Here is a 70077-nt window from a genome sequence, read left to right as displayed (position 1 = left end):
GGTCAGGCGGTTGGGCAAGCGGTGGGCTTTCCCTTGCCTCTATTATGCACACAATAGCCCTGAGAGGGAGGTCAGGCAGTTGGGCAAGCGGCGGGCTTACCCTTGCCTCTGTTATATACTCATAGTAGCCCTGTGAAGGAGGCCAGGTGGGGAGGCAACTAGCTGGCTTTCCCTTGCCAGTGTTACGCTCACAATAGCCCTGTGAGGGAGGTCGGGGGGGGGGGACAAGCAGCTGGCTTTCCCTTGCCTCTGTTATGCTCACAGTGGCCCCGTGAGGGAGGTCAGGCGGGGGGGAACGGCCTCTCTTATGACCCTCTCTTCTGTTAGAATCCCAATAGCCCTCTGAGGGAGCCCAGCCAAGGGGGCAACCGCCTGGCTTTCCCTTGCCAGTATTATGCTCACAATAGCCCTGTGAGGGAGGTCGGGGGGGGGGGGACAAGCGGCTGGCTTTCCCTTGCCTCTGTTATGCTCACAGTGGCCCCGTGAGGGAGGTCAGGCGGGGGGGAACGGCTGGGTTTCCCTCCCCTCTGTTATGCTCACAATAGCCCAGTGAGGGAGGTCACGCGGGGGGGGGGGGGGGAAGGCTGCTGGGTTTTCCTTGACTCTAATCCTCACAGTAGCCCTGTGACAGTGGTCAAGGGAGGGGGGGCAAGTGGTTGGCTTTCCATTCCCTCTGTTATACTCACAATAGCCCTGTGAGGGAGGTCAGGCAGGAGGGCAAGCGACTGGCATTCCCTTGCCTCTGTTATGCTCACAATAGTCCTGTGAGGGAGGCCAAGGTGGGGGGGCAAACATCTGGCTTTCCCTTGCCTCTGTTATGCTCCCAATGAAGTGCCTCCCCATTAACGTAGAGTCCAATGGAGTAATGAGGGCAGGAGGCTGGTTTGAGCTTACTGCTTGCTTTATTGGCCAAGGAATCATAACCGGGTGAGCCAGGATCCAGACAAACAGCTCTGCAATCCTGTCACACCAAGGCAGAGCAAATGCAAGAGGTTTTATAGACATTTGACATTCCAATACAACAATGATACATTTACTTAACATCCGTGTTAGCTTGTCAATTAGTTTCCACAGCGCCTGTGTGAGCCTTGCTACATTAATGAATGGAGCCTATTGTCAGGAGCAGGCCATGAAGACAGTTCATGGTTGTGCTCCCAGGTGTTGTTTTGCAGTTCTCTCCAAGGCCAGTCTCCAAGACAACCCCGGGAAGTAGCACGCAGACAGCGGCTCAACTGTGCTCCTGATGTCCACGAGTATGAGGAGGATGAGACCGAGTACGTCGGCGAAGGCGACTGGAATACCAATTACCGAGTTAGCCAAGCCCGACAGACTGGGGGGACTGAGGAAGAAATCCATACTTTGTGATTTCAAAACCGAGAGCTAATGGAACGTATGGCCCAGATGCAGGACCAACTGGACTTAGTGATGAGTGAGTACGGTCACCTGCAGAGTACTCAAGGGGCACCTGTCCCAAGCCAACAACCCCCAGGGCAACCGGGACAGCCGACCCTGGCGCAACCAGGGCAGCCGGCACAGCTGGAACAACCAGGGCAGCCAGGACAGCCGGGGCAACCAGCACAGCCGCTTCCGGGGCAGCCGGGACAGCCAGCCCCGGTATTACCAGCTCCAGGGCAACCACCAGCACCACCCCCGGTAGTCCCAGTTGTGCAGTGGAAGCAACCCCGTCTACAAGTGACATTTGACAGCTCCGCGGATGCGTTGCCCTGTTTTCTACACCAAGTGGACAGTTACATGAGAGAACAGGGGCATTCCTTCCCCACGGAAGACAGCTGAGTAAGATTCGTCTCCTTGCTTTTGGCTGGAAAAGCCGCAGATTGGATGGTTCTCCAGTTTGATACCCGGGCCCGCCCCATACAGTCGCTTAATGAGTTCATGCGAGCGTTAAGAAGACTCTTCGAGGATCCGTTCCAGGGAGAAAAGGCCAAGGCGGCCCTCCTTCAACTTCAGCAAGGATCCTCCTCAGTCCATGAGTTTGCAGATGAGTTCCAAAGACTCGCTAATAAAATAGTTGATTGGACTGAAGTGACCAAAGTGCACTACTTCAGAGCAGCATTGCATCCCAAGATTCTAAACTGGGCATACATGCAGCAAGACCCAGCCACCTTGGAAGAATGGATTTTACTGGCGGAAGAGGTGGAAAGTCACTGCCAGTTTATTTCTCTTGCCTGATGGCAGGCCAGGGAGGGGGGCAGCCAGAAAAACCCTCCCAAACCGCCCGCTCCTCAGGCCCCGCGGAGGCTGGCTCTAATTTCACCGGACCGAGCATTGCGATTTCAAAGGGGAGCCTGCCTCGTTTGCGGTGCCATGGGCCACTTCGCAGCAGCCTGCCCATCACGTCAGGGACCGCCGAGTCCCTCTACCCAGTTGGCGGGGACTCCTCGTGGGAGAGACGCCACTGTTGAACGAAGCATTGCTCCAAGACGAAAAGCACCCCCAGCTCTGCTTGCCAGAGAGGTGACGGCGGACCCTTCGCCAGCAGACCCATTGGGGTCCAGGATTACAATTACTACCCCTGGAGAGATCAGCTTCACTTCCTCCGAGGAGCGTGACCACTGGAACTCCCCTGCCCTTTATCTAGAGTCTCCCCTCGAACCGCCAAAAAACGGACTGGGTCTGCGGTAGAGGGGGCAATACCGCAGACCCCTGCAGGAGCTCCTGCGAAGCCTGGGGCAAAACCCGAAGCCCCCTTCATGGTGAGTGAAGTGGAAGAGACTGCATATGTAGATGTCATATTACAACATTATAGAAAGGGTCCTCAGTTACAAGTGAAAGCCTTAATTGACTCTGGATGTGCCCGCTCGTTAATAAACGAAACCACATTTAAGGCGCTCCAGGTGAAGTCAGTCCCTCTGCCTGCTCCGTTCCAGTTCGCCCAGATGGACGGCAGTGACTTTAAGGGGGGCCCAGTAGATCGTCACACTGGGAACAAATCAACCTTACTATTGTGCCGAATGTTAGATATGCGGTGGTGTTGGGAGCAAATTGGCTCAAAGGACACAGTCCCGCCATAGACTGGGACGCTGGAACTTTAATGTTCAATAGCTCGTTGTGTGAATTGCACTGACATGATGTGGCCATTAAAACTATAGTCACGCCGACCCCTGCTCTTACCTCGGACCCCTCCAGTCCAACCCACTTGCCACCCGACTATCAGGACTTTGCGGATGTATTCAATGTGCAGGAGTGTGATGTTTTATCTCCTCACAGCTGGACTGATTGTGCTATTGAGGTGGTGGGTGATGAAAAACTGCCTAAGAGTAAGATTTACCCAGTGAGCCCCGCAGAACCCACGGTGCTCTGCGGGTTTTTAGACAAAACCTGACTCTCTGTTTCGTCTGACTGCCCACCGCGCCCTATTCGGCACCGGCCTTTTTTGTACAAAAAAAAAAGGGGGATTTGCGTTTGTGTATTGACTTCCGGAAACTCAATGCTGTTACTCAAACAAATGCCTACCCCATCCCCTCATTACTGATCTCTTGGGACAATTGAAGGAAGGACACATTTTCACTAAGTTGGATTTGGTCGAGGCTTATTACAGAGTCAGAATTTGGGAGGGGGATTAATCTCTGACAGCTTTCTCCAGTTGCTTTGGGATGTTCGAATTTATGGTGGTGCCATTTGGATTAAAAGGGGCCCCGGGGCTCTTCATGCAACTCATTAATGAGATCCTCCATGACCTGCTGTTCAGAGGAGTGGTAGTTTATTTAGATGACATTCTTATTTACTACAAAACCATGGAGGAACATGTTGCTTTGGTCAGAGAGGTATTGCAACGTCTTAGGGATCATCAGCTCTATGCCAAACTTTCTAAGTGCAAGTTTCACAAGAAGCAATTAACCTTCCTAGGATATGTTGTCTCGCACCAAGGACTGACTATGGATCCAGAAAAGGTGCGAGCTGTGCTCAGTTGGGAACCACCCTCTACTCGTAAACAAGTCCAAAGATTCCTTGGGTTTGCAAATTTTTACAGGGCGTTCCTCCCTCATTTCACTCGGATTGCTCTGCCCATCACGGATCTCCTTAAAACTAAAGGGAAGGGGGAGTCGGCCACTTTACCCAACGCCCGGGTAAAGTGTCAAGCCGCCTTCAATAGCAGTGTCAAGCCGCCTTCGATAGTCCAAAGAAGCTCTTTACGTCCGAGCCGGTTTTCAACACCCCAACTGCACTCAACCGCTCATAGTTCAAGTAGATGCTTCCGACGTAGCGATGGGGGGTGCACTTCTGCAACGGGGGGGTGGGATGGACACCTGCATCAGTGCACTTATTTTTCCAAGAAGTTTACCCAATCCGAACTCAATTGGGCTATTTGGGAAAAGGAAGCCGCCGCTGTAAAACATGCCTTGACAGTATGGAGACAGTTTTTGGAGGGTTCCACAGTGCCTTTTGAAGAGTGGTCCAATCACAAAAATCTGGTTGCCCTAACAAAGGCCTGCAAACTGTCCGCAAAACAAGTGCATTGGGCGGACTTCTTTGCCCAATTCCGATTCATCCTGAAGCATGTACCAGGGAAGCAAAATCTACTGGCTGACGCCCTATCTAAACTTCCCCAATATCCCACCAAGGTTGACCGACCCACAGAGTCGCTCTTCACCCCTGCCCAACAGGGTCTGCTGCCCACTTTGGCTGTACAAACCCGTTCTCATACTCACTCCCCGCTGCTGCCGCTTCCAGAGGGGACGGATGCCCCGCACCCGGGCGAGCTGGTGACGCCACCCATCTTGCTTCCTCCTCCCTCAGAGCGATCTACAGCCATGTCTCCCGAGGCGCGGGGACCCGAGCACCCTGTTCGACCGCCCCCCACTCCGGTATAAACTCCGTCCCCAGTCCAGCTGCCCGCCGGCACTACTCCGGAGGGGGTGGAAGGTCCTTCAGGGACACACTTCTTCGTAGTTATCAAACAGAACTTTCCTCACAGACCCTTCCAGCTTCTCTAGTTAAACGCGGGGAATTTTGGTACAATTCTAAACTGTATGTGCCAGAAGTGTTGCGGGGGGAGGTTTTAGGTTTGGTTCATGGTGCCAAGACCGCCGGACATTTCGGGTTCCTTAAGACTTTGCATTTACTTAGGAGGCAATTTTGGTGGGCGGGCATGCGGTCAGATGTGGAATTTTTTGTTGCAGAAAATTCACCATCTTTTGATTATTCTAATACTCAGAAGAAATTACTTCCACAGGTATGCAGATTGATTTACACTTTTAATACTTTGAACCCAGCTGGTCTCAATTCTGACATATATGTTTTGTGTTTTATATGAATGTAGGACTATAAGCTGTTGCAGGATCAGGATCAACCGGAGGCATATCACGGCTATTGCCAGTATAGATGGTAGGTTGTTGAGCCTGGTTTGAGGGGAGACTGGATGAAGACATTTGAAATGAGAAGGTAGGCCCTTCTGTTGTCTTTCCCATGGTTATTATAGCATCGTATCTTCTGACTGTAGTGTGTGATGTTAGAACAATTTGGGTATTTGTGTTTCACATTTTCCCATTTGTGGGAACCTTGTTATTTATGGAAATCTCCTTGAATAATCGATACAGGTACCTTTGATGGATTCACAAATGTTAAAAACACATTTGATCACCCTTTGTTTGGCAATTCCTTTCTTTGTGCCCATTGCACAGTTGGCTGTTGCCACTTTCTTCTTACCACCTTCCCACAAGCCTGGAGGCAGGGGGTGTTGGCAGGCTGGGCTTTGCTCAGCCCCAGGAGGGGGTGGATGGGGGGCTCACTTCCTACAGAGGCCGAAGAGGCCCTTGAAGAAGTCACCACTTGCCGGGGCTGTTGATCTTATGCGGCTGGGCTTCTTGGGTGCCCCGGTTTCTCGGCCCAGGCGTGTAAGGGGAAAGGATTGGGGGGCTCGTTTTCATCCGGCATGCCTGGGAAAGGCAGGAAAGGAGGGGTCAGGAAGGGTCAGGAAGACAGAAGATACATGGGTGCTGACTCAGGCAGACCGAAACGCCCCTCCCTGCAGAGCTCAGTTTCATCCACCCACCCACCCCCACCCACTATCCTCCAAGAGCTCAGGGAGACTAACATCATCCTCCCTGTCCCACTTCAGTCCTCAAAACAGCCCCCTCCAGGTGGCCAGGATGAGATCAAGAGTGATTGCCCCAAAGACACTCTGCACATGTCCTGGAAGAACAGAGATTGGAACCCGGATCACCTGTGTCATGTTACCTGTGGAAGGACAGATAAGAGATCTCTAGATCAAGGTCTGAAAGTCTCCCCACCCCAACCTCCGGGTTAACCCCTCAACGCAAAGAAGGGTTCTGAGGAACATGAAAGCTTGCATGGTGTTCGGTGTCGTTTTGGATGGTCCAAATAAGAGGTATGGCCAGTTTCCTGATGAGAGATTTTGCTCTGGACCCCGGCCTCAGCCTCTGCTCCCTCAGCCGTTTGGTCATCATTGTAAAAACAACAACGTCAAGCCAATTTAAAAGGTTAACCACCCATCACTCTTTAACCAGCCTGATCTACCTCTCAGGGTTGTTGTGCAGATCAACCGGAGTAAGGCTGCTATGAGCTCCTTGGTGCAAAGGCAGGATAAGAAAAAGAACCCTGCTTCCTTCCACCTGTCTGTGGCAGGTAGGGCTCCCCTGAAAATCAAGCCAGGCATCTGAAAATCAGCCACCGGCTGCAGGGTGAGGATGGGAGTTACAGGGTCCAAAACGAAGGGGATCGAAGCATCCTGGATCAGGTGATCTCCAGAACGCCACCTCCCCCACCATGCCACATGCTGCAAGGGTAGCCAACTCCAAGTCGAGAAATGCTCTTAACCACTACACCACACTGGCTCTCAAATCAAACACAAAGCATCTGAAAGGGTCCCCAGGCCTCTGCCCCCACCTTGAAGATGGGGGATGATACTCCAACTGCAGGAGACAAAACCACCAGGGTCTTCCTCCTTTTAGCTCCTGGGCAGTTGGAGGGTCTCGGAGCCCCGGCAGGGAACCATGGCCACCGGCATCAACACCTGGGCATCTAGAAGGGCTACTGTGAGCATAACAGAGCTTTTGAAAGATCTGTTATTGTGAGCATAAAAGAGGCAAGGGAAACCCGGCCGCTTCCCCCCCTGCCAGACCTACCCCCAATACCCCTGTGAAATTGGTCTGGGGGTGTGTGCAGGCGGCCGGGTATCCCTTGCCTCTGTTATGCTCACAATAGCCCTGTGAGGGAGGTCAGCCGGGGGAGGGGAAGGGGCTGGGTTTACCTTGCCTCTGTTATGCTCAGTTGCTCTGTGAGTAAGGACAGCCGGGGTGGGGGAAGGGGCTGGGTTTCCCTTGCGTCTGTTATGCTCACAATAGCCCTGTGAGGGTGGCCCGGGGGGGGGGCAAGTGGACGGGCTTCCCTTGCCTCTGTTATGCTCAAAATACTCCTGTGAGGGAGGTCAGCCAGGGGAGGGGAAGCGGCCGGGTTTCCCTTGCCTCTCTTATTCTCTCAAGAGCCCTGTGAGGGTGGTCGGGGAGGGGGCCAAGTGGCCGGGTTTCCTTTGCCCCTTTTATACTCACAATAGCCCTGTGAGGGAGGTCAGCCGGGGGAGGGGAAGGGGCCGGGTTTCCCTTGCGTCTGTTATGCTCACAGTACCCCTGTGAGGGAGGTCAGCCGGGGGAGGGGAAGGGGCCGGGTTTCCCTTGTCTCTGTTATGCTCACAGTAGCCCTTTGAGGGAGGCCTGCCGGGGGAGGAGAAGGGGACGGTTTCCCTTGCGTCTGTTATGCTCACAAGAGCCCTGTGAGGGAGGTCAGGCATGCGAGGGGAAGCGGCCGGGTTTCCCTTGCCTCTGTTATGCTCACAATAGCCCTGTGAAGTTGGTCCGGGGCGGGGCAGGCGGCCGGGTTTCCCTTGCTTCTGTTTTGCTCACAATAGCCCTGTGAGGGAGGTCAGCCGGGCGAGGGGAAGGGGCCGGGTTTCCCTTGCGTCTGTTATGCTCACAAGAGCCCTGTGAGGGCGGTCAGGTGGAAGGGGGGGCAAGTGGCCAGGTTTCCCTTGCCTCTGTTATGCTCACAGTAGCCCTGTGAGGTAGGTCATGCGGGGCAGGGCAAGTGGCCGGGTTTCCCTTGCCTCTGTGAGGTAGGTCAGGCGGGGGAAGGGAAGGGGCCGGTTTTCCCTTGCCTCTGTGATGCTCACAGTTGCTTTGTGAGTAAGGTCAGCCGGGGGGGAAGGGGCTGGCTTTCCCTTGCCTCTGTTATGCTCACAATACCCCTGTGAGGGTGGTTGGGGGGGGGGCAAGTGGCCAGGTTTCCCTTGCCTCTGTTATGCTCACAATACTCCTGTGAGGGAGGTCAGGTGGGCGGGGGGAGCAACCGGGTTTCCCTTGCCTCTTTTATGCTCACAATAGCACTGTGAGGGAGGTCAGCCGGGGGAGGGGAAGGGGCCGGGTTTCCCTGGCGTCTGTTATGCTCACAATAGCACTGTGAGGGAGGTCAGCCGGGGGAGGGGAAGGGGCCGGGTTTCCCTTGCCTCTTTTATGCTCACAATACCCCTATAAGGTTGGTCGGGGGGGGGGCAGGCGGACGAGTTTCCCTTGCTTCTGTTATGTTAACAAAGCCCTGTGAGGGCTGTCAGGTGTAAGGGGGGGCAAGTGGCCGGGTTTCCCTTGCCTCTGTGAGGTAGGTCAGGCGGGGGAAGGGAAGGGGCCGGTTTTCCCTTGCCTCTGTGATGCTCACAGTTGCTTTGTGAGTAAGGTCAGCCGGGGGGGAAGGGGCTGGCTTCCCCTTGCCTCTGTTATGCTCACAATACCCCTGTGAGGGTGGTCCGGGGGGGCAGGCGGCCGGGTTTCCCTTGCCTCTGTTATGCTCACAATACCCCTGTGAGGTTGGTCCGGGGGGGGGCAGGCGGCTGGGTTTCCCTTGCCTCTGTTATGCTCACCATAGCCCTGTGAGGGAGGTCAGCCGGGGGAGGGGAAGGGGCCGGGTTTCCCTTGCCTCTGTTTTTCTCTCAAGAGCCCTGTAAGGGTGGTAGGGGAGGGGGCCAAGTGGCCTGGTTTCCTTTGCGTCTTTATACTCACAATAGCCCTGTGAGGGAGGTCAGGCATGGGAGGGGAATCGGCCGGGTTTACCTTGCCTCTGTTATGCTCAGTTGCTCTGTGAGTAAGGACAGACAAGGGTGGGGGAAGGGCCTGGGTTTCCCTTGCCTCTTTTATGCTCACAATAGCCCTGTGAGGGTGGTCCGGGGGGGGCAGGCATCCGGGTTTCCCTTGCCTCTGTTATGCTCACAATAGCTCTGTGAGGGTGGTCGGGGGGGGCAAGTGGCCAGGTTTCCCTTGCCTCTGTTATGCTCACAATACTCCTGTGAGGGAGGTCAGGTGGGCGGGGGGGAGCAACCAGGTTTCCCTTACCTCTGTTATGCTCACAATAGCCTTGTGAGGGCGGTCAGGCGGGGGGGGGGCAAGTGGCCGGGTTTCCCTTGCCGTTGTTATGCTAACAATAGACCTGTGAGGGTGGTCGGGGGGGGGGCAGGCGGTCAGGTTTCCCTTGCCTCTTTTATGCTCACAATACCCCTGTGAGGTTGGTCTGGGGGGGGCAGGCAGCCGGGTTTCCCTTGCTTCTGTTAGGCTCACAAAGCCCTGTGAGGGCTGTCAGGTGTAAGGGGGGGCAAGTGGCCGGGTTTCCCTTGCCTCTGTTATGCTCACAGTAGCCCTGTGAGGTAGGTCAGGCGGGGGTGGGGAAGGGTTTCCCTTGCTTCTGTTATGTTAACAAAGCCCTGTGAGGGCTGTCAGGTGTAAGGGGGGGCAAGTGGCCGGGTTTCCCTTGCCTCTGTGAGGTAGGTCAGGCGGGGGAAGGGAAGGGGCCGGTTTTCCCTTGCCTCTGTGATGCTCACAGTTGCTTTGTGAGTAAGGTCAGCCGGGGGGGAAGGGGCTGGCTTCCCCTTGCCTCTGTTATGCTCACAATACCCCTGTGAGGGTGGTCCGGGGGGGCAGGCGGCCGGGTTTCCCTTGCCTCTGTTTCCCTTGCCTCTGGTTTCCCTTGCCTCTGTGATGCTCACAGTTGCTTTGTGAGTAAGGTCAGCTGGGGGGGAAGGGGCTGGCTTTCCCTTGCCTCTGTTATGCTCACAATACTCCTGTGAGGGAGGTCAGGTGGGCGGGGGGGAGCAACCGGGTTTCCCTTGCCTGTGTTATGCTCACAATAGCCTTGTGAGGGCGGTCAGTCGGGGGGGGGACAAGTGGCCGGGTTTCCCTTGCCTCTGTTATGCTCACAATAGCCCTGTGAGGGAGGTCAGCCGGGGGAGGGGAAGGGGCCGGGTTTCCCTTGCGTCTGTTATGCTCACAAGAACCCTGTGACGGAGGTCAGGCATGGGAGGGGAAGCGGCCGGGTTTACCTTGCCTCTGTTATGGTCAGTTGCTCTGTGAGTAAGGACAGGCGGGGGTGGGGGAATGGGTTAGGTTTCCCTTGCCTCTGTTATGCTCACAATAGCCCTGTGAGGGTGGTCTGGGGGGGGCAGGCAGCCGGGTTCCCCTTGCCTCTGTTATGCTCACAATACCCCTGTGAGGGTGGTCTGGGGGGGGGGCAAGTGGCCGGGTTTCCCTTGCCTCTGTTATGCTCACAATACCCCTGTGAGGTTGGTCCAGGACGGGGGGGGCAGGCGGCCGGGTTTCCCTTGCCTCTGTTATGCTTACACAGTGCCTTGTGCAGTCTTAGCACTCCCTGCTGGTCCTCACATTCAAACCCAGGAATTTGCTCCATGTAAATTTCTTCACTGAGTTTGGCATTTAAGTAAGCCGTGGTTAAGTCAAAGTGGTGCACAAGCATTCTGTCTTTTGCTGCCTTGCATAGTGCAGCTCTTATGGTCTCAGACTTCACTGTGGGGGCAAAAATTTCATCAAAGTCTTGACCTTCTACTTTAGAGTAACCTTTAGCCACAAGCCTGGCTTTCTGGAGTATTTTCCCACCTGGCAATGTTTGACCTTACATAGCCATCTACAACCTATGACCTTTCTCTGAGCCGGTAGTTTGGTTATTGAGAACACTTCATTCTCTTGCAGAGAATCAAACTCTGACTTCATGGCTTCTAGCCAGGCCTCTTTTTCTTTCCTTTCCAAGGACATCACCTCCTGATAACTCTTAGGCTCTTTTATCTGTACATGGTTAACATCATTTGACTCAAACCCGTATTTCACTGGAGGGATTCCTTTTGTGCTTCTGCTAGACACTCTAGGTATCTGCCTCTCATCCTGTACCCTCGGTGATGAAGCCCTCTGAGAAGTTCCCTCCTGCTTCACCCCATTTGCATCCTGAGGGAGATCAGTTAATGGAAGCCCAACCTGCTATGGCTCCTCATGAATCCTGGCCAAGTTACTTCCCTCACAAAAATTAGCAGCTCTGCTGTAGCTTAGAGAGTTATGCTCGTCAGCAAATCTATAAGCTTTCATGCCAGTCTGGTACCCAAGGAAGGTCAGCTTTCTAGCCCTTGCTCCTCCCTTCCTCCTCCTGAATAGTGGTATGTTGACCCAGGCTTTCGCACCAAACACTCTTAAGTAGCCCAAGCTAGGATCCCTTTGGTACAAAACCCTGTAAGGGATATCATTTATGGACCTAGTCCAGATCCTATTAGAGACATAACTGGCAGCCTTAATTGCCTCTGCCCAGAATGTCATAGGCAAACCTCCGTCTTGCAGCATAGAATACATTTTTGTTTGCAGCATTCCCCCATGCATTTCAGCAATGCCATTTTCCTGTGGCACAGCCACATTTGCTACCCTGTGTTGCACACCTTGTTCCAGCAACCACTTTTTAAAGACATTTGACATAAACTCTCCACCAAAATCTGTTTGTAAGGAACACGTCATGGCCAAGCTGCTTCTGCACTCTCTTTGCCCAATATTTAAACGTCTCAAACACCTCTGATTTCTTTTTCAAAGGATATACCCATGAGAATCTGGTATGGTTATCAATTAAAATCAATGCATACCTGTGCCTGAGTGACTCTGTCTGTACGGGCCAATCACATCGGCATGGACCAACTGCAAAGCTGTATCTGACAGTCTCTCACTGTACCTAGCAACTGGGTAAGCCTTCGACTTGGAGCATTTACAGATTTCACAATCCAGAAACCTCCCACACTCCTTCACTTTCTCTTTCCCCAGTAATGCTAGCGTTTTATTAATTGTATCAAAATTTGCATGAGCTAACCTACAGTGGAGTAAATGTATACAGTTATCATGTGGGCTTTTATTTGTTATCATCTTTGCCTCCACATGCACATTTTCCACCACATATACGTTGTTACACAGTTTTCCTTTGAGAAGCACTTTTCCCTCTTTGGCTATCTGACAAGCCTTTCCTGCAAATGTTGTTGTAAACCCCACCTTGTCCAGGGCATATACACTTAACAAATTATTCTCTAATTCAGGGACACACAGTACATGTTTAAATGCATAACTCAATGCAGGAAACCACACACTTCCCTCACATGTCACCTCTGAACTGTGTCCATCAGCCAAGATGACATGCTGTAAACTGGAGTCCTGTGTGTTTTCTAACAGTTCCACATTTTGGCAAATGTTCTGAGACGCCCCAGAATCCAAAATCCAGACACCAGCAGTGTCGTTGGGCTCCGTCAGCACCAGTGACGCCTTCTGACTGCTAACAAATCCCTTTGAAGACTGTTCCCTTCGGCTCTTCTTTCTGATGTCAGGGCAGTCTCTTTTCAAATGATTTGTAGCTCCACAGATAAAGCACCGTCTGACCCTCAATGCCACATGTTGTAACTCTCCCGGCTGCTGTCTCCTCTCTGCATTCCACAGTCCGCCGGCAAAGCAATGCGTCTTCTCCTGGCTTCCCTCTGTCTTGGCAGGTTTCCCAGGCATTGACGCGTTTAATCTTTGCTCGTGCTCCAGCAATCTCCCGGTAATATATTCCAAGGTCAGTTTATCCGCTTCCACTGACTCTAAGGTGGTAATGAGCATGCCATATTGCTCAGACAGAGAGCTTAGTATAATAAACACCTTGTCTTCTTCCAATAAAGTCTTCCCTCTCTGCTCAAGCATTTGGAAGCATTCTGTCAAAGTGTTTATATGCTTCCTAACTGGCACTCACGGTTGCATTACAGTTCTGTACATGCGCTATTAAAGAGCCAGCCGTTTTCTGCACATACACCTGACTCAAAGAGTCCCATGCTGCTTTCGCTTTCAGCTTACCCGAGACGTGTACAAGTTGATCATCAGCTACGCTGAGCACAATTATAGCCAGTGCCTTTTCATCCTTCACCACGTCTTGAGCTATCTCTGGGTCCTGGGTGTGGGAGGCATAAATCCACAGTGCCTCCCGTTTAAGGTAGTGTTGCATACGCAGCACCCACACATTATAATTGGTAGAAGTGAGCTTCTCCACAAGGACATTGCAGCCTGAGCCATACTTTCTTCAGCTCCCAGCTGCTCCTCCTCTGTGTCGCTCTCCTCCTCCGCCTCAGACGCACTGCCGCTAGCAGACCGGCTTGCCACCTCCTCTGCTCCATCTGATTCAGCCTTAGACATTCACTCGCCCTTCTGCTTACCACAGCCCTTGTTCCATAGATAGAACCTCTGTTCAGAACCTCCAGGACGTAGCACAGTTGAACTGGGCTGGGCCCATAACCCTATTGGAGTGTGTTAGATGTTCTATCCAGCCCAATAGCAAGTGAAAAACAGCAGACTCAGCAAGTATAAACCAGTGCTCTTTTATTTACAGTGACAAAGATGCTCCGCTTAGCATCTCCATTCCACAACTCCACACCTATACAAGTACTGTACAGAATATATACACATCTGGCTCTGTCCAGCAGCCAATCACCAGTAAGCTGCCTAGTTGCCAGGTCTTAACCTGCATAGACCAGTTCGACCCAGATTTACTGCCAAGTCACTGAGCAGTCATGTGATGCCAGCTGTCACCTGGCTGTCACATAGATTACAGCAATCTACTTGATGTGAGTAGTCTGAACAAGTAGCCCTGTGAGGGAGATCAGGCGGGGGTAAGGGGAGCGGCTGGGTTTCCCTTGCCTCTTTTATGCTCACAATAGCCATGTGAGGGAGGTCAGGCGGGGGGGAAGCAAGCGGCCAACTTTCCTTTGCCTCTGCTATGCTCACAAGAGACCTGTGAGTGTGGTCCGGGGGGTGGGGGCTAGCTGCCAGGTTTACTTTGCCTCTGTTATGATCACAGTAGCACTGTGCAGGTGTTCAACGGGGGGTGGGGGCTAGCGGCCAGGTTTCCCTTGCCTCTGTTATGCTCACAGTAGCCCTGTGAGGAAGTTGAGGTGGGGGGGACCGGCTGGGTTTCCCTTGCCTTTTTTATACTCACAATAGCCCTGTGAGGGAGGTCAGGTGAGCGAGGGGGAGCGGGTGGGTTTCCCGTGCCTTGGTTATGCTCACAATAGCCCTGTGAGGGAGGACAGTGGAAGGGAACAGCTGGGTTTCCCTTGCCTCTGGTATGCTCACAATAGCCCTGTGAGGGTGGTCCTCAATATTCAAAAACCAGTGGGAGAACATTTCAACCTTCCAGGACATTCTGTTGCAGATTTAAGAGTAGCAGTTCTTTTACAAAGGAATTTCAAAGGGAGATTGGAAAGAGAAACTGCTGAATTACAGTTGATATTCAAACTAAAGACAATGCATTTACCTGGACTGAATAAAAGACCTTGCATTCATGGCTCATTACCAATGCTGATTTCTCCACACCCATCTCTCCCCTGGACATCACAGACTCTTCTGCATACCACACCTAATCCCATCACGCCTGCTATTCACATTTACATACTAATGCTTGTCTGAATTCACTCTCCTCTACTTAAAGACAGATGGATTCACATTCTAGCTGTATCTGAAGAAGTGAGCTGTGGCTCATGAAAGCTCATACCCTGCCAGAAAATATTTTTGTTAGTCTTTAAGGTGCTACTGGACTCTTGCTCTTTTCTACTACTGCAGACAGACTAACACGGCTACCCTCTGTGAGTTACTCTGTGAGTAAGGTCAGCCGGGGGGAAGGGGCTGGGTTTCCCTTGCCTCTGTTATGCTCACAATAGCCCTGTGAGGGTGGTCCAGGGGGGCAGGCAGCCGGACTCCCCTTGCCTCTGTTATGCTCACAATAGCCCTGTGAGGGAGGTCAGGCGGCGGGGGGCCCCAAGCGGCCGGGTTTCCCTTGCCTCTGTTATGCTCACAGTAGCCCTGTGAGGAAGGTCAGCCAGGGGAGGGGAAGGGGCCGGGTTTCCCTTGCCTCTGTTATTCTCTCAATAGCCCTGTGAGGGTGGTCGGGGGGGGCAAGTGGCTGGGTTTCCCATGCCTCTGATATGCTCATAGTAGCCCTGTGAGGGTGGTCAGGTGGGGGGGAGCAAGCTGCTGGGTTTCCCTTGCCTCTGTTATGCTTACAAGAGCCCTTTGAGGAAGGTCAGATGGGGGGAGAGCAGCCAGGTTTCCCTTGCCTCTGTTATGCTCACAATAGCCCTGTGGGGGTGGTCCGGGGGGGGGCAGGCGTCAGGGTTTCCCTTGCCTCTGCTATGCCACAAGAGCCCTGTGAGGGTTGTTTGGGGGGTGGGTGCTAGCGGCCAGGTTTACCTTGGCTCTGTTATGCTCACAGGCACCATGAGGGAGGTTAGGCAGGGGGGGGAAGCGGCTGGGTTTCCTTTGCCTCTTTTATGCCCACAATAGCACTGTGCAGGTGGTGAACGGGGGGGGGGGGGGCAAGCGGCCGGGTTTCCCTTGCCTCTGTTATGCTCACAGTAGCTCTGTGAGGGAGTTGAGGTGGGGGGGGGACCGGCTGGGTTTCCCTTGCCTCTTTTATACTCACAATAGCCCTGGGAGGGAGGTCAGGCAGGGGGGAGCGGCCGGGTTTCCCTTGCCTCTGTTATACTCACAATAGCCCTGTGAGGGAGGTCAGGTGGGCAGGGGGAAGCGGGTGGGTTTCCCTTGCCTTTGTTATGCTCACAATAGCCCTGTGAGGGCGGTCAGGTTGGTCGGGGCAAGCAGCCGGGTTTCCCTTACCTCTGTTATGTTTACAATAGTCCTGAGAGGGCGGTCAGGCGGGGAGGCAAGTGGCCAGGTTTCTCTTGTCTGTTATGCTAACAATAGATCTGTGAGGGTGGTCCAGGGGGGCGCCAAGCAGCTGTTTTTCCCATGCCTTTGTTCTGCTCACAATCGCTCTGTAAGTAAGGTCAGCCGGGGGGGGGAGGGGCTGGGTTTCCCTTGCCTCTGTTATGCTCACAATACCCCTGTGAGGGTTGTCCAGGGGGGCAGGCGGCTGGGTTTCCCTTGCCTCTGTTATGCTCACAAGATCCCTGTGAGGGCGGTCAGGCGGGTCGGGGCAAGCAGCTGGGTTTCCCTTGCCTCTGTTATGTTCACAATAGCCCTGTGAGGGCGGTCAGGTGGGGGGCAAGTGGCCAGGTTTCCCTTGCCTTTGTTATGCTAACAATAGACCTGTGAGGGTGGTCCAGGGGGGTGCCAAGCAGCTGTTTTTCCCATGCCTCTGTTCTGCTCACAATCGCTCTGTAAGTGAGGTCAGCCGGGGGGGAGGGGGGCTGGGTTTCCCTTGCCTCTGTTATGCTAACAAGAGCCCTGTGAGGGTGGTCAGGCGGGGGGGGGGAGTGGCTGGATTTCCCTTGCCTCTGTTATTCTCACAATACCCCTGTGAGGGAGGTCAGGCGGGGGGGGCAAGTGGCCGGGTTTCCCTTGCCTCTGTAATACTCATATATTGAGTATTACAGGGCTATGTAATACTCAATAGCCCTGTGAGGGTGGTTGGGCTCAGCAGGCGCAGCCAGTGCCTGTTGTGCCTTTAGTAGTGCTTGCCGCTCTGGGTGCCCCCACAGCAGGACCGCAACTGCCAGTCGCTTTTGGTGTGCACAAGGCAAACACCTGCCCTTCCGTTAATGCCTCCAGTTCCGAGACTACCCGCTCCCCTTCCGCAACCAGCCGCCTCACGGAGGGACGTACGAGCCTCCTTTGACTACTCAGGGGAAAAGCTTCCCTACTTTTTGCTGCAAGTAGACGGTTTCATGAGAGAGCAGGGAGCTACTTTCGCTTCCGAGGAGAGTCGGGTATGGTATGTGGCCTCCCTCCTGGAAGGAGAAGCCGAAAGCTGGGTGGTCCAGCAGATTGACCTCCGTTCCCTCACGCTGCGGACCCTAGATGATTTCATGGTTGCGCTCAGAGGGCGTTTTGAGGGCCCATTTCAAAGTGAACGAGCTAAAATGGCTCTTCTCCAGCTTCGCCAAGGGGCCAGGTCAGTGATGCAGTACCCGGGAGAATTCCAACTGATGGCTAGCAAAGTTGTAGATTGGAGTGAGGTAACTCGGGTACAGTATTTCCGAGGACTAAACCCTGAGATTCTCCACCGGGCTTTTATGCAAGGCAACCCTCCAGATCTGGAGGGGTGGATTTTTTTAGCGGTAGAAGTGGAAAACCACCAACAACTGTTGAACTTGTCTAAGCAATGGAGTGCGCGAGACTCAGGACCACGGCTAGAGCGGTCAACCCCAAGGGGAGGCTCCCGGCCGCCAGGAAAGGCGCTGACCGCTCCAGCGGCCGAGAAAGCGAAACGGTTCCAGCATGGGCCGTGCCTCTTTTGCGGTGGAATGGGACATTTCGCTGCCGCTTGTCCTTCCCGACCGGAGGGCCTGCTCACTACTCCCCAACCATCCAAAGAGGAGACGGCACGAGTCAGGAGCAAGGATCGTCAAAGGAGCGCAGCGCCCGGAAGGTGAGGGCCCACCGCTCTCACCCTCTCTCCAACCTGCCAACAGGACCGACGTATGTCACTCGATCAATGGGATCACGGATTACAACTGCTGCTGGGCCGAGCCAGACACCTCATCTGCGTCATAAGATGACGAGCCTGAGAGTTCCGAGCCAAAAAACAACCCCAGTCTGCTGTAAGGGCACAGCAGACCCTGCTCCACAGCAGACCCTGACCGTCAAGAAGGAGCTCCAGAAATTGTGAGCGACAAGGGAGAGACTTTGTTGTTAGATGTGGTTTTACAGAACTATAAGGGGGTCCTCAGATAACAGTAGAGGCCCTACTTGACTCTGGGTGCTCACGTACCTTGATCAGTGAAGAGACTTTTAAAACCTTAAAAGTGAAAGCAGTGTGCTTGCCTGAGGCTATCCAATTCACCCAGATGGATGGCAGTGATTTTCGGGGTGGCCCAGTAGACAGACATACGAGCCAAGTAGCGATGGGAGTTGGGGCACACTGGGAACAAATACATTTCACCATTGCTCCTGGCATTCAGTATCTAGTGGTACTAGGAGCAAATTGGCTGCAAGGGCACAGTCCCACCATTGACTGGGCAGCCAGGACTATTGCTTTCGTTCAGCTTCAGTGTGACCACCTAGAGAAGTGGCTGTCAAAGCCTGTGCCATGTCGGCGGGGTCTAATGCCCCTCAGTTGCCTAAAGAATATGCCTCGTTTGCTAATGTGTTTAACGAGGAGTGTGATATTCTGCCACCACACCACAAGACGGTGCTATCGAACTGGTGGGGGAGGGCAAGCTGCCTAAAGGAAAAATTTATCCCATGACTCCTAAAGAGAAAGCGGTTTTAAGAGAGTTCCTGGACAAGAATCTAGCCCGTGGTTTCATCCGACCTTCGTCGGCCCCCTGTTCAGCCCCTTCGTTCTTTGTGCGAAAAAAGACAGGGAATCTACATTTGTGTAGTGACTTTCAGAGACTCAATGTGGTTACCCAGACGAATGCCTATCCCCTTCCATTGATTACTAACTTGCTCAGCCAACTGAAAGAGGGACACATTTTTACCAAATTGGACTTGGTCGAAGCTTATTACCGAGTCCGAATTCGAAAAGGGGACGAGTGGAAATCAGCCTTTTCCAGCTGTTTTGGGATGTTTGAGTACTAGTTATGCCCTCGGGTTAAGTGGGGCTCCCGGCGTCTTCATGCAAATGATTAATGAGGTGTTGCATGACTTATTGTTCAAAGGGGTGATCGTCTACCTGTATTGGAAATATGCGGAAGAATATTGTATGGTGAGGAGTTTAGGTTGACATGTCTTATTTCCCCCATATTCTCTCTGTAAAGAATGCTGGCCTATTAAGCATAGTTTGTTTTCTTTCTTTCCTTACAAGATGGGAGCATTGTCTACCAGGCGTAATCTCAGATTGATTAGGGATTCTATGCTGACTCATGCATCAGCTGGTATGCACAATCAAGAATGAAGGGTTGTGAGCCAGGTGCACTGAATCAACCTAAGGTATCTGGCCTGAGTGATAAAAACCCAAGAGTGAAGACCAGCAGAGAGCTTCAACACAGATCAGGATCTGGATGCTGTGTAACTTGACTGACGACCCAGGGTCTCTCTCGCTGCTGTACACGGAGCTCCCAGCAGCCGAAGTGGAGATAAGCTCTTGTAAAGTATAAATGCTATATTGTGTGCCAGCTGAATGCTTTGTGTTACTTTGTATTATAAGCTGAATGCTGTGTGTTATAAGTAAAGCATTGCTTTTCCTTCACCTACCTGTGTATTTATTGCCCCCAAATCCAAAAGAACCTCTGCCTTGGCAGAACAATTGGCGTAGTCGGCAGGATTTGGAAGCAATGTTTTGGAGAAGGAAAGCTACTGAGCAAGGGGAGGGTCAGAGCCACATCCCTGGTTGGCCCAGCACAAGTGCTTGGGGGCCAGTGGCTCAAATTTTGAACCGGTTGAGCCCACTGGTGTCATGGGAATCTGAGATGGCTGAGCTCGGAGAGCCCACTCCCATGGCTGTGTGTAAGTGTTCACAGTTAATGGGGGTGGGGGAGGAAAAGGAGCAGAAAGCTTTGATGGGATTTGGATGGATTCTTCTTACAGCGCTCCGAAATGTGTGGGAGCAATTAGAAGCCTCTCAGAGGAAAGTACAGCGGCAAGCTGAGCAGATCGCTGCCTTAAAGTATCAGCAGGCTCTTTTGAGAGAGGCACTGGAGAGTGCCCAAGGGAGGGGGGATTTGGCTGAAGAACAGGCTGCCACTATGGCAAACGAGGAGGAGTCCGAATGGATGGATGCTCAGCAGAAATTGGCTGAGATAGCAAAAGCAATCAAACAGAAGCCGGGGGAACAGCTGACTCAATGGCTGGTCAGGTTATGGGACCAAGGAACCACTACCCTCCATGTTACAGGGGAGGAATTAATAAACTAGGAGCATTGAACCAGTACTTAACGAATGCCCAATACAGCAGCAGCAGGTTCTCTGTTTGATTGGTGTGTGCAGGCTGTGAAAGCCAGATACCCAGCTGCAATGGATTGGGAGGAGCATATGCCTTTATGGCATACCATTGAGGAAGCAATTGAGCAATTGCGGGGAATAGCTCTGCAAGCTGGAATTTATCAGCAAGGGTTTGCAGGACCTGACGCTCAACGTCTTATGGCAGGAAGGAGAACACGATTGATGAAGGGAGCTCCTTCATATATGTGTGGTCCTCTGCTGGCACTGTTGGGCCCCGCCCAGGGAAGAACTGTTGGTGATATTGTAATGCTAATTGGGGAATTAGAGGATGTTCTGAAGGACCATGCTCCTAGACCCTGTGTATGTGTAATCAAAGAAAGGGAACAGCTATACCCCTTCGTAACTGAGCACATGGGGTGGGAGATACCTCAACCTTATGGATAGGGGTGTGGTAGGGCTCCAGAGGTAAGGCTAATAAAGTTGGCTGTCCCTGGGGACCCTCGCCCTCACATCCCTTTTACAACAAATGTACAGCGTGTAATGGCTCTTATGGATATAGGAGCAAATGTGTGTTAACCTTGTCCTTAAATGGAATGTTATGTTTTCAGTATTTTGACAGGCAAAGATGAATGACTCAAGGAAGTTGGCAAGACACTGATTGTTTTCCTGTTTCTCAGTGTTGTCTCCTCGGTTGTACCATGCACTCTGTATATTAAAGGCAAGCGATTGTAGGGATGTTAGATGAATATAAGGTAGAAATGTGACATGTCAAGGGGTGGAGTGTATTGGAAATATGCGGAAGAATATTGTATGGTGAGGAGTTTAGGTTGACATGTCTCATTTCCCCCATATTCCCTCTGTAAAGAATGCTGGCATAGTTTGTTTTCTTTCTTTCCTTACAAGATGGGAGCATTGTCCACCAGGCGTAATCTCAGATTGATTAGGGATTCTATGCTGACTCATGCATCAGCTGGTATGCACAATCAAGAATGAAGGGTTGTGAGCCAGGTGCACTGAATCAACCTAAGGTATCTGGCCTGAGTGATAAAAACCCAAGAGTGAAGACCAGCAGAGAGCTTCAACACAGATCAGGATCTGGATGCTGTGTAACCTGACTGATGACCTGGGGTCTCTCACGCTGCTGTACACGGCGCTCCCAGTGGAGATAAGCTCTTGTAAAGTATAAATGTTATATTGTGTGCCAGCTGAATGCTTTGTGTTACTTTGTATTATAAGCTGAATGCTGTGTGTTATAAGTAAAGCATTGTTTTTCCTTCACCTACCTGTGTATTTATTGCCCCCAAATCCAAAAGAACCTCTGCCTTGGCAGAACACTACCTAGATGACATTTTTATTTACTCGAAAACTCAAGAGGAGCACGTAAAATTGGTCAAAGACGTTCTGAGACGTCTCAGAGACAATCATTTGTTTTCCAAGTTGTCCAAATGTGAGTTTCACCAAGACAAACTAAAGTTCTTGGGGTATGTGGTTTCGCCCAGGGGTCTACCCATGGATCCTGAAAAGGTGCGGGCGGTCTTATAATAGGAGCCCCCCACAACTCACAAACAGCTACAGCAGTTTCTCGGGTTCACAAATTTCTACAGGTGTTTCCTCAACAATTTTGCACAAGTGGCTCTACCCATAACAGACCTACAAAAAACTAAGAGGAAGGGGAATTCGGCAATCCTGCTCTCCTCCCAACTGGCTTGGACGCCAGACTGTCAGCATGCGTTTGACACCCTGAAAAGACTGTTCACTTCTGAGCCCATACTCAAACACCCTGACTGCGAAAAGCCATTTGTTGTTCAAGTAGATGCCTCCAATGTAGCCATGGGGGGGGGGGGGCTCTATTGCAACAGGGGGAAGCTGTGCAGCTCCAACCCTGTGCGTATTTTTCTAAAAAATTCACGGAGTCTGAAATGAATTGGCCCATTTGGGAGAAAGAGGCTGCCGCGGTCAAACATGCCCTCACGGTATGGACACATTTCTTACAGGGGGCTGAGATCCTGTTTGAGGTATGGACAGATCACAAAAATTTAGAAGCATTGAAGGGAACTCGCAAACTGACTGCAAAACAGGTGCGTTGGGCAGAGTTCTTTTCCAAGTTTCATTTCGTATTAAAGCCTGTCCCAGGGAAACAAAACCAATTGGCGGACACGCTTTCTCGGCTTCCCCAGTATCAGAGCAAGGTGGAGCGCCCTACGGACTCGCTCTTTACAGCGGGGGGTAATGCCAGGTTTGGCAGTCCTGACTCGCTCCCAGGTATGAAAAGCTCCCACCCTGGAGGAGCCACCGGAAATTCTTCCTCCGGTCCCGGAAGATTCTACCAAAGAGTCTCCTTTCTTGGAGGGGCTACCAGACACTTTTAAAAAGGCGTTAGTGGAAGCCTGCCAAACGGAAAGAGCTGCCAATGAACTACCAAACTGACTCCGCGGGGGGAGTTCTGGTTTAAAGAATCCAAACTGTATGTTCCAGCTGCCTTGCGGAGGGAGGTGATGGATTGGGGCCACGGTTCCAAAGTAGCAGGGCATTTCTATTTCGTTTAAACCCTTCATTTATTATGCAGGCAGTTCTGCACAGCTGTCCCACATGTGCTACAGCAAAAAGGGTGGTGGGGAAGCCGTCTGGACTCCTGAAGCCATTAGAAATGCCTTTGGCTCCCTGGGAAGTCATTGCCATGGACTTCATCACTGATCTCCCTCCCAGCTGGGGGAAGACAGTACTTTGGGTGGTTACGGACCTGTTCTCTAAACAGGTGCATTTAGTCCCCTGCGCGGGACTGCCTACAGCCCAAAAATTGGCTAAAATGTTTGTCACGTTTTCAAATATCACTCGTTTCCGCGTAAGATAATTTCCGACCGCAGGGTTCAATTTGTTGCTAAGTTTTGGAAAACATTGCTTAAATTGGTGGGGGTGGAACAAGGGCTTTCTGGCACCTATCACCCCCAAACAGATGGCCAGACTGAATGTGTTAATGCTGTGTTAGAATGCTACTTGCGTTGCTATGTGAATTACCATCAAGACGATTGGGTGGCTCTCCTCCCTTTTGCAGAGTATGCCTATAACAATGCCTCTCACCAGTCCACCGGTTTCAGCCCGTTCCATGTGGTTTATGGTAAAGAGTTTGGACCCTTTGGTAATGTAGCTTTACCAGGGGAGACGGAAAGTTCTGAGGTGGCTGATTGGGCAAAAGCCATACAGGATACCTGGCCCTGGTTACAAAAGAATTTAGAGCGGGCCAAAAACAAATACAAAATCCAAGCAGACAAACACCGCTCCCCGGGGTGGGCTATCAAGGAGGGGGACCAGGTGTACCTGTCCACAAAAAACCTACGCTCCCTACGGCCTTGTAAAAAACTAACTGAAAAGTATGTGGGACCTTTCCCAGTTTCCAGACTCATCAACGAAGTCACAGTGGAGCTCCAACTTCCCAAATTCTTGAGGGGAATCCATCCCGTGTTTCATGTCAGTCTCTTAAAGAAACATGTGCCTGCACCAGAATGGCATCCTGATCCTCCGCCAGAAGTGCCAGTGTTGGTGGGGGAGAACATTTTGAAGTGTCCAAGATCCTGGAAGCCACAGCCTTCAATTTTCAAGATCTGAGCAAGTCTGTCAAAGATAGGACATTTTGGAGGACTTTCATTCATAGGGTCGCCATGAGTCGGATACGACTTGATGGCATTTAACACCCACACACACAAGATCCTGGATTCACACATACGGGGGGGGGGGGGGCTCTATCACCTGGAAACACTTATGTCCAGAACATGAGTGGGTGGCCGAACACCATGTTGCTGCCCCTCGACTGGTTCAACAATTCCATGACGCCTACCCCCAAAAACCTCATCCTGGGGAGAAGCCGGGGATGGGGCCCGGGGGGGGGGGGCAGAATGTCAGGACATTGCTGTTTCAGGCCTGATCCCTTGACATGACTCTGTCAGGCCTTTGCTGGTTCAGGCCTGGCTCTGGCTCCGTGTCAAAAGACCTTGGTTCACATGCCTGTAAATACTGTGTACACTTCCCTCTGTCCGGCTTCCCTCAGCTGCCTAGTTGTTTGGTCTACGCTTCATGGGAACTCTTATCTCTGTTTTACCTCACTTTTACTTTTGTGGCTACAGTGCTTTTAAGCTTATGCTTTCCCTATTGGGGTCACTAGCAGCCTTCCTCTGTTTCTATACAGTCAGTTCTTATATTTACCTTTTTGCTCCTAATAAAGGATACTGCGTCAGGATCACCTGCCTGAGTGTGATTGCTTTTGGGATGCTACAGGTAAACGCCTGATTCTGACACCCTGCTCCATGCCCAGAAGATGGCCAAAAAGAAAATCCTTCAGGATCTCTGGCCTGGAGGAAAATGGCTTCCTGACCCCAGAGTGGCGATTGGCATTTCCCTGGGCATGCAAAAAAGGGCCACGAGAGCCAAGCACTGACGCAGCCCTTCCTGCCCTCCCTCTCACCATCTGCCGAAGTTCACAGAATCAGCCTTGCGGACAAATGGCCATTGGTTATGGTTTGCAGAGAAAAAGAATATGTCATTTAAAAAAAAAAAAATTGGGGAGTGAATGTGCCTTTTGGAAGAAGCCTTTTGGGCATTCTTTTTGACATCCTTTAAATTAGTTTTAAAGTAGCACCCAGAAACACCAGTCTGCTGAGGTAGTTTAGCCACACAGACACACGCAAATGGTACTTTCCCTGAACATTAACAAGGACAGAGACAACGCGTGTGAATTTGTGCTAAACTGCTGCTGCCCGGGGTTTGTCTGCTGGGGGGATCCCTTGCAAAGAGACGAAGGTCTCCGGCCCCTTGCGGTGTCTCTTTCCTGCAGCTTTCACTCTTTCGTTAGCTGCTTTGAGTTCGCAGACATGGGAAGAAACGGGGCCCACCGGGTGGGGTCTTTCTTATCTTCAACACTACTGCTTATGGTGCAGAGCATTCTGCCAGGGGAAAGGAGGATTGTGGCAACCCACCCATTAAGCAGGGAGGGGGAGCTTAACACAGGAAGAGCTAGCTTCAGTTACAGGGGGCACCCCAAGGCAGCTGCTCCCTGGCTGTGTGGTGTAGTGGTCATGGGCAGCGGACTCTAATCTGGAGAACTGGATTCGATTCCCCACTCTTCCATGAGTGGCGGGCGCTAATCTGGTGAACAGGTTTGATTCCCTGCTCCTCCACATGAGCAGTGGACTCTAATATGGAAAACCGGGTTGCTCCTCCACACTGCTGGGCCAGTCACAATTTTCGTGTCTGTTGTGGGAAGGGAAGGAGATTGTAAACCGGTTTGATTCTCCTTAAAAAGACAGAGAAAATCTGGCCATAAAAACCAACTTCTTTTCAGAGCTGCCCTCTGGGGATAACACAAACACCATCATATCCGGCAGTATTGTGGAGAAGATTGCAACCCAAGAGGTCCCAGGTTCAAGTCTCCCCTAAGCCTCCCAATTCAGCAACTGGCTTTGGGCGCATCTGGCTGGACTTTGTTCAGCTGCCTCCCCTCCCCCAGTACAAGACTACCTCACAGGGCTGTGATGAGGGTTACCGAGGACGGCTCAAAGCACTGCACATGGAAATGCCAAGGATCTCTATGTTCTCAGCTCAGAGTTGCCTTCCTAGATCTGGAAAGAACAAAAACTGGGGTCCTATTCGCCACTCACATCCTTTCCGGACCAACTGGGCTGCAATTATCTATCACGTATGTCTTACAACGCCACCCAGGGAAAAAAATCATGTTTGGTTCCTAAGAAAAAAATTCTTTAATTTTTCACTTTATGGAAATACATTTTTCTCATTCTCAATTCCATGATACAAAAAACGTCAAATATGAAACAAAGGTTATGAAATCTACCAAAGCCGGCTTTTTATTTTTTAAGCTAAGGGAGGCTGGTGAACATCACAGGATTCCATTGCTGTTTTGAAATAGGACCCCTCCCCCAACAAAAGTGAAGGGAACAGGAGCGGGAAGAGGGGACCCTGCGCCCCCCTGGGTTTACTTCCTGTTCTCCCTACTGCATAACTCCCAAACAAAATGTGAAATTTGAGGATCATTTTCCCCAAAAGTTGAGGAAGTTTGTTAAACTTAGTGGGCGGGAGGGAGAGAGGCTGGCTGAGGGTCGCCTAGGGCGAACACGTTACGTTTGCAGGAAATCAAGAGGGGACAAGTTTAAGGGATGGCTAGGGAGGAACGGTGTTACAAGGGTCGGCACACATGACAGTGTGAGAAAAGACCTTCCCCGCGGGCAGGGAGGAGAAGAGCGGAATGGCAACGTGGACGGGTCTCTCTTGCAGATTTCACGGGCTACGTGCCGTGTTGAGGTGATCTGAGCTAACATCCGCCTTGCATTTAGGTCTAGCACTTAACGACAGCAAATATTTCACATCAACAAAACCAACTTGTACACACACGCACACACACAAAAACTGCGACAATGATTGTTCAGGAGACAGTTAAAAAAATTAAACTGATTTCCAAGACACGCTGCTGCTTTTCTTTGTCTTTCTTTAAATAGACCCCACTTTATTTACATAAAGCCTGGCTTCAGAGGCAACGTGCAAGGATCCCTTTGCACCACAGTCCACTCTGCAGCAGAAGGCATGCCGGCTACCACATGTCCGGAACTTCAAAGAGCGTGGAGGAAGCACTCTGGACACCCCCTGGAGAAAGCAAAAGGACACCGACCAGGTCAAAGAGCCACCAAAGAAGAGAATCGAACCACCTTCTGGGCCACGCAAGCAGCTGACTGTGGCTTGGAAGGATCCCCGAGTGTGCCACAGGTCAGCACAGAATGGCGAAGGCAGGGGCCAACATTCCCCCCTCCTCACTGGAATGTCTATTTTCAGACTAATTTTGGGGTGGCAGGCAGATGTTCTGTCCCATGAGACCAGAGCTTTTGCAGACAAGCTGGAGGACGGGGAACTGTGCCTTTGTGCCAGATGTTTGCTGGACCCACCCTAGGAAAGGCTGAGGGAGTTGAGGATGTTCAGTCTGGAGGAGACTGAAGGGGGACATGATTGCTCTCTCTGAGTATTTGAAGGGCTGTCACTTAGAGGAGGGCAGGGAGCTGTTCCTGCTGGCAGCAGAGGAGAGGACTCACAGTAATGGGCTTAAATTGCAGGTAGAGAAGTACCAGCTGGATATTAAGAAAAATATTTTTACAGTTAAGAGTTGTTGGACAGTGGAATCAGCTACCGAGGGAGGCAGTGAGCTCCCCTTCCCTGGCAGTCTTTAAGCAGAGGCCGGACAAACACTTGTCAGGGATGCTCTAGGCCAGTGATGGCGAACCTTTTAGAGACTGAGTGCCCAAACTGCAACCAAAAACCCACTTATTTATCGCCGAGTGCCAATGCGGCAATTTAACCTGAATACCACCCCCAGAGGGGGCCCAGAGGGAGAGGCTAGGGTTGCCAAGTTCCTCTTTGCCATGAGTGGGAGGTTTTTGCGCCTGAGGAGGGCGGGGTTTGGGGAAGGACTTCAGTGCCATAGAGTCCAATTGCCAAAGTGGCAATTTTTTCCAGGGGAACTGATCTCTATTGGTTGGAGATCACTTGTAATAGGAGGAGATCTCCAGCTAGTACCTGGAGATTGGCAACTAGTTCCTTAGTGTTTTCTCTCTACATATCAAGACAAATGGAAAGGTGTTTGGAGGATGGCTTGTGGGCACTTCAAAGGTGGAATAGGACTGCACGCCCCTCCGCCCGCACAGACCCAGAGGGCGCCGGAGAAGCCGCTGGAGGGAAAGAAGGAAGGAAGGAAAGAAGGGAAGGGAGAAGGAAAGGGAAGGGAGGGAGGGAGAGAAAGAAAGAAAAAGAGAGAGAAAGGGAGAAGGAAATGGAGCAAGGGAGAGAAAGAAAAGTAGGGAAAGAAAAGGACAGAGGAGACAGAAAAAGAAAGAGGCCATTTATGCATGGGAGGTTTTGCCTTGGATTTGCCATTCGGTGGGGCGTGGCGGCGGCAGGCTAGTGAGAGGCGAGCAGGGTAGGGCAGAGGACGCCTCCTTTGCACCCACCGGCCAGCCACGCCCCTCCACCCGCACAGGCCCAGAGGGCGCCGGAGAAGCCGCCGGCCATGCCGAGTGTGGGCGCTCGGCTTCTGTTCCCCGCTCTCCCACCCACCTGGCCGGCCACGCACGCTCCAGTGGCGGCAATGGCGGCAGCTTCTGTGGGAGAGTCCGGGGGCCACCGCCAATGATGTCGGAGGTTCCCCACCCCTGGGCTACAGCCTCCCCCATCCGGGGCAGGGCAGAGCCGGAAAGGCCAGCGGCTTGGAGGAACCGCGCGTGCCGGCAGAGAGGGCTACGAGTGCCGGAAGTGGCACCCGTGCCATAGGTTCGCCAACACGGCTCTAGGCTGATCCCGCATTGAGCAGGGGGTTGGACTAGATGGCCTCTATGGACCCTTCCAACTCTATGGTTCTTTGATCACCTGCAAAGTGAAAGGCTGCCTGGTTAAACCTGACGCCTCTGCTGGCAAGGCTAAGGTCCTCTAAAGCCAGACGACGCCTACTGCAGGGCTACTCAAGTGTCAGCCACAGACAAGCTCCCAAGAGCCACCGCAGCTGTTCTCCCTCCAGTGGTTTTCTTCTCCTCTGGGCCTGTCGAACTGGCAGAGCCACCCGACGGGAGAAGAGTTCCCGGAGGCATCAGAAGAAAAGAAGAAGAGGCCAGCAGATTCCACGCTGCACCCACCTGTCGGGTCTGGCTCCCTTTTGGCTCTCTTGAACTTCTTGGCCTTCTTCTTCCTCTCATCTGTGGATTCCTCAAAGGAGTCGGAGGGGTCCAGCGCCCCTTCTTCTGCCTCGTCGCAGCCGCTCTCCTCTTGAATAGGACTCATGCTTCTCTTTCCCACAGTGCTGGTAGCTGTAAAACTGGGGGGGGGGGGGAAGAGTCAGGAATTGGACACTCGGGGGCCACACGGGGTTCGACAACTGCCCCAGCCTTGCATGGTGTCCAAGGTGCGACGACTCAGATCTTGATCTTCTACTGCAGACCTACACCTGCCAACCTGAAGCATTTATTTGGCTTGCTGTACACCACTTTGGTTGTTGGCCAAGAACTAAAGTATATAAATGTCATCAAGGAGCATCTACAAATTCATCCACCAGCAGTAGAAAAAGGGTTGGTTTTTAACAGACACCTTGTGAGGTAGGTTGGGCTGATAAGAGTTCGGAGAGAACTGACTGGCCCAAGGTCACCCAGCAGGATTCATGTGGAGGAGCGGGGAATTGAACCCGGTTCTCCAGATTAGTGTCCACTGCTCATGTGGAGGAGTGGGGAATCAATCCCGGTGCTCCAGATTAGAATCCGCCACTCTTAACCACAACACCATGCTGACTCTCAGTCAGCCAGTTGTGGCAACTGGTAGAAACCCCGCCAGACTAACGTCATGGGCGCACCGGTCCAGCGCTTTGCCCTTCTGGGCAGGAAACCGGCCCTGAGCCTTGTAGGGGTTGAAACGGAAACTTCTAGAAGGCCCCTGAAACAAGGCTTAAGGAAGCCATTGTTTCTCCATGGCTCCGTTTCAGCAGGCAGATGTCTCACCTGGTAAAATTGCAGTACCGGCTCGGTGGCACGGGCGGCACGGCCTGCGGCTTCAACCTCTTGGCTTCCACTTCCTTCCAGCCATCTTCGGTCCATTTCCTCTTTCCTTGCCGCTTTTCCCCATGCTTTTTCTCGATGTATTCTGCATAGGTTTGGATCCTGTAGCTTTCCGCATACTTGCTGGTGTTCACAGCTGAAGGAAGCACAAGAGCTCTGGATGACACGCCAGCCGGCCCCCTAGCTGAAAGGGGGCGGGTTTTGCAAACCTGCCCCCAAGCCCCCCTGCCCGAGGTTAGGTGAGGAGAGCAGGAGGGGCTTTTGCAGCCGGGGGGGGGGGGGGCTCCCTGACTGTGGGACAACCTCCCCAGACAGACAAAACGCCTAGGTCAAGTGCCCTTTTTATTTCCCAGGACTTTCACAGACTGGTTTAGGTATCTACTGTTTTAATGGAGTTTTTCATTTTATTTTACTGGGCTTTATCAGTTCTTCCAATTGCTCTCTACTCTTGGCTGCTTGGGTTTTCCCATTTCTATTGTTTTATCAGTATTTAAACTCTTGGCTTCATTGTATGCTGCTTTGGGGCCTTTGAAGAGTGAAAAACAGCTTCCTGACCCAGTGTTCACTGCTAACCCACTCCACACCCCCACAGAAAACAAAAGCAAAGTCTAGACAATGACTAGAAAGACTGGGTGAGAGACTTTAGCAGTGGGAAAACTTGTGCCATTTCAACAGAGTGGAAGATTCTTCATGGGAAAGACAAGGCAATGTGGAGGGAACAACAGATTGTGCCAGAACACACTCCCCTCCCCCATCGGCACATCCTTATTAAGGAAGACCGCCTGATCTCAGACACCAGCTTCTGGCACTGCTTATGAAGGGCGCGCCCTGGCACGTGTGGCTGTTTCTCCCTTTAAAAGACACGTCAGGAGAAGCCCACCTCTCCCCCAACCTCCACCATGCAGGCGTTTAGAAGGAAAAGCCTCCTGGTGTCCCCCCTCGCCACCCTTTCCTCATGAGGCAATGCACGTGTATGCTGAAGTCTAGCATGGACACAGCGGCACAAAACACACCGCATGAGGCATCCCGGAAAGCCAGATATTGCCTTCCATATTTTTAACTGAGAGGCAGTGGCGTTTATGGATTATTATTTTAAGCAAATAAAATCAGCAAGGAGAACAGCTTCTTCGACACCGACTGGAAGAGAACATTAGTAACCGAGCACGGTTCTACCAGCTGATCTCCCTTGAGGCCTTCAGAAATGATGTGTATACTAAAAACAAGGCCTTCTCCTGAGGGACATTTTCCTCGCTCCATCTTTGTCCCTTCATGTGCCAGACAAAGCCTATCCCGATTAATCAACTATCTGGTGGTGAAGTCTTGTGTTTGTTGGTTTTCTATTGTTGCTTTGTGTTCCCACCATTTCTGTTTTCATGAGGTGGAGTGTTAGGTCAGAACAAAACTACCAAGAGAGCAACTGAAAATTATAATATATTAAGAACTTCAACCCTATTTTCCTTCTGTGATTATCTTCTTTGACAATCTATTCTAAGATCTGAGTGAGGCTTTTAAATGACCTTCCATCCTGTCACACTTTTTTGAGCCTCTTGTATCACAATGATGAAAACAAGAAGGAATGAAAAACTAAAGTGATAATATGTAGAGTGCATGAGCTAAATCTAAAGAATCACATTAGAATTTTTAGAAATTAGCTGCTGTCTTCTATTTTTTATTTTTCCTTTGCTCGGTAAGAAACTGCTACCACAAGCCCTGACTCCAGCAGCCAGGAAGGAAACCAACCGGTCAGCCAACTGCTAAGGAAAACTCACAGACGGAATAGCCCGCCCCCGCCCCTCCACAGCTCCTGTGGAACTGCTTATGAAGGGCATGCCCTGCTGGGCCCACAGGCGCTAAAGGGAGCGGCATTCCCCCCTTGCCTACCACAGAGGGCTTCTGCAAGACTTACCGATTTGCACCTGCTCAGGTTGACTAAGCGACACAAATGCCGATGTGTCATCAATCCAGGACACCTGAATGTTACCTGGGGAGGTGGAGGAAGAAAAGGGACAGGCTAAGCATGGCCAGCATCAGATTCGGTAGGGAACAGCCAAGAACAGGCGAGAACAGGACAGACTGGGAAGACAGCCGAACTTTCTAGACATTTTGAAGCCACGGTGGGTGGTGGCGGGGAACCAGGGGAATGGCACATGGAATGCTTTCTTATCAATCCAAAATTTATTTCATTGCTTTATGTGTGTGTAAAGTGCCATCAAGTTGCAGCCGACTTATGGCGACCCCTTTTTTTGGGTTTTCATGGCAAGAGACTAACAGAGGTGGTTTGCCAGTGCCTTCCTCTGCACAGCAACCCTGGTATTCCTTTGTGGTCTCCCATCCAAATACTAACTAGGGCTGACCCTGTTTAGCTTCTGAGGTCTGATGAGATCAGGCTAGCCTGGGCCATCCAGGTCAGGGCACATTGCTTTAGCTACATAAAATGCATAATTTATAGATTAGTTAACTTTGGGTCTCCACTGGGGAGAAAGCCATGATATAAATAAAGGACAGGTAAGAGTATCCCTTATCTGGACATCCCATATGTGGATTGATTCGAAAACTGGACCCGTCAAGGTGGCACGCAGCAGATCCATGCTGCCTGCTTTCAATGTTTCTTTTCACCTAAAAAAATAATATCCAGTGTACACGGGATTGTAGGTGGAGACTGAAAGCCTGCCGTTGTGAGTTTGTTTGTTGTTGCTCTTGTTTAACAGCTGATACAGGTATTCTGGTGAGTTCAATGAGCTTTCTGATGGTTCAATGTACACACAATTATTAAAAATACTCATTAAAATTACAGTCAGGCTATGCGTATGAAGTATATATAAAACATAAATGAATTTGGGTCCCATCCCCAAGATATCTCTTTATGTACATGCAAAAATTCCAAAATAATCCAATATATGGAAAGATCCGAAATACGGACTACTTCTGGTCCAAAGCAGTTCAGATAAGGGATACTCAACCTGTACATAAATAAGTATCAACACATGAAGCTGCCTCATACGGAACCAGACCCCTGGTCCATCAATATCGTGTTGTCTACTCAGACCGGCAGCGGCTCTCCAGGGTCTCAGGCAGAGGTCTTTCCCATCACCTACCTGCCTAGTCCCTTTAGTTGGAGATGCCAGGGATAGAACCTGGAGCTTTCTGCATGCCAAGCAGAGGCTCTACCACTGAGTCATGGCCCCTCCCCATAACACATGATGCTGCTTTATACAGAATCAGACCCTTGGTCCATCAAAGTCAGTATTGTCTAAGACTGGCAGCGGCTTTCCAGAATCTCAGGCAGAGATCTTTCCCATCGCCTACCTGCCTATTCCCTTTAACTGGAAATGCTGGGGATTTGGCATAGTTTCCCAGTTTTTCCACAGAACAACATTTCCCCTTCATGGCTTCAACATTTCCAGAAATTTTCCATCTCCAATCAAGGTGCCGAAGAAGAGCCAACCGTGTCCGATGCTGTACAGAAGCATCAACCAAAGCTCCTTCCCAGTCTCCAACCACCCTCCGTCACTGGCGACGGGCGACTCACCAAAAGCACTGAAGAGCTGGTACAGGTCACTCGTCTTCCACTCTTTGGGAAATGTCACGTAAAGAACATGGTCTCGTTTTGGCTCCACTGAAAGGTAAGGGGAAAGGCCTATTGTATGAGGTGCTGAGGAATACAGGCAGGATGCTGCCGCTGCAGTCGTCTTGCCTGTGGGCTTCCTAGAGGCCCCTGGTGGGCCACTGTGTGAACAGACTGCTGGGCTTGATGGGCCTGGGTCTGATCCAGCAGGGCTTTTCTTATGTTCTTATGGAGGATAGGGCTATCAACGGCTACTAGCCAAAATGGATACTAGTCATGATGCATACCTATTCCCTCCAGGATCAGAGGATCATGCGAGTTATATTAGGTGCTGTGGAACACAGGCAGGGCAATGCTGCTGCATTCGTCTTGTTTGTGGGCTTCCTAGAGAAACCTGGTTGGCCACTGTGGGAACAGACTGCTGGACTTGAGGGACCTTGGTTTGTTCTTATGTAAATGACATGGTACAGTGGTCAGAATGTCTGACTAGGACTCAGGAGGACCAGGATCGAATCTCTGCTCCGCCATGGAAGCTTACTGGGTGGCCTTGGGCCATTCACATGCTCTCAACCTAACCTATCTCACAAGGTTGTTGTTGTGAGGATAAAATGAAGAGAGGAGAACAATGAACGTTGCTTTGCCCCCCCCCCCCAGGGAGAAAAACGGGGTATAAATGAAGTAAATAAAATAAATACGGTCTCCTGCTTCCATTCTTAAAAGCCAAGCTAGAAAGGACAGAGGTTCATGCTGGATACCAGCTGGATATTAGGAAAAAATTGTTTACAGTAAGAGTACTTCAGCAGTGGAATGGGCTGCCTAGGGAGGTGGTGAGCTCTCCCTCACTGGCAGTTTTCAAGCAGAGGCTGGACAAACTCTTGTCAGGGATGCTCTAAGCTGATCCGGCATTGAGCAGAGGGTTTGGCTAGATGCCTTCTATGACCCCTTCCAACTCTATGATTCTATGACAGGTGCCCAAACAGAAGCTGTGTGAAGATGTGGCCAGTGCTGTACTCGGCAGACAAGCCAGACTTTCCAGACCGTGGGTTACCCAGTTGGCCAAAGCCGCCCCAGCCCAATGGGAGATTGAAAGCCAAAGGGGTCACTTACAGTCTGGCCCTTCCAAGTTGAGGTACGGGATGTCCATCACCCTCATGAGAAATAACCTGAAATGAAAGGGAAAGAATCACTTATCTGGGCCAACCGGCTCTCCTTTAATACTAAAAAAAAAAAAGGTACCAAGTCCAATGATCCTTCCAGCTCTCTTCCACAACACTCTGACCCTGGCAAAGAACTGGCAGAGCTTCATTCTCCTTGGGCAAAGCCTGCCAAGACCCTCGGGAAAAGAGCCCCGAGCAAACAGCAAGACCAGCTCAGGGTTTGCTTTAGGGTTTGCTCCTTGCAATTTCTGATTGAGCACCGGATGGCAAATTTTGCCCCTTGCGATAACCCTAACAGTGGCTGGAGAGGGGGGCTAAGCAGGTATTTATTTATTTAATTCATTCATCCCCCGCCTTTCTCCCCAATGGGAGGAGGAGGAGAATGGGGTCCCAATGGGGACCCAAAGCAGCTGACATCATTCTCCTCCCCCTCCATTTTATCCTCACAACAACCCTGTGAGGTAGGTTAGGCTGAGTGTGTGACTGGCCCAAGGTCACCCAGCAAGCTTCTGAGGAGCAGTGAGGATTCGAACCTGGGTCTCCCAGATACTAGCTTGACACTCTAACCACTACAACCATGCTAGCTACACCTAGATAGTGGACTAGGTTTTATCCCCCCAAAAAAGTCCTAAACACCAACAGAAACATACAAATACTGCGCAAGCTAAGAACTGTACATGAAAACCTGAATTTTTCCAAGGTACCTCTTACACAAGCAGTTCGCAACATCTCCTTCTGGGAAAAACAATATCACTAACCTGTTCTGATAATATATTGTGATGTTTTGCAGTTTTGAATGATGGGGGCACTAAGGAACGGCACCCACGATTACTTACTTGTTGAAAAACGGTTCAATGAGCTTTGACCTGGCAGAGACGGGATTCTTGGGAGGGCTGAGGAAGGAACCTGCGGAACGAAAAACATTTCACAACTCAGAAGCTACTGGAAATTGATATGGGGCAGTGCACGAGGCGGGGAACTGGAGGCTATGGCTCGGTGGTAGAGCATTTGCTCTGCACATGGAGGGCGTCCCAGGTTCAATCCCAGTTAAAAAGACCAGGCAGGAGGTGATGTGAAGGACCTCCGCCTGAGACCCTGGAGAGCGGCTGCCATTCTGAATACACGATACCGACTGTGATGGACCGAGGATCTGATTCAGCATCGGGCAGCTTCCTGCGTGCTCCAGTACCTAGGAAGTTGGCCATGGAGATGAAGCACAGGCCAGTGATGTAAGCATCATAACCAGCTTCGTGAAGCTGCTCCGAGTCCGTGTTGTAACTGGGGAATCCTTCTGTGCTTTCTGAGAGGGGAGAAATGATGCATACTTGGGGTTATCACGGCAAGGAGAGAAACATTTGGCCCCCACGGGGCTGCGGAAGGGGGCCTGGAGGACCAAAACATCATTACCGACTGCAGAGCCCCAGAAACCCACCAGCAGAGGCCGATCATACATTACTCCACAGGAAGCGTTCCCGTTAAGGAAGCGTCATCAGGCAGGCAGCTTTGCGGCTGATGAAAATTGTGCCTTACATATGTGGCAGGATTGTAAAAGAGCTAATGCATACTGGAAGAAAGTAACCCAAACAATATCTAATATTCTCAAAATAATAATTCCAGCAAATCCTGAAACAATTTTATTAAATTATATACCAGACATACAAAATGATCTTCGAGACAAATTCCTTCATATGATAACAGCTAGAATTAACTTTGCAAGATATTGGAAAGAGAAAAAAACAAACTCCCAGATCTAAATAATTGGACAGAGAAGGTTAAACAAATTTAAGTATTAATTAAGCTGACCCATTATAAAAATGACATGGACGATCTGGACGCTTTTTGGATCCCAATAATCTCCAGAATGGAAAAAACATTTTAAAATCTAGTACGTGGAGAAGATGAGTAATGTTTTTGCTGACTTTAACATGCATAACTGGATTGTTGTTGTTTTTCAAAAAAAAATATTACTTTAATTTGTAATGGTATGTAATCTTGATTGAGTTTTTTCCTTTTTCCCAATTTTGTGAATTTTATATTTATGTATGTAATAAAATTTTAATAATAATAATTTTAAAAAAACTGTCTCTCTGCTAGCAAGTATCAGGGCAACCTCCTCAGTTCTGCAGGACACTAAATAAATTCCCAAGTTACCCAGAAAATTCACACACACACAACCCATTAACCCAAAAACCAGATTTTTTTTTGGCCTTGTTCATTATCAGAACATGCAGCAGCTATCACAACCAGGAGAGCTCAAGATGCAAAGGAGGAATGCCAGGAAACACTCTGGAACAAAACCTTCCCCAGTCCAAAAAACTGGCCACGCAGGACTTCCCGTGTCTCCTTACCAACTTCTGGGGGGCTGAAGGGTCTCTCCTTTAGACGCTTTTCCAGCTCGGCAAGAGAGGTGTTGCTGATAATTTCCTGGAAGCACAAGACATGACAACCGTCTGCTCAGCACTGCTCCCAAGCGGCACAACAGCAAGGGCTGCTTGATGCCCTCCTGTGGCTCACATCAGGGCAGCCGCACCGGATGAAAATGGTTACTTCAGCTTAAACATACGGTATATAATCTGTCTTCAGCACTGAAATCCAAGACATTTCCCCACAAAGACCCTGCTCTGGAGAAGGCAGGCCATTTGCAGAAATCACATCCTTTAAAAAACAAACAAACCATCTGTCATTCCAGTACAGAACTGGTTTGGAAAGCTTCCCCACCCCCCATTTCAAAAGCAGGTTTGCAGCCTCACGGGGCAACTGCTGGCTGAGAACCAGATGCGAGATCCTCTCGTTCCAGCAGTTGTGGCCCTTCAGAAAGTTCCCAAAAGGAAGATGCACCTCAAAACTTTGGAAGCTGTAAAGCTAGAAGTCAAATCATAAGTTTTAAATTAAGTCACATGATTTTTACACATGGTTCTCAAATTTGGAGCGAGATTCCCAGTGGACAAGTTCCATGTTAGGGGCAGGATCACACAGATCCGTTCCTCCAGCGATGGATAATCTGATGTCTACTCTGCACTGGGGGAAAGCGGTGCTTTTAATAGATCAGATTCACGGGACCCAGCTTGGGAATTCTTGCCAGTTCTCACAGATACTTGGGAGCAACACAGTGCACAATTTGTGCTACCAAAAATGTAGGTGGAAATCAACATGCTGTTTGCTAGAACGCTTGTTCCAGTCACCGTCAGAGGAACACAAGGAAGGCCCATCACAGAGAGAAGTACTTCTCTGTCAGCTGCTGATGCCAACTTCCCAAGATCAGCGCTAGTCTAGTGATGCGGAAAGTTCCTGGCATTTGTGCCACAGCAATATCAATGCAGCCACTTTGGAATTCTAGTGTAGTAACCGCCCCCCCAAATTCCCCCCCCCCAAATTTGCCAAGAGGAACAGCAGAGTCTGGTTACCTTGAATGGCGGGGTACTTGCCATCAGCTTCGTATCCAGTAGCCTACAAATGAGAGTTGTAAAAATAAGGGCCTCATACCTGCCACCCGGTTAACAGGAAATAAGGCTGCGTCTTTATGCAGGGGTGAGATTATCACAGCCCGGAACATGGTTTTGGGAGCAGAGGTCAGCACTCTGTCATGTTTCTAGTCCTTAAGCTGCAGTGACGGGCTGGAAAGTGGTGACAGATACGCAACGGCACCTGTGACATGCTCAGCTGGTCCAATCAGGATATTCCGTGGCTGGGGTGTGGTGCTTCAGTGCCTCTCCCCATGGCTGGCCGAAGCCGAGCGAGGATCCTTTGTGGCAGGAACCACAAAGAGGGTCTGCGGTGCAGTGGGAGGCAAAGGGAATTCACTCTCTCTCCCCCTGCCCCACCCTGGAGGACTGAGCCCTGTCCCGTGGGGGTCCAAGGACGTGCCTGGAGAACACATGAAGTTCAGCAGGTCAATCATGAAGGTCAACCAAGTCAGGGATCAGGAGGCCACTCCACCCAGCCTTGCCTTGTGTTCCCCAACGGATGGAAGGCAGGGTACAAATATGGTCACATAAAGAAATATACATAGCTGCTGCCCTCTCAAAGGTCAAGGACATAATGAACCACTAAAAAAGAGCCTAGCTGGAGTAAGAATAAGGCTAGAACTAGGACAAGGCTCCATTGAAGCCAAAGCATGGCTACAAGCCTTTAAACATCGTCTTAAGATTGTATTTTCAACCGAGAAGGATGGCCTTACTTATGAGCTAAATCAAGATCAGTTCAGCTCCCGTTGTCAGGGTCCTGACTGTCTCATACTGGTCCTGACTGTCTCATACTGGTTTTGTCGTGTATCTGATTATGTGGGTTCGATTCTCTGTGCGGTGTCAAGCAGTCAGGCTGGCTCTTGACATGAGTTGGGCCCATTGCTCACGTCTCCTTTGGGTTTCGTTTCCTTGAACTGTTCCTGCAGCCCCCCTCTCCCATCCTCCCTCCCTGCTCCGACCTTGAGCCCCTAGCAGGCCTCTCAGTATTGTGGCTGGCTCACTTCCCTGCTTCCTACCAGGCGCTGTTATCTTTTAGTTCCCAAGCCATTTTGCTGTGCACCTGGGATGGTGTCATGCTTAAAGTTATGCTTTGTAGTGTTGGCCGCCATTAGCAGCTTTGACTCCGTGGACTGCTTATGCTGTATACCTTCATGCTCCTTAATAAAGAATTACCTGCTTCGATTCTACCTGTCTGAGCAAGTGACTTTTTGGGATTGCTGAGGGCAGCTCAAGAACTTCAAGAAATCGATAACAATGCAAGAAATTAATAACAAATTATCACTTTTAGACCTATCTAAGGATACCTTAGATAGGCTTTGATAAAGTCCCCCATGATCTTCTTGAAACAAAGCTAGTAAAATGTGGGCTGGACACTGCTACTGTTAGGTGGATTGGTAATTGGTTGACCAACCGAACCCAAAGGATGCTCATTAATGGCACAACTTCATCCTGGAGAGGAGTGACCAGTGGGGTGCCACAGGGGTCTGTCCTGGGACCGGTACTATTTAATATTTTTATAAATGACTTGGATTATGGGATAGAGAGCATGCTAATCAAATTTGCAGATGACACCAAGTTAGGAGGGGTAGTTAATACTCCAGAGAGTAGGGTCAGAGTTCAGAATGACCTTGATAGACTGGAGAGCTGGGCCATAAGCAATAAAATGGATTTCAATAGGGAGAACTGTAAAGTACTTCACCTAGGCAGAAACAACATAAGGCACAGGTACAGGATGGGAGAGAGTTGGCTTAACAACAGTACATGTGAAAGAGATTTGGGAGTCTTAGTGGACCACAAACTGAACATGAGTCAACAGTGTGATATGGCGGCTAAGAAGGCCAATGCAATTCTGGGCTGTATCAATAGGAGTATTGTGTCTCGATCAAGGGAAGTAATACTACCACTGTATTCTGCATTGGTCAGACCTCACTTGGAATACTGTGTCCAGTTTTGAGCTCCACAATTTAAGAAGGATGTTGACAAGTTGGAGCGTGTCTAGAAGAGGGCGACCAGAATGGTCAAAGGTCTGGAATCTATGCCTTATGAGGAGAGACTTAAGGAATTGGGTTGGTTTAGTTTGGAGAAGAGAAGGTTGAGGGGAGACATGATAGCCATGTTTAAATATTTGAAGGGATGTCATGTTGATGAGGGAACTAGCTTGTTCTCTGTTGCTCCAGAGACTAGGGCACGGAGTAATGGATTTAAACTAAGAGAAAAGCGATTCCACCTAAACATTAGGAAGAACTTTCTGACGGTGAGGGCTGTTCGACAGTGGAATGTGCTGCCTCGGGTGGTGGAGTCCCCGTCTTTGGAGGTCTTTAAGCAGAGGCTAGATGACCATCTGTTGGGAGTGCTTTGATTGTGGGATCCTGCATGGCGGGGGGAGGTTGGGGTCACTGGGGTGTGGGGGGAGGTAGTTGTGAATTTCCTGCATTGTGCAGGGGATTGGACTAGATGACCCTGGTGGTCCCTTCTAACTCTATGATTCTATACTTTATTAAGCATGGGGAAAAGGAAATCTATTTTAACTATTAAGAGCTACACACAAAAACTGGATTACTCCAGCTCTACAATGTGTGCTCAAAGAGTATGCTGTACTCAATCCTTAGGTATCCTTCCTCCTCTGCGAACTCCACTGTATTTCAGTAATTTGGCAGTCCCGGGGTTCCAAAGAGCCTTCATGCTTGGGCTCATCTGAACGCTAAATGAAGGTATGGCAGTTTACCCAACTGAGAAAGACTTTGCTCATGTAAGATGAAGAAAATTGATACGCTTTCTCACATGATGCTGGAGTGTCCCCGTTTCAAATTCCAATGTGACCAATGGATTACTCCTGTTTTAACAAAACTACCTGCCACCCTAATAGGCGATAAAATAGTCTCTTTTTTGCTGGTGGATAGAGATCCTAGCATAACACCGGCAGTGGCCAAGTATCTCTCCACCATGTTTTCCTTAAAGAAACAGAAATAAAACTCCCCATTAACTGCTCAAGACCAGTCGGTCAAGGGAGCTAGGAAGGAAAGGAAGGATAAAAAAGAGCCAATCAAATACAGCACCACATCAGCAAGAGCAAGGAGAGGAACGAAAAACCAGCAGCAAAAAAGATATATTAAGTCTGTGCAGCAAGCACATCTGCACAAATCAGGGGCACAAAAAAGAACAGAAAATAGTAGAGGCACAAAAACAAAGGTGTGTGTGTGTGGAGGTGCATCCAGCATCTTCACTCCAAACGCAAAGCAGCTCACAGCACATCCATTAACACATAACATCTTTCAAACTCTTCTAAAATAGTAACGTGTTGTGGAACCTGCAGATCTGGACTTAGGCAGAATGCTCCGAGGCACTGAAGCGCCCCTGCTCCTGTCCCTCAACATCCGGCAGGCCCAACATGTTAGCAGAGCCTCTGCGGCAGACCCCAGTGGGCCGGAGGATGCCACATGCTGATCCTCAGGCTCAGAGATGCCCTACCGAGCTGCAAACGATCCTACCTTGGAAAGACGCACGTCGTTACTTCTTTAAATTCGCTGAGTTCCTAAAAAAAATGAGAGCGACTGGATCACTGCCTTGCAAAGCTGAACTCAAGCATGTCGACTAAGTGCAGCCAGAAACGGACCCAGGAAGGTGTCTCCCACCACACCCCCAGCTCCCTTAACCAGGAACCTTCCACATGCATCCGGAAACAGAGAACCTGCCCAACAGTACAGGAAGGAAGGCAGCGTTTGGGGAGACCCTGCCTCACCACGAGGATGCCGGCCCAGGTCCACAAGGAGGGTGGCCATCCACAGTTTGCCGAGAACCGAAGAGCCGCTCACCTCTGGGAGGGGGCAGTAGAACTGGTGGATGGTGTGCATGACGTCGAGCAGCATGTTATGGCCAACCACGAGCTTGCTCTGCAGAGAAGTGTTTGGAAACACCAAGGGGAGATCATCAGCCACAGCAAGGGCCACGCTCAGACCCGTGAGAAAAGTAACGTGGTTCTAGGAACTGAGGTGTCATTTACTGATACAGCACATAGCCAGATATATACCAAAAAATGTTAAAACATTAAAACCAGGAATTTCAAGTATAAAATATACTGGAGACTACATAAAATCCTAAGAGGACACTACCATGTATATGGATAATAAGGCAGGTCATCCCAACAATTTGCGCCTAATTTTGGATGCGGCGGCACAGCACTGTCAACAGAAACCCTTGGATTTTCAACTGAGAGCAGCTCCCTTGCCCTCTCCAACTCTGAGTTATCTGAGAGCCTGTTAGTCCAAGGTCGAATAAATTTGCCACAAATCTCTTCATAGTAAGGGCAGCAGGTGAGAATATGCGCCACAGTTTCTACGTCTCCTATACCATACTGGCATAATCTTTCGAAGATGGGGATTTTTAAAATATCTTCCTTCTAGGAGTGCTGAGGGGAAGGCAGAGCATCTGGCTTGCAAGAAGGCCCTTCTATGACTTTTTATTTCCAGAGCAAAAAGATATGCAGCAGGGGCAACAATTAATCTGGATTTTTCCGAGGCCAAGGAGGTGGGCGTTCTTGCTATTTTGATCCCCCCCCCAGTGCGGGACTCGGACCGCAAAGCCTTGGGCCCGAACCCCACTCTGCTGCAAAGCTCCAGGGGTCAGCCTAACCTACCTCACAGGATTGTCGTGAGGCTGAAACAGGCTGCCCATTCTGAGCTTCAGGGGAAGAGGGTGGGGAGAAAAATCTAACCAAGGTTCTGCTTATTTATTGACTTCATTTACACCCTGCTTTTCTTCCCAGTGGGTTTCCATCATCCTTCCTGCCTCCATTTTATCCTCCCAACAACCACCCTGTGAGGTTGGGGAGGCTGAGTGTGTGTGACTGGCCCAAGGCCACCCAGCGAGCTTCCGTGGCCAGAACAGCCATTCCTAGATCCCAGTATGACACACTAACCACTATACCACTCTGGGCCTGGGAGTGCCAGCAAGAGACAGCAGCAGGCTTCCAACACTCGGTAGCCCCACGCTCCCAGACAACAGCCCCCTAGAAATGACGTTTTCCTCTGCCCACGAACGATTTCACACAAGAGAGATCAGAACATGGCGAACTTACGGAATTTGCAATCGCATGAATGACTCGGGAAAATCCCACGGCATCGTTAAGCTCCTCCTGTGGAACAGCAAGACCAAAGGCTCACACACCAACCAAACACAACACTGGGCACGAACCAGAACGCCATGGCACTGGCTCTGTGCCCCCAAGGCACGTCTGTGCCCCGCCAGGCAGCAAGCCGAACCACATTTGAAACCAGGGTAGCCTCCCCCCGCCCCCCCCCGTACCTGCTCTTTTGCTTGCTTGACCTGCTCTCTCCTTTTGCGCTCCTCTTCATCCACTTTGCTGACAATAATGTATCTTTCTTTCTGAGGAGGAGGAGGAAGGCGTGTGACCGGAGGCCTAATGCAGCAGACCCCAGCCATAGCTGAAGCTTATGAAAAGCTGACACACACTCACCCCCGCATGCATGTTAGAGGGTTACTATTCTCCCATACAACCAGACCCTTCCCGGTGTGCCTGGGCTCTCTCACAGCACTGGCACAACCCCATCACATGGACACCACAGCAATGCAGCAAATGTGTCCAGGACCGGCCTGGGCAACACAGCACACAGCCCTCACGGTACAAACCGTCTCTCTCTCACCCCCTTCTGGAGAACCATTTTCCCTAAGAGTGGGTCTGTGGGGAGCTGGTCACTGAGCAACGGATGGTGAGGCCAAATAACATTCCCGCGAAGGCTGGGTCCCGCCTGCAGGCCGCAGGTGCAAGATCGTCACACGACTGCTGCCCCCCACGCATAGGCCACAGTCTGGCTGGCCTCATGTCCCTCCAAGGGCACAATATCCCAGAGTCAGACAGAAAGCTTTTAAGCTGTACCTTCTCCGTTTCCAGAGTTTCAACATGGATGCCTTTTGGATACCTGTAATGAAGTAAGAAAGGAAAGACACCGGCTGGTTACTATTTGTTTGAGAAACTCCACACCAACCGCTGGTTTGCTAACAAGACCGTCTCTGGCCTGGCAGACTGGGGGAGGGGGCTGAGACCCACAGAAGACCCCCTCAACGCAGCCCGTACACACGTGGGAGAAACTGCTGCCTGCACAACAAACCACTTCCACCCCCACCTGTCAGAAGGGGCAGCCATGAACCCTCTCTCCCCCTTTTATTGGCAGGGAAAAGATCAGATGAGAGCACCAGAAATCCAGGCAGGGGGGCAAGCAGGGGGTGCCTCAGACAGCAGCTCTTCTAGAGGAAGAGGGTGAAAACAGACTATTTCTGGAAGACCCCCAACATTTGCGCACAGCCCTGACTGTTTGGCATATTGCGATCTGGCTCCCCTTCATTTATACACAGGAAGGTTCCCAAGAGGTCTCCCAACCAAGGGTTGAGCACACCCAACCTTGTTTAATTTTCAGCGCCTGCATCATGCCCCCTCCCAATGCTCCAGAACAAGCCCCTGCTCTCTCCCCACTTGGTGCCTGGCTGCAAAACGTGCCAACACACTCTGTGGAAAAGCTCCACAAGAGAGGCTTCCCGGGGGGTGGCCCCACATGCAAATCACTCGAATGGCACAGTCAACCAGGAAGTACTGAGGACGCAGCAGCCCGCTTGCTCCTCCGAACAGACCAGCAGGGCTCTGTGCTCATCACTCCCTTCGCCGTTCCCACACTGCTATGCTGGAGCCCCCACAACTGCACTGCCAGTCAGCCTCCCAGAGGCCCCCCCTCGCCTGAGGGGCCACTGAACCCTTCTAACCAGTTGCCTTTGCAGCAGACCACAGCAGTGATACCTACTTCCAGCTCAACATCTGATAGATCAGCTTTCTCTGGAATCTACAGAGAGACAGAAACCAGTCAACAAAACAGTGCAGATCCATCTCAGTATCACACCCTTACTATTCCATCTTATTTTCATCAACCCACTGTCATCAAATATCAGAGAATTTCTCTTTTGGCCAGGCTAAACACCTTTCCCTCTGCTGTTTTGGCGGGTAAATTCCAAGGAGTACCCTACTGAGGTAAATTATGTGCTTTTGGATATGGGGCAATTGAAATGTTATCCCATATCCACTCTGAACTAACTGTCTCTTTGAGACATCTGTGGATACAGCCGGTGATAGTTTCCAAGGTTTCCCTGGTTTCCATGTCTTGCCTGCTAGCTGATACTGGTATTACTTTGTAAATTTCTGGCAGCCATAGCTTCTATGCGAGGATGGAAAAGATAAGATTTGTAAGATTGGCTCTATCCAAGACTGGTAGGTCACTGGGTTGTTAAATAAAGAAAAGGAAGCAGATACGGCTCACGTCCTCTTCTCTCCATCCACCCTCTCATACCTAAACGAAACACAAACGCATTTTCAGGGGAAACTCACCCTGTGCACGGTTCCAGCTCTAAGCTGGTACTCTCTTCCTTCTGTAAGAGATTTTCTATCCGTTCTCTGAAAGAGAGAGAAATTGAGGTGTGGGCAGATAGATTTCCACACGGGATTTTAGCTATCAAATAAAGTGGGTCAATAAGTATGTTTTTTTTTTAAGGTAATGTTTTCATTGAGTCTTTCTGGGTATTTATATGAGACAGGAGGACTTAAATTGAGTCACTTCTCAATGGTCATGTTTGGGGTCAGGGGAGGAAGAGGTGGAGCCTTCCAAAGGCAGCCACGGCCTCCAAATCCTTCTTCCAGTGAGCAATTCTGAGTCTGACCAGGGGGAATCGCGGGTTTTGTGTGTGTGCCAGTCTCTTTGTGGCACAGAATAAGCCAAAGACATCATCGATCAGCGAGAGAGGCTCTGCCAGTGCTAGCTTGGGGTGAAGGCTGCAGAAAGGGGAAGTGGCTACTAGAATTCTTAGGGACCGCCATCTCTTTTCGCTCCAGTGACCTTAAAGAGAACAGTCAACAGGAGCACCCGCATAACAAATGTTCGGTTAACTATTCATAACAGCCTTTCAAATATTCAGTGCTTTAACAAGCCTTTTAATAGAAAAGGGAAAGAGTCCAGAAGCACCTTAAAGACTAACAAAAATATTTTCTGGTAGGGTATGAGCTTTCGTGAGCCACAGCTCACTTCTTCAGATACAGCTTAGAATGTGAATCCATCTGTCTTTAAGTAGAGGAAAGTGAATTCAGACAAGCATTAGTATGTAAATGTTAACAGTATGTAAATGTGAATAGCAGGCGTGATGGGATTAGGTGTGGTATGCAGAAGAGTCTGTGATGTCCAGGGGAGAGATGGGTGTGGAGAAATTAGCATTGGTAATAAGCCATTCATGCATTCATGGCTCATTACCAATGCTGATTTCTCTCATTACCAATGCTTATTTCTCCACAGACTAACAAGGCTACCCACTGTGAAGCATTTTAATGTTTTCTTTCCGCTCTGACGGACTGGAAGCAGAAGTCCTTTCCAGTACTGTTCCCCAAGAGGCTTTCAATTGGGGAGATTAGAGGCGGTATTAGAGGCTTTGTTTCTTTCGTGCTCAGCCGATGAGACACACAGTCTCTTTCCCTATAATGATTCAGACCACTAGACAAGCAATCAGTAAAACAGCTTAAAAATAGGCTGACGTTTCTTCAGCCAATAAAAAAACAATTTGATTTAGAAAGGTTAAAAATACAATGGGCTGCTCTGCATTCATTTGAAAAAGGTAGAGCTACACCAAGACCCCAACCATATTAGAGGTTTTGAGTTGTAGGTTTCCACTTACACCACATTCTCAATGAACTTCTTCTGGTCCTCCGGAATAGTCACAAGACACTTGGTAGCATTCGGGGACACATAAGACAAAGTCCCTGCGCCATTGGCTTGAGAACGCTTCTCGTCATACCGCTCCCGTAGCTGCCTTTCCTCTTCTTGATTTAAATAAGGGATTCCTTCAGAAGAGAAAAAGCATTTTGTGGCCAAGTGGATTCGAACCAGGGTTTCCCAGATTCAATATTCTAATCACTATGACACTGGCTCTTGGGCTACTTTTATGGCTCTCTCTCTCTCTCAGGCCAGGGAACCTGGTTAACATATAAAGGAAGCTGTCACACATCCCAGGGGCAAAGAATGTGCAGTATATAAAACAGCAGAAAAAGAGAGGTCAAGCGTGCACGTGTAAGAGAGATCTACACAAAGGTAGCTGTTCTAAACAATTAAAAAGGTTAATTTACTTGCTTTATGTGTGTATACTTGACAGAGGGGTTCCTCAGTGGAACAGGCTTCCTCAGGAGGTGGTGGGCTCTCCTTCTTTGGAGGTTTCTAAGCAGAGACTAGATGGCCATCTGACAGCAAGGCTTATTTTGTGAACTTAAGCAGACTGGGAGAGGTGGGCAGTAAGGGACGAGTCAGTGCTTGGCTCTTGTGGCCCTTTCAAACATGCCCAGAGAAATGCCGATCGCTGCTTTGGTGTCAGGAATTTTCCTCCAGGCCAGATTGGCCAGGGATCCTGGAGGTTTTTTGTCATCCTCTGGGCATAGAGCAAGGGTCACTGGGGCCATGGAGAAGGGAAGATAGTGTGACTTTCCTACATTGTGCAGGGGGTTGGACTAGATGACCCTTGAGGACCCTTCCAGCTTTGTGTTTCTATCTTTCTACGTTTCTTCATGAGCCAAACCTTTTGCAGACCCAGATTTTGTAATGCTTTTCTACCTCCCTCTCCCCCGCCCCCACCGGTGTGGTCCTCTTTTGCAAAAGAAAACTGGGCAGGTGTCTAGCAAAATCAGCAAAGTTCACTAAACCCAGAAAGGAACTGACATGTATTATTTGGGGCCACGAGAATTCAGGAACCGTGAGCCACGTGGACCAAATTCAACAGGCTTCCTTTGTTTAATTCCCCTTTCTCAGCAGTTGCTCCAAAAGCCCTTTTTTTTTTCAGAAGAGATGTGCCACACCTGAGATTCTGCATGCCTGGAGAGGCAGAAGCTGATCTACTACTACAGGCAGCAGAAATTACAATAATGACTTTCAAAGGACTGGGAAGAAAGCTTACCATTGCGAAAAACTTTATTAAAATCAAATCCCTGGTTTGCTAAAAAGTCTATACTTGAACTCTGAAAGGATAGAGAAAGAAAAAGCTTTAGAACGGATGGCACGTGTTACTGGAGCCTGTTAATGCTCCGGTCAAAATTTACAAAGCTGCTATGAAGCAAAAACACATAAGAACATAAGACCATAAAAAAAGCCAGGCTAGTTCAGACCCAGGCTCATCAAGTCCAGCAGTCTGTTCACACAGTGGCCAACCGGGTGCCTCTAAGAAGCCCACAAACAAGATTAGTGCAGCAGCATTGTCCTGCCTGGGTTCCACAGCACCTAACATATTAGGCTTGCTCCTCTGATCCTGGAGAGAATACGTATGCATCATGTCTAGTATCCATTTTCACTAGTAGCCATGAATTCCCCATTTCTCCATAACAACATAAGCCCTGCTGGATCAGACCAAGGCCCATCAAGTCCAGCAGTCTGTTCACACAGTGGCCAACCAGGTGCCTCTAGGAAGCTCACAAACAAGACAACTGCAGCAGCAAAATCCCGCCTGTGTTCCACAGCACCGAATATAATAGGCATGCTCCTCTGATCCTGGAGATAATAGGTATGCGCCATGACTAGCATCCATTTTTACTAGTAGCCATGAATACTCCTCTCCTCCATGAACATGTCCACTCCCTTCTTAAAGCCTTCCAAGTTGGCAGCCATCACCACATCCTGGGGCAGGGAGTTCCACAACTTAACTATGTGAAGAGAACTGCTTAATGCCCCCTTGCATAGAATGAAAATCCCAGGCAGGAAAGTTACCACGTTTACGGCTTTCAGGCACAATTCAAGGTATGACATCTTTGCGACCAGCGACCTACAGAATTTGGGCACTGTACTTTACAGGGATCCTTCTTCTCTAGCATCCAGGAGGCCCCAGGATGTCCAGACCTCACCTGCTGCTTGACATTTACTGAGCCTTCTTCTTTCCCTTGAAGCTCCATCAGCCTAAGCCAACTTCTAACAGGATTGTTCTGCCTGGACCCACAAATGGCTGGCTAAGAAGCAAAGGGGGCTGCTGGTCATACAGCACATTATTCCCCCCCACACACACACAAGCTGCTGTCTGCCCTGAGGCTGTGGGCAAAGGACCAGGGCTAAATAAAAAGAATGGCACTTGTGCTCCACTGGCTTCACATACGGCTTTGAGTCTCCACCATTACTTACTTTATGCTTCCTTTTGGCTCAAACAAACCTCTACAAAATTAGGGACCAGGTGTCAACACAACGTCTATCAGAAACACTGCAGTTGGGAGGGGCTTTTTGGACACTCCAACCATCCAAGAAGCATTAGAAGACTGGGGGTGGGGGAGAGGAAAACACAAACTGGTTTTCTTACGTACCTGACAGACAAATTTGACATCCGGTGATGTTCTGTTGAAAGGTTTGGGAAAGATATAGAAATTAAATGATTTCATGATGTACCTAGGAAGGATAAGAGAAGCACAAGTAAGTTTACAGGTTATCCCACGTAGATGGCCTAGATTTAAAAGTGTCAATCAGGAGACCAACGTACTTTGCTTCCGTAAGATCATATTTAAAAGTGCAGAGTCCAAACTGGAACAGCAAGAAACCCATGGAATGCTAGAGAAAAAAGAGAGAAAATGATTCTGTTCAGTGCTTCATCCATAGCAGAGGACCCAGCTGAAGCCTTCTGTTATATAAAACTAATTTCCTGGTCCTCGCTGCCCCGGCATCAGAACTTTAACATGTAAAGTCAGAGAGACAGAAGCACCGACAGAAGGAAGTCAGGACGTAAATGTATTGGTTTCCAAGTGCGTATGCTCACATCCCTGTGCCCTTTTATACAAACTGAACCATGGAATCTACTAACAAGAACCATTTACAAAGAATAACTCAGCATTTTCCCTGATGGTGAAGAATGGATCCTCATTCCTAGAGGTCACCAAGTCCCCCCACCAAGGAAGAAACTGCAGCTACAACTGGCCTGCTCTCTTTGACAGGGCTGGCGCTGGCCGCTGCCACAGATAAACTAACAGCAAAGGTAAATCCCAAACTGTGAGCAGGTTCAACCATTTGACATTAAAAATTTTTTTTGCAACATTTAATTTTGACTAGATTTCCTAAACATGAATCTGAGAACTGAAAGATGTCAAACTCTTCTTGCTGCTGTTTTCTACGTCATTACATTTTAACCCCTGCCCAGAGAGCTCACTCATCCGCGCAGCATTACAAGCCAAAAAGGCCTGGCTTCCCTTCAGCACAGAGAAGACCGGAAGCTCACCTGTGCCACCTGGCGCCTCCACGGGCAAGAGCTTTTCAAAAGCAGCACCACGGTGAGCGAACGGCATGTTTACCTTTTTCAGTTTCTGATACCTTTCTTCAGGCGTGTCAAAGCCGTTGGTCAGCGCACTGACGGACGGGCCATCGCTGATCCCTAATCAGTACAAAACAAGGTTTCAGAGCCTCGTGAAGTCTCCCAGTGAGACAAAGGAGCCAGCGTTTGGGGTTACTCTCCAGATCCATTAGGGCAGGGGTGTCAAACACCCCTTGAGAGCTCTTATCCAGCCCGCAAGCCAGCCAAGGCAGCCCCCCCACTCTCAATCTGGACTGGTGGGGCATGGCTTGACCCCCACCAAGTGACACTTATGTCACATCTGGCCCTCGTAACAAATGAGTTTGAAACCCCTGCATTAGGGCTTTTTTGTTTTCACAGAGGCCACCAAGCACTCCCTGACCCAAGAGTTTTATTCTTCCCATGCTCCAAGTTACTGAATATGTTGCTAACCCTGGAGTTGCCACACCAACCAAATGCAGTAATATCAATATTACTGCACCTTGGCTACAGTCCACGAAGCAAGAACTTTCCGGAGAAGTGACCCATATTATGCTGCGGGTTCAGACCCTTACAGCCAGAGTGGCATGATGGTTAAGAGCGGTGGACTCTAATCTGGAGAACCGGGTTCAAATCCCCACTCCTCCACATGAAGCCTGCTGGGCGACCTTGGGCCAGTCACAGTTCTCCCCAAACTCTCTCAGCCCCACCTACCTCACAAGGTGTCTGTTGTGTGTGTGTGGGGAGGATTGTGATTGAAAGCCACTTTGAGACTCCTTATGGTAAAGAAATGTGGGATATAAAAACCAACTCTTCTTCTATTTTAATAAAAGAAATTCCATAACTGATTGTCCCTGCAGTACCTGAAAACTCTCCATCAATCGCCAAAAAGTCCGCTTCTTCGATGGCTTCATAAACTTTGCCAAGGTTATCCTTAAAATCTGTAGGCAACCAAGAGAGGAGGGGAAAAGAAATCAGACCACCCCACAACCACACTCTTCTGCATGTGTCAAAAAGCAGAAGAGGGACAGATGTAAAAAGTTCTCCCCTCCACCCTGTAATCCAAAGATGGCACTGCTAAGAGTCTGAGTAATCATTTAGGAATCTTCCCTACATTCAGTTAATACACATTACCACCATTCACAAGTTACACTTGTCCCTCTTTAAATGTCAGGGAGCTTCCTTACACCAGTGTGGGGAAAGGTGCTCTTCCCACTTGCCTGCGCTGCCTGCTGGCCCCTCTGGCCTTGTGACCAGACTCATGGGGGACGGTCCAACAATATGCAGCCCCTTCCTCTTTCTGCATTACCTGCCCACTCCCACAATTTTCTTCATTCCTCACCTTCCCTGGAGGTCAAGGGAAACATGTCAGTTTCACCAGAGAGCCCTTCTGGTTCCCAGTGAACACATGAACACATGAAGCTGCCTTCAACTGAATCAGACCCTTGGTCCATCAAAGTCAGTATTGTCTACTCAGACCGGCAGCGGCTCTCCAGGGTCTCAGGCAGGCAGGTCTTTCACATCACCTACTTTCCTGGTCTTAACTGGAGATGCCGGGGATGGAACCTGCATGCCAAGCAGATGATCTGCCACTGAGCTACAGCCCCTCCCTTCCAAGGGTGAGAAAAGTCTTGTCAATTTCACTCATCTGTCCTGGCTGCTGCCCTGTTACCTGCACCAACAGGCGATCTGACCATTATTTTCCCCCACCTCCTCAGTGTTATAAGAATGACCGAAGTGAAGACACAAAGTATCCTGTCATCAATGCCCATCATTATGGAAAGGCTGAAAGAACCGGTTACGGGAGACTCCTCCCGTTGAGACCTGTTACCAAGGAGACCCTTTCAAGAGGGAAGAGAAGCACCAGACGCATCACTGCTGCTCTGCAGGAAGAGACTAACGGCCATCCTATTTCCCACCATAGCTGCTCTTGGAATCATAGAATTATAGAGTTGGAAAGGGACATAGAAGCCATCTAGTCCAACCCCCTGCTCAATGCAGGATCAACCTCGAGCATCCCTGACAAGTAATTGTCCAGCCTCTGCTTGAAGACTGCCAGTGAAGGGGAGCTCACCACCTCCCCAGGTAGCTGATTCCACTGTCGAACAACTCTTACTGTAAAAAATTTCCCCTAATGTCCAGCATTAAATGTCCACCCGCAATTTAAACCCATTATTGCGAGTGCTGCCAACAGGAACAGCTCCCTGCCCTCTTCTTGTAGGGAAGCCCACAAGCATGGACACAGAGGCTAAAGTCTCCTTCCATTGGGGAACCTTCAAATCTAACATACCTGGGGAGGGGCTGTGGCGCAGTGGCAGAAGCATCTGGTTTGTGCGCAGAAATCCCTAGGCTCAACCCCCAATAGCCACTGCCGGTCAGTGTAGACAAGACTGAGCTTGCCAGGGCAACAGTCTGACCTAGCGAAAGGCAGCTTTATGTGTTCAGCACTCAAGACACCACACCTGCTCTGGTGTCTGCTGCCAAAAGAACCGGGTGATGTGGAAGACCTTAACCTGAGACTCCCAGAGAGCTGCCAAGCAGACAAGGGCAGACCTGTAGCCTTGCTCTGCATACTTGCATTTATCCTGCTATGTGCCTTCATGGACTATGACAGAAGAGAAGGCACTGTCAGGTCTGTATCTCAGTTGGTTTCGTTTTCCCACCAACTAGCCTTCAAGGATTGTTTTGCATACTTGGACTCTTTGAAGCCGACAGTAATCCGTGAAAACTACAGCGCCTTTGTGCTGTTTGCAAATTGTAATCTTTTGAAGCTGTACTGTGCTGTTGAGTGCTTTTTTCAATGCTTTTATGTTATCAAGTGCAAGCCAGTTTGCCCCATTGCTGTCTTAGTTTCCCTGTGCGCTGCTAACCTTTGTGACCAGTAAAACCAGCTTCTTTGGACAACTTTGTCTCCTGTTGTGGTTTGTGGTTCTCGTTAGGCCAAGTGCTCACATTAAGACAGTATTGTCTACTCAGACTGGCAGCAGCTCTCCAGGATCTCAGGTTGAGGCCTTTCACATCACCTACTTGCCTGGTCCCTTTAACGGGAGATCCTGGGGATTGAACCTGGGACCTTCTGCATGCCAAGCAGATGCTCTACTACTGAGCCACGGCCCCTCCCCTAATCTTCTGTGTCTCCTCAATGAGGACTGCCAACTATGGCTCGGGAAATTCTTGTAGATTTTTGGGGCAGTGTTTGGCCTTTCCAACTGGCCACACTTTATAACATCTCCCACTTTTGACCACACATGAACCTGCCTTATACTGAATACTCTACCCTTCGTCCATCAAAGTCAGTATTGTCTAAGACTGGCAGCAGCTCTCCAGGGTCTCAGGCTGACGCCTTTCCCATCACCACCTGCCTGGTCCTTTCGACTGGAGATCCCGGGGATTGAACCTGGGGCCTTCTGCAAGCCAAGCAAATACTCCACCACTGAGTCATAGCCCCTTCCCAGGGTCTCGGGCAGAGGTCTTTCACATCACCTACATGCCTACTTCCCTTTAACTCAGGGGTGGGGAACCTTTTTTCTGCCAAGGGCCATTTGGATATTGATAACATCATTCGCGGGCCGCACATTCTGGCCCTGCCCCCTTTAACCCACTCCATTGTCGCCACTTCCGCCCCCAGCCCTCTTGTAGTGCAGAGAAAATACGTTTCTCCACAGCCCAGGTGGGAAAGGGTTAACACAGTTTCTTGGGCGGTCCTAGCAGCTTCATAGCTAAGGACTCTTCTGCAAGGGGGAAAGAAGGTTCCTTTTCTCGGCAAAACTCACATCTGCCTTGAATAGAGGCTATTCCTGGCCGCGGGAGGGGGCGGATCGCCAGTCTTAGATCCTTCTGAGCTAGAGATCTGCCAGGACCCACGAAGGGCCAGACCAAATGATTTTGCGGGCCTTATACCGGCCCCGACGTTCCCCACCCCTGCTTTAACTGGAGAAGCCGAGGACTGAACCTGGGACCTTCTGCATGCCAAGCAGAGGCTTTACCACTGAGCCACAACCCCTCCCCAACACACACATGAAGCTGCCTGATGCTGAATCAGACCATCAGTCCATCAAGGGCTGTATTGCCTACTCAGACTGGCAGCGGCTCTCCAGGGTCTCAGGCCAATAAAGGTCTTTCCCACCACCTCCTGCCTGGTCCCTTTAACTGGAGAAGCCGAGGACTGAACCTGGGACCTTCTGCATGCCAAGCAGAGGCTTTACCACTGAGCCATAACCCCTCCCCGACACACACATGAAGCTGAATCAGACCATCAGTCCATCAAGGGCTGTATTGCCTACTCAGACTGGCAGCGGCTCTCTCTCAGGCCAATAAAGGTCTTTCCCACCACCTCCTGCCTGGTCCCTTTAACTGGAGATGCCGGGGGACTGAACCTGGGACCTTCTGCATGCCAAGCGGAGGTTCTGCCACTGAGCCAAACACATGGAGTTGCCTGATGCTACAATCAGACCCTGGATCCATCAAGGTCAGTATTGCCCGCTCAGATTGGCAGCCGCTCCCCGGCGGAGGCGTTTCCCCATCACCAGCTGCCTGGTCCTTTGCACTGGAGAGGGGACCCGGGGCTTGCGGGGCGGAGGCTCCGCCGTGGGCTTCTTCCACCCGTCCGTCCGTCCGTCCTTCCACCCCGCCACGGCCAGCCCCTCTCCCCGGGGAGGCTCCGCTCACTTCCCCGGCCGGGCGGGGGGGGCAGCAGAGGCCGAGGAAGGGCGGCGGGGGAGCAGCAGGCCCGGCGCTTCCCGCCAGACACGACGGGGGGGGGGAGGCACTCTGCACGTGCTCAGGGGAGGACTCACTGCTCCTGGTCACCTCCATGCCCGCGGCGGGGGCTGCTCGCCGGCCTCCTCCGCTCAGGCCCAGCGAGGAAGCGCCACTTCCGGAAACAAACCCGACGCGACCCTCCGGGCGACCCCCCCTTCCCCTGCGGCGTGGCGTCAGGGCCCACGTGAGCGGCGGCGCCGGGGTGATGACGGCAGCGACCCCGGCGACGCCCCTCCGCGCCGCCCCCATGGCGCAGATGCCTGAGCATGCGCAGTTGCACAGGGCGAACTCCCTGCGCCCTTTGCCCTCACTTGGGCGGGGCTGCTGGGCAGCAAAGGCTCCTTGGGGGTTCCTGCAATTGGGCCCTTCCTGCAGGGGGGGCGGGAGCGAGACGCGGTGCAGGGGTCGTTAGCGCCTGCAGCTGCTAAATTGCCTACTCAGACTGGCAGCGGCTCTCAGGCAGAGGTCTTTCCCATCACCTACTTGCCCGGTCCCTTTAACTGGTGAAGCAGCAGGCTTTTAGCAAACCAGACAGGCCTCTAGCAATAAAAAATAAATAAATAAAAAAAGCATGACTAAACTCCAAACTCAGAGGGCCTCTGGAGAGATACATTTTAGAAGTTAAAGACAGACAAAAGAGCATCCGAGAAGAGATAACTATAGAATACTACTTGTTCTTCCAAGGTTGACACACAGAGTAAAGCAGACAAGATGTCTGGGAACTATTAGGGAGGAAAAAGATTAATTGTTACCAGATAAAGTAACAGGTGCATTAACAATGGACTCCTTGCACAAGTTTATTTGACCAATCAGGTCATTTCTGTCTTATAATTCACCAATAAGATGTCTGTATAAGTAAGCCAATGGACAAATGAATTACATATTAAATCCACCAATTAACTGTAAAATATTTGCATGACCAATCAACAGTATAATGTATGTGTGATGTATTTTTGAATGTATAATGAACTAACCAAAGTCTATAAAGAATCTTACACACCTGTGTTCAGGGCCGAGCTTTTCCATTTTATTACTCTCAAGAGTGAAAAGCTGGGACTAGCAATTGCTAAATAAATCTGTTTTTTCTCAAGACAAGTGTCATGAACTCTTAAATCCAGCTCTTAAATTTGCTGTAACACTGGAGATGCTGAAATGGGTCTGTATTATTGTATTAAATTCCAATGACAATAACACAGTAGGAGGTTGATAGTTCAAGCAGTTGTTTATTAGGCCCAATATACACACCGGGTGAGAATTGCCCCAAATGCGCAGGACAATTCACACACCGAACAAAGTATTGCAACAACGTTTATAACTTTGGGTCAGGGGTGTTTACAATTACGTAGATTTACTGGACATTGGTTGTCTACTTCACTCTAATTAGCATAGATATTGGCCAAGGCTGTCTCTAAGCCACTGGTTCCCAACCCAGGGTCTGTGGACCCCCAGGGGTCCGCGAGAACTAAATTAAGGTCCACGAAACAAAGTTATAAACCCATAATAAATTAATATTTTTGATTAAAAGCTCTCTATTATAAAAACATATATTCAAATATTATTCTAAGTTTAATGTTTAACTAACAGGTCTGATTAAAGTTTATTTTCAAATTCTCTGAATTTTTATTTTGAACCTTGGGGTCCCTGCACCGAACAAAAAAAGTCCTAGTGGTCCCTGGCCAAAAAAAGGTTGGGAACCACTGCTCTAAGCAAATACTAGGTCTTGTTATCCTTGGAAGTAGGAAACACATTCCTCAGGAGGAAGGTAATTCTGAGCTTTCTACTGGTGAAAGGCTGTACCAGGCAGCAATGTAGCCTTATGTTCTGGCAGCTCATAATGGCGTCTGCCAGACTCATGCTAACGTAAATGTTTACACATTAGGGCAAGGATCAATACTTCACCCCTTATACCTGGGGCTGCATGTCAATTACATATATGTGCTCTCACATGGTATTGTGCTAGATGCTAGCCCTTATATTCTGGGCTTAGCATCTTTATAAGTGCGAGTATGTGGGCTGAGCATAAAAGCATACATTTCCCATAGCATATAATGATTTCAGGCATTACAATGCCAGGGATTGAACCTGGGACCTTCTGTATGCCAAGCAGATGCCCTACCACTGAGCCACAGCCCCTCCCCAACATGCACATGAAGCTGCCTGGTACTAGATCAGACTATCAGTCCATCAAGGTCTGTATTGCCTAATCAGGCTGGCAGCGTCTCAGGTAGAGAAGTCTTTCACATCACCTGCTTGCCTGGTCCCTTTAACTGGAGATGCCAGGGATCGAACCTGGGACCTTCTGCATGCCAAGCAGAGGCTCTACCACTGAGCCACAGCCTCTCCCCTAATAATAATAGCATACTATCAAGTCACTATGGACTCATGGCAACCCCTTGGACCATGGGGTTTTCACAGCAAGAGATGTGCAGAGACTGAGTGCCCTTGCCTTCCTCTGCACAGAGACCCACGGCGGCTTCCTCAGTGGTCTCCCATCCAAATACTAACCGGGGCTGACCCTGCTTGGCTTCCAAGCTAAGCTGTCAGACGGCTCCCCTTACAGGCCCCAGCCATTTATGCACGGGAGGTTTTGCCTTGGATTTGCAACAACACTTTCTAATTGGATCTGCGTCTCCCGTTTCATCTGACACTTTCTCAGGCAAGATTTTAAATTAATCCAAGCTGCTTATCGGTCAGCAGTTGGGAGAAGTCCCCATCCGTTTGCGGCTGTTGCTGTTTTACCCGGCTTCTTTAACACCCCACCACCAGGAAACCTTTCTCGTTTGCAGTCTTAATAAATCTGTCTTAGTAAATAAGTCTTAGTAAATCTGCCAAAGCGCAGACTCAAGAAGCCAGGGGCCATTTGTGCACGGGAGGTTTTGCCTTGGATTTGCTGCTCTGTACATGCACAGTTTCCCCATGCAAATTCTCACAAGAGGGAGGGCATCTTGGCCATCTTCTGGTCATTGGGGGTGTGGGGGGAGGTAGTTGTGAAACTCCTGCATTGTGCAGGGGTAGGGTTGCCAGGTGCCTCTTAGCCACTGGAGGGGGCTTTGGGGGTGGAGCCTGAGGGGGGGTTGGGGAGGGGCTCCAGTGCCATAGACTCCAATGGCCAAAGCGTCCCTTTTCTCCAGGGGAGCTGATCTCTATCGGCTAGGGATCAGTTGCAATAGCAGGCGCTCTCCAGCCGTCACCTGGAGGTTGGCAACCCTGTGCAGGGGCTTGGGCTCGGTGACCCTGGTGGTCTCCTTCCGACTCTAGGATTCTGATGTGGTAAACAAGGGTTCGTGGGGGGAGAGAGAGAGACCGGAGATCGTTATTTCAAGAAAACAGTTTATTTGCAGCTGCTGACTCAGAGGCCCTAATGGGCAGAAATCTCTGAGCCCCGATTGTACTGAGGGAGGGATAGTTATCCAAATTCAAGATGTGACAACCCATCAACATTCAGGGTAGGCTGATAGCACTCCAGACATAAAGGCGGCAGTAGGGTAACAGTTTCACCCAGTTCTTGTTAGGGTTTACTGTAACCCTCCATGACTCTTGCCCCAATTCCTTAGCACACAGACACACACACACAGAGATATCCTGCCCAGCAACAAGCTATTCCCTGGCTGTCCTAATACCTTTACAGCACTGGTTCCCAACCAGGGGTCCGTGGACCCCCAGGGGTCTGCGAGAACTAAATTAAGGTCCGCGAAACAAAGTTATAAACCCATAATAAATTAATATTTTCAATTAAAAGTTCTCTATTATAAAAATATATATATTCAAATATTAGTCTAAGTTTAATGTTTAACTAACCGTTATGATTAAAGTTTATTTTCAAAATCTCGGAATTTTTATTTTGCACCTTGGGGTCCCTGCACCGAACAAAAAAGTCCTAGTGGTCCCTGGTCAAAAAAAGGGTTGGGAACCCCTGCTTTACAGAAAGGAAAAGGGATTATTACCGATTGCTAAATCAGTGGATCTCCCATAGCCAGGGGAAGTCTACCTTGCGGTCTCGATCCAAACTCAAAAGAGCAACCCCCCCGTGCAGAGTTCTGGGCGGGCAGGGGGGGAAGCTGCGCGCGCAGGAAGCGGCCAACCCAAAGATAAAAAAAAAACCAAAAAAAAAAAAGAAAAGAAAACCCGGGCGTGCAGGCCGCGCTTTGGGATGCAAAACCCTCCCGGCCGCCCCCGGGGAAGGAGCCGCTTCTTTCCCCGCCGGCTGCTAGCCTTTGCACGGGCAGGGCTGCAGGGGAGCGCGCCGTCGGGTCTCCGGGCGGTGCGGAGCGCGGGTCTTGCGCAGCCGGGAGGGGAGGGGAGGGGAGGGGAGGGGACCGCCCCCTCCCCTCCCCTCCCCTCCCCTCCCCTCCCCTCCCCGCCTTCCAGCCTGCCTGCCTGCCTGCCTGCGAAGATGGCGTCCCGGGCAGCCTGGGCCGGCCGAGCTTGGCGGCTGCCCCTCCCTGCAAGGTGGGCTTGCAAGCCCGGCTGCCTTTCCCTCGCCGCTCCGGCCCGGCCGGCCCCGCGGCGCCTCTTCAGCAACGACAAGGTCCTGGTGGAGCTGGCGGAGGGCGCAGGTAGGCAGGGCCAGGCGCAAGTCCGCCCGGGGAAGCGCGCGGCGGCTGCAGTCCGTCCCAGCAGCCCCCTGGAGACTCCCCAGGGCGGGCAGGGGCTGCGGTCGAGCCTCTGCTGGGCGGGCACGAGGTCCCCGGCTCAATCCCGGGCACCTCCAGTTAAAGCATAAGAGTGGGAAGGGGCCGCCAAGGTCATCTAGTCCAACCCCCCGCACAATGCACAGCTACCTCCCCCCCACACACACCCCCAGGGACCCCCCACTCCATGCCCGGAAGGTGGCCAAGGTGCCCTCCCTCTCCTGCCTCTCACTAGGCAGGTAGGTGCTGCGAAAGACCCCCCGCCGGAGACCCTGCAGAGCCGCTGCCGGTCTGAGCAAGCAAGACTGACTTGGATGGACCGGGGGTGGGGGGTCTGGTTCAGTAGACGGCAGCTTTGTGTTTTAGGGAAGGGCTGTGGCTCAGTGGTAGAGCCTCTGCTTGGCATGCAGAAGGTCCCAGGTTCAATCCCTGGCATCTCCACTTAAAGGGACTAGGTGAGTAAGTGATGGGAAAGACCTCAGCCTGAGACCCCGGAGAGCCGCTGCCGGTCTGAGTAGACAATACTGACTTTGATGGACCAGGGGTCTGACTCAGTACAAGGCAGCTTTATTTAGAATAAGGGGAGGGGCTGTGGCTCAGTGGTAGAGCCTCTGCTGGGCATGCAGAGGCTCTACCAGGTTCAATCCCCGGCGTCTCCAGTTAAAGAGACTAGGCAGGTAGTAGATTTGAAAGACCCCTGCCTGAGACCCTGCAGAGCCGCTGCCGGTCTGGGCAGACAAGACTGCCTTGGATGGACCCAGGGGTCTGGTTCAGTAGACGGCAGCTCCGTGTGTTCACACGTTCAGCCTTCCTGCCACCTCTCCCTTTTTCAGACGCCTTTTGCTACGGACAGACTAACACGATCTCATAACCACGATGTCAGGGACAAAAGCAGCCCTACAACAGCCCGCTGGCCGGGGCCTCCTCCGCCTGGAAGCGGGCCAGAAGAATCCTTGTCCGGGGGTCCAGCCGGCCACGGGGCAGCCCTGGCCCGGCTCCAGGCCCCTGGGGTTTTGACGCTGACTTTTAGCACCCAGCGGAAAGGAGGTGAAAGGTGGTCTGGCCCTTGCAGCACAGGCAGCGGGGCTTCCCTGGGGGGAAGGGCTCCAACGGGGACACACGGGCGAAAACGGCCCCTTCTGTTGGACCGAGGCCGGCCTTTCGTCCTCTTCCACCTTGCCTCTGCCTCTAAGGGGCCTGTGAGTAAATACCAAGGCCAAATCTCTGGCTGCTGTAGTGCAGAGGGACGGTGCGGCCCCTGCCCCTTGGGTCCGGCCAGCCCAGCCTTCTCTGCAGTGGCCCCCAGCTGGTTGCTGCAAAGAAGGTGGCAAGTCGAAGTTGCAGCCGTTAATGTGAGCTGCCTCGAACCACGAGGAAAGGGGGGAGATGCATGTTTTAATAAATAATGTAAATAAAAATAGAGCCAGGAAGTGATACCCTGCTCCCAGCACTTGATATTCAGAGGCGGCCTGCCTCTGTTGTGAGGAGGGGAAGGGAAGGGGATGGTAAGCCGGTTTGATTCTTCCTTAAGTGGTAGAGAAAGTCGGCGTATAAAAAACCAACTTTTCTTCTTCTCTAAACACAGTTCCATTTAGCTGCCATGGCTGACACCTGTAAGCACTTGTTTGTCCTGAAAGTCCAATAGCCACACCAAGAGACAGATAGTCCAGAAGAGTTGGTTTATTGGTACAGGTATGCAGAGCTTAGGAATCAGAAGGCAGGAACGCAGGGGGGAAAGTGTACGCTTGGTTATATGGAGAAACACAGACAATACAGTCATATCATGATAACACCGGTCAGACTACCAGGCTCCCCCAAAGCTCCCAGGCTCTGAGAAGCTATGCCAGCTGGAGGCTGTTCTGATAAACAACCTTGAAGCTGGCGGCAAACGGAGAATCCAAAAGTCAGCCTGACAACACCCATAGATCTATCCTTCCTCTGCGAAAGGGTCCCCAACCTTTTTGAGCCTACGGGCGCCTTTGGAGTTCTGACACAGTGTGGTGAGCGTAGCCATCCGATGGCTGGCACAAAGTGGCTCCCTCGGGAGGCGGGGCAAGCCTCAAAATAGGCTGCGGTGGCATCCGCTGCCAAAGCAGCATTTTTAAAAAACTGCCCAGCCAATCAAACCTCCAATGGCCAACCTTGCTGGGTAAAAGCCCCACCTGGCCCCACCCACTGTCTAAAAACACTTGGCAGGCACCAGAAAAGGTGTTGGTGGCCATCCTACGTAAGGACGTAGAATTTCAGGCGGCAAGGAAGGCTCTGACCGCAAAAGTGCCGTGTGGCCAGGAGTGGGGTTTGTGTTTTTTTTGCAAAAAAAGTGTCTTTTCTGTTAGTCTCTCCTGCTGACGTGTGGGTGTGTCGCTTAGGGGTCGCCGTGATGAAGCTGAAGAGCCCCCCCGTGAACAGCCTGAGCCTGGAGCTGCTAACGGAGTTCTCGATAAGCCTGGAGAAGCTGGAGAACGACAAGGCCTGCCGGGGGGTCATCCTGACCTCGGTACGGATTCGAGATGGGAACTGGGCTCTTTCGCACTGGCCGCAGCCTCTGGAAACGGCGGCTTCCCTGCTGCTGCTGCTCGGCCTGCTGCCTTCATTTGATTCTTTGCGCCACTGGGAAGGCTGCCGCTGAGGAGAGTGGTTCATACAGTGATAGGAAAGGAATCGTTTTCTGTTTAACGTGCCAAAGAGGCAAGACAAATGAATTGCTCTTGGTGGGATCTGACTCAAGGACGAGCCTAAAATCATAAGTGCTTTGGAAATTCATCACCCCCAATAACCTAGCATCCTTTGCAGCATGGTGTAGTGGTTAAGAGCGGTGGTTTGGAGTGGTGCTGATCTGGAGAACCGGGTTCAATTCCCCACTCCTCCACATGAGCAGCGGAGGATAATCTGGTGAACTGGATTTGTTTCCCCACTCCTCCACACGAAGCCAGCTGGGTGACCTTGGGCAAGTTACAGCTCTGTTGGAACTCTCTCAGCCCCACCTACCTCACAGGGTGTCTGTTGTGGGGAGGGGAACGGAAGGTGATTGTAAGCCGGTTTGAGTCTCCATTAAGTGGTAGAGAAAGTCGGCATATAAAAACCAACTCTTATTATTATTATTATTTATTTTTGCTGTCAAGTCGCAGTTGATTTACGGTGACCCCTTGGGGTGTTCAAGGCAAGAGACGTTCAGAGGTGGTTTGCCATTGCCTGGCTCTGCGTAGCGATCCCAGACTTCCTTGGTGGTCTCCCATCCAAGTACTGACCGGGGCCAACCCTGCTTAGCTTCTGAGATCTGACGAGGTTGGGCCAGCCTGGGCTATCCAGGTCAGGGCAAGCTAATTATTAGTAGCTTCAAAATGAAACAAGGGGTTCCACGGCCCCTTAGAGCGTAACAGAACTGATTCCACTGTAAGGTTTCTTGAGTCTGTGTTTTGTTAGATTTCTACTGTATTAAGACTACAAACGAGAAAGGTTTCCTGGCGGTGGTGTGTTACGAAAGAGGCGGGTTAAAACAGCACTCAGCTGCAAACGGATGAGGACTTCTCCCAACTGTTGGCTGCTAAGCAGCTTGGATTAATTTAAAATCTTACCTGAGAAAGTGTAGGATGAAACGGGGGAAGCAGATCCGATTGGAAAGTGTTGCAGGCATGTGTGTGTGTAAAGTGCCCAAGTCGCAGCCGACTTATGGCGACCCCTTTTTGGGGTTTTCATGGCAAGAGACTAACAGGTGGTTTGCCAGTGCCTTCCTCTGCACAGCAACCCTGGTATTCCTTGGTCTCCCATCCAAATACTAGCCAGGGCTGACCTTAGCTTCTGAGATCTGACGAGATCAGGCTAGCCTGGGCCATCCAGGTCAGGGCATAGTTGAACTAATTAAAAGCTTAAGGGTTGGGCTGTGCAGAGCATTAGCACCTCTAGTGAGTGATGCTTTCAGGTGGGGGGCCGTTTTAGTCGGCAGTACGAGTACAACAACATCCCTTCCTTTCCTTTATTATTAATCTCATATGACCAAAGATCTTGAGCATGAAGAATACATAAAAGTTAAAACATGATAAAATCTTAAAAGACTTAAAACATTATAATATTACAAATGCTATTGCAAATATAAACAATGAAATAGATAATACCTTCATTTAGCGCATCAGAAAATAAATACATAGACCCAACCAATTCGTATATAATCAGCAATAAAATCATTGTAATGGATCTTTAAAGAAACTACTATTGCCAGTCATTTTGCAACACATCTAGTTATTTCTGGGCCAGAGTCTGCTAGCAGTAGTGATACAACCCACGGCCTATAGCTAGATAAAAGAGAGGCAATCCAGATGGTCCTGGGTGCAATCCGTTGATCAGAGAATAGAATCAGGTGATCTGTCGTCTCTGTTGCCCCTGATATGCAACTGCAGAAGCAATCTGCTAGCACAGCATCATATTCCACAATTCTGGGCGGTTCAACGGACAGACCTTGCTTCAAGTCTCAGGGCCAGGAAGGAATTTTTTGTCTTCTGGTGCCCCTGTTTGGTTCTGTGTTTGGCCCAGGTTTAAGGAAGTGTGGCCCTTGCCTTACAGGCAAAGGCGGCCTTTCCCCCGCTTAGTGGCACGTGTGTGAGCTGTGCAGATGATACAGCATTCTTTGGGGGAGGTAAAATAGACACTAGTCATGATGCATATCTATTCTCTCCAGAATCAGAGGAGCAGGCCTATTATATGGGGTGCTGTGGAACACAGGCAGGATAAATGCTGCTGCAGTCGTCTTGCTTGTGGGCTTAGAATCATAGAGTTGGAAGGTACCACCAGGGTCATCTAGTCCAACCCCCTGCACAATGCAGGAAATTCACAACTACCTTCCCCCAGCGACCCCTACTCCATGCCCAGAAGATGGCCAAGATGCCCTCCCTCTCATGATCTGCCTGAGGTTATAGAATCAGCATTGCTTCCTAGAGGCACCTGGGCGGCCACTGTGTGGACAGACTGCTGGACTTGATGGGCCTCCTGGGTCTGATCCAGCAGGGCTTTTCTTATGGAATACCGGCAGGTCTCTCCTTCCCCCAGGGCTTGTACAACCTGTAGGGCTTTCCATTGTGCGATGTTCTGGGAGACGGCCTGAGACACTTTCCCTTCCCTCTTCCCAGGCTGTCCCCCAGATCTTCTCGGCGGGGCTGGACATTACCGAGATGCACGGCAAAAGCCCGGAGCACTATGCCGAGTTCTGGAAGGCCGTGCAGGAGTTGTGGCTGAAGCTGTACAGATCCAGTCTGGTGACGGTGGCGGCAGTCAATGCAAGTTCTCTTTCTTTGTGTCCGGCCCCCTCCCACTGGGATCTGTCCTTGGCTCACTGGGCTGCCCAGGCAGGGAGGACCACCTCCTAATTTAGCTGAAATACTGGAATAGCTGTAGGATGCTGTGGGAATGGGGGGGGGGGTGTCCCTGTGTATGGGGATGACCAAAAGCAACCTGCATTTAAATGGCAGAAGACATGCAAGGTGACCTCCATGGCAAATGGTGTGTGAGCCTTTAAGTGATCAGGCTTCCTTGCATTCAACAAGGAGACGGTGATGTCGAAGGGTTGGGGCCACCTGTTTGCCAGTGAGGCCTTGAAAATACAACATCCAAATTAGTTGTCATCATTTTATTTTTAAAGCTTTCCCCTGCCGTCCAGCTAGAAGAACAGCAGGGGCTCGCTCTCAACTCAGGAGTCTGATACTGCTTTGCGTAAATATTTGGCCAGCGTGTCATGGACTCTGTCCCACAGGACCTTGCATGGAGCCAGCGTGGAGTAGTGGTTAAGAGCAGTGGACTCTGATCTGGAGAACCGGGTTTGATTAGTGGATGCTAATCTGGTGAACTTGATTGGTTTCACCACTCCTCCACATGTTCATGGAGGAAAGGGGTATTCATGGCTACTAGTCCAAATGGATAGTAGTCATGATGCATACCTATTATCTCCAGGATCAGAGGAGCATACCTATTACCTTAGGTGCTGTGGAACACAGGCAGGATGGTGCTGCTGCAGTTGTCTTGTCTGTGGGCTTCCTAGAGGCACCTGGTAGGCCACTGTGTGAACGGACTGCTGGACTTGATGGGCCTGGGTCTCATCCAGCAGGGCCTTTCTTATGTTCTTATGTTCTTAAGCCAGCTGGGTGAGCTTGGGCTAGTCACCGCTCTCTTAGAGTTCTCTCAGCCCCACCTCCCTCACTGGGTGTCTGTTGGGAGGGGAAGGGAAGGCCAGTTTGATTCTTCCTTAAGCCAGTTTGCCAGTTTGATTCTTCCTTAAGTGGTAGAGAAAGTCTGCATAGAAAAACCAACCCTTCTTCTCCTTCTGCATTCAGAGCCAGCTTGCTTTGCACTTAAAGAACAAGCTGCCTCAAGAATGCAAGAGCATTTTATGTCAATGAATATGTTTTAAAGAAAGATGAACCGGGGTGGGGGGAGAAGCATTGAGAGTGCAGGCTGTAGAGCTGCTGTCTGGGGCCAAGCAGACCCCGTGTTCTCTGCTCCCTCCTCCTAGGGTTCCAGCCCTGCCGGCGGCTGCCTGTTAGCCCTCTCGTGCGACTACAGGCTCATGGCCGATAACCCCAAGTACTGCATCGGTCTGAATGAGACGCAGCTGGGAATCGTTGCACCTTTCTGGTGAGGGAGGCATGTGGGCAGCGGGGGAGGAGCAGCTAGAGGGTGGTGGCGGGGGTTTTGGGTGAGGGTCACGTGCAGACTGGCCAGCTGGCGCTGTGCCTTCTGCCTGAGTGTTTGTCCCTTGTGGCCAGGTTCAAAGACGCAATGGTCAGCACCATCGGCCACAGGGCCACGGAGAGATCCCTGCAGCTCGGCCTCCTCTATCCTGCCCCCAACGCCCTCAAGGTTGGCCTCGTGGATCAGCTGGTGCCCGAAGAGAAGATCCAGGACGCGGCAACTCAGGTGATGGCCCAGTGGCTGGCCACTCCAGGTGAGAAAGTACAAGAGATCCTGCCCCTGCCCCACGATGTGCCTCTGAACCCCAAGGCAAACGGCCGTGGAGCGAGGGCTCATCTGGAGAGCCGAGTACGAGTCTACTCGCTGGGGGAGGGGGGCGGCACCAGCAAAAGCTGCAGGAGGGGCTCTGTGTTGGACCCCCTTTGCAGCCCCTAGAGTGTCTTGGGGAGTGCCGCAGGAGCAGCCCTTGCCATGTGGCTCAGTGAGGGGAGGGGCCGTGGCTCAATGGCAGAGCCTCTGCTTGGCATGCAGAAGGTCCCAGGTTCAATCCCCCGCAGCATCTCCAGTTAAAGGGACTAGGCAAGGAGGTGATGTGAAAGACCTCTGCCTGGGGCCTTGGAGAGCTGCTGCCGGTCGGAGTAGATAGTCAGTAAACTGTCTTTGATGGACCCAGGGGGGTCTGATTCAGTGTAAGGCGGCTTCATGTGTTTCCCCTCTAAAGGGTGTTGAGGAGAGCCATTCCATTGCATCCCTCTCATGTCCCCCACAACCCACTCGGGGGTTCTGGCTTCTCCTCCTGCTCCCTGTAGGTATCTATAGCAGGTGCAGATGGAGAGTGAGGAGGGCAGCCCTTGTAAGCAGAGGAGGGGGGAAGGGAAGGTTGTTAAGCAGAGGCTAGATGGCCATCTGTCAGCAATGCTGATTCTATTACCTTAGGCAGATCCTGAGAGGGAGGGCATCTTGGCCATCTTCTGGGCATGGAGTAGGGGTGTGTGGGGGTGTGGTAGTTGTGAGTGTCCTGCATTGTGTAGGGGGTTGGACTAGATGACCCTGTGGTCCCTTCCAGCTCTATGATTCTATGAATGAGGGCGTCCGGCCCAGTTAGCTTCAATCCCCGGAGCTGGGATTTAGAGAAGCCATGGATCAGGCTTTGGGTCAGGTCAGGGATCGGCAATTGGAGGCCGCTGGGCCAAGCCTTGCCCCCTGGAGGGATGTTTCTCCCTCCACCTTCAGTTGCCAACCAGGAGGCTACGGGGTGGGAGGATGGGGCTGCCCTCCCTCACCCCCTGCTTGATCCAATCGGCTTTCTCTCTCTGCCACCTAGATCACGCCCGCCAGATCACCAAGTCCATGATGCGGAAGGAGGCCGTGGAGCGCCTGCTGAAGCATCGGGATGCCGACGTCCAGAACTTCGTCAGCTTCATCTCCAGGGACTCCATCCAGAAGTCCCTCCAGATGTACATTGAGATGCTGAAGCAGAGGAAAGCCTAAGCTAAGCCGGGAGCCACCGGGCAGGCTGGCGTCGAACCACTCCGGCGCTGCTGGTCCGGAAACCTCAGTGCCTCTTTCTACCCCTGGTGCCTTTTACACGGACTTTGGATCCCAAAGAGGGGGAGGCCGGGCCCCTCTGTGCCGGTCAGGTATTCGTTCTCCTCTGAGAGAGTTAGTTTTACAGTGTGTGAATGGCCAATAAACAATTGTTTAAACTGGGACTCTCGCCTGCCTCTCAGTGGCTGCTCACGAACACCCTCTTGAGCAGGGAATCTGGGCCAGGTTCCCGGAGGGCCCACTGGCAGTTGTGTTGAGTGCTTCCCGCTCATGACGTCACCCCACCTTCTCCGTGGCCTGGGCGGGGTCAGCTAGCGTGGCAAAGAGCAGATCTCAACTGTCCTATTGTGGCAAACAGACCAGGACCCATCAAGAGAAGAAGAGTTGGTTTTTATATGCTCACTTTCTCTACCACTTAAGGGAGACTCAAACCGGCTTACAATCACCTTCTGTTCCCCTCCCCACAGCAGATACCCTGGGAGGTAGGTGCGGCTGAGAGAGCTCTAAGAGAGCTGTGACAAGCCCAAGGCCACCCAGCTGGTTTCATGTGGAGGAGTGGGGAATCAAATCCAGTTCACCAGATTAGCCTCCGCCGCTCATGTAGAATCATAGAATCATAGAGTTGGAAGGGACCACCCGGGTCATCTAGTCCAACCCCCTGCACAATGCAGGAAATTAACAACTACCTCCCCCCACAACCCCAGTGACCCCAACCCTCCCCCAGCCATGCAGGATCCCACAATCAAAGCACTCCCGACAGATGGCCATCTAGCCTCGGCTTAAAGACCTCCAAAGACGGGGACTCCACCACCTTCCGAGGCAGCGCATTCCACCGTCGAACAGCCCTCACTGTCAGAAAGTTCTTACTAATGTTTAGGTGGAATTGCTTTTCTATTAGTTTAAATCCATTACTCCATGTTCTAGTCTCTGGAGCAACAGAGAACAAGCTAGTTCACTCATCAACATGACATCCCTTCCAATATTTAAACATGGCTATCATGTCTCCCCTCAACCTTCTCTTCTCCAAACAAAACAAACCCAACTCCCTAAGTCTCTCCTCATAGGGCATGGATTCCAGACCTTTGACCATTCTGGTCACCCTCCTCTGGACACGCTCCAACTTGTCAACATCCTTCTTAAATTTTGGAGCCCAAAACTGGACACAGTATTCCAAGTGAGGTCTGACCAATGCAGAATACAGTGTCAGTATTACTTCCCTTGATCTAGACACAGTACTCCTATTGATGCAGCCCAGAATTGCATTGGCCTTCTTAGCCACCACATCACACTGTTGACTCACGTTCAGCTTGTGGTCCACTAAGACTCCCAGATCTCTTTCACATGTACTGTTGTCAAACCAACTATCTCCCATCCTGTACCTGTGCCTTATGTTGTTTCTGCCTAGGTGAAGTACTTTATACTTCTCCCTATTGAAATCCATATGGCCCAGCTCTCCAGTCTATCGAGGTCATTCTGAACTCTGACCCTACCCTCCGGAGTATTAACTACCCCTCCTAACTTGATGTTATCTGCAAATTTGATTAGCATGCTCTCTATTCCATCATCCAAGTCATTTATAAAAATATTAAATAGTACTGGTCCCAGGACAGACCCCTGTGGCACCCCACTGGTCACTCCTCTCCAGGATGAAGTTGTGCCATTAATGAGCACCCTTTGGGTTCGGTTGGTCAACCAATTACCAATCCACCTAACAGTAGCCGTGTCCAGCCTGCATTTTACTAGCGTTGTTTCAAGAAGATCATGGGGGACTTTATCAAAGGCTTTACTGAAATCAATGTACCCTACATCTACAGCATTCCCTTCATCTACCATACTTGTCACTCTTTCGAAAAAAGATATGAGATTAGTTTGGCATGACCTGTTTTTGAGAAACCCATGTTGACTGTCAGTGATCACGGAATTTCTTTCCAAGTGCTTACAGACCGTCTGTTTAATTATCTGCTCAAGTTTTTTAGCTGGTATTGATGTCAGGCTGACTGGGCGATAATTGTTTGGGGTTTCTTTTCCCCCCTTTTTAAAGATGGGGACCACATTAGCCCTCCTCCAGTCTGCTGGAACCTCTCCTGTTCTCCATGAATTCTCAAAGATTATTGCCAGTGGTTCTGAAATAACTTCGGCCAGTTCTTTTAACACCCTTGGATTCAGTTTGTCTGGCCCTGGAGACTTGAATTCATTAAGAGTAGCCAAGTAATCCCGTACTATCTCAGTGTCTGTAC

The 70077-nt window shown here is 50.7% G+C and overlaps 2 protein-coding genes across 2 annotated transcripts; one reads left to right on the top strand and one right to left on the bottom strand.

Moving 5' to 3' along the window:
• Window positions 1-26726: 26726 nt before the first annotated feature.
• Window positions 26727-55058, bottom strand: PARN (poly(A)-specific ribonuclease). The gene is made up of 24 exons (XM_056866223.1): window positions 55022-55058; window positions 51089-51166; window positions 50248-50327; window positions 49446-49513; window positions 49273-49354; window positions 47889-47949; window positions 46623-46788; window positions 45292-45357; window positions 44714-44752; window positions 43798-43840; window positions 43206-43286; window positions 42979-43035; window positions 41717-41794; window positions 41393-41436; window positions 37845-37887; window positions 36789-36864; window positions 35630-35740; window positions 35277-35346; window positions 34391-34446; window positions 33248-33334; window positions 31625-31699; window positions 29662-29854; window positions 28810-28988; window positions 26727-26779 (listed from the first exon to the last, which is right to left on the bottom strand). Exons 1-24 carry the CDS (start codon window positions 55038-55040, stop codon window positions 26727-26729), a joined length of 1905 nt encoding a protein of 634 aa, XP_056722201.1. The 5' UTR covers window positions 55041-55058.
• A 4321-nt stretch (window positions 55059-59379) lies between these two features.
• Window positions 59380-67793, top strand: ECI1 (enoyl-CoA delta isomerase 1). Its single transcript, XM_056866335.1, has 6 exons — window positions 59380-59542; window positions 61987-62114; window positions 64738-64884; window positions 66114-66235; window positions 66367-66545; window positions 67617-67793. Exons 1-6 carry the CDS (start codon window positions 59380-59382, stop codon window positions 67781-67783), a joined length of 906 nt encoding a protein of 301 aa, XP_056722313.1. The 3' UTR covers window positions 67784-67793.
• Window positions 67794-70077: the final 2284 nt, after the last annotated feature.

Source organism: Euleptes europaea, chromosome 21 (assembly GCF_029931775.1).
Source record: "Euleptes europaea isolate rEulEur1 chromosome 21, rEulEur1.hap1, whole genome shotgun sequence".
Lineage (NCBI taxonomy): Eukaryota > Metazoa > Chordata > Lepidosauria > Squamata > Sphaerodactylidae > Euleptes > Euleptes europaea.
This window is presented reverse-complemented; position numbering and strand designations above follow the sequence as displayed.

What these genes read in the sequence shown, in the direction of transcription:
- PARN (XM_056866223.1), bottom strand. An exon ending in AAGTTCATTGAGAATGTGGT is followed by an intron (nt 45,358 to 46,622) that starts GTAAGTGGAAAC and finishes TCTCTCTTTCAG; the next exon opens with AGAACGGATAGAAAATCTCT. An exon ending in TTCATGCGATTGCAAATTCC is followed by an intron (nt 41,795 to 42,978) that starts GTAAGTTCGCCA and finishes ACTTCTCTGCAG; the next exon opens with AGCAAGCTCGTGGTTGGCCA.
- ECI1 (XM_056866335.1), top strand. Translation starts at nt 59,380, where the DNA reads ATGGCGTCCCGGGCAGCCTGGGCCGGCCGAGCTTGGCGGCTGCCCCTC. An exon ending in GGGGGGTCATCCTGACCTCG is followed by an intron (nt 62,115 to 64,737) that starts GTACGGATTCGA and finishes CCCTCTTCCCAG; the next exon opens with GCTGTCCCCCAGATCTTCTC. An exon ending in GGAATCGTTGCACCTTTCTG is followed by an intron (nt 66,236 to 66,366) that starts GTGAGGGAGGCA and finishes CCTTGTGGCCAG; the next exon opens with GTTCAAAGACGCAATGGTCA.